Here is a 65,029-nt window from a genome sequence, read left to right on the forward strand (position 1 = left end):
GACTTTATATTTTTGGGCTCCAAAATCACTGCAGATACTGATTGCAGCCATGAAATTAAAAGACATTTGCTCCTTGGAAGGAAACTTATGGCCAACCTAGATAGCATATTAAAGAGCAGAGACATTACTTTGCCAACAAAGGTCCGTCTAATCAAGGCTACGGTTTTTCCAGTGGTCATGTATGGATGTGAGAGTTGGACTGTGAAGAAAGCTGACGCCGAAGAATTGATGCTTTTGAACTGTGGTGCTGGAGAAGACTCTTGAGAGTCTCTTGGACTGCAAGGAGATCCATCCAGTCCATTCTAAAGGAGATCAATCCTGGGTGTTCATTGGAAGGACTGATGCTAAAGCTGAAACTCCAATACTTTGGCCACCTCATGCGATGAGTTGACTCACTGGAAAAGAGTCTGATGCTGGGAGGGATTGGGGGCAGGAGGAGAAGGGGATGACAGAGAATGAGATGGCTGGATGGCATCACCGACTCGATGGACATGAGTTTGAGTGAACTCTGGGAGTTGATGATGGACAGGGAGGCCTGGAGTGCTGTGATTCATGGGGTTGCAAAGAGTCGGACACGACTGAGCGACTGAACTGAACTGAAATGAAAAGCTGAACATGTGAATAAACTATATCTCAATGACTGTCTCCTAACTTTTCCCAGTGGTTAAGTGCCTATTCTTCCTATTACTAACAGAACACCACTCAAATTATAGCTGGATACATGACCACCCAGCTACAGAGATTTCCTAATCTCCATAGACAGTTGTGGCTACATGACTAAATTCTGGCAACAGGGTATGAGAAATAATGTGTGTACCTTCAAGCCATCACTTAAAAGATATTAGCTCAGGATCCTTTCCTCTGTCCCAGTGGCTGGGATTATGAAACACCTGGAGCAAATGCCTTGGAGTCAGTAATGGAAGCCACACGTTGAGAAGAGCAAAGCCAATGCTTCAACCAGGAAAAGGATTTACTACAGAAGAGTACTTGAATGTTGTGGGTAATATCCTATTTAGGCTTCCCTGGTGGCTCAGACTGTAAAGCGTCTGCCTGCAGTATGGGCGACCTGGGTTCGATCCCTAGGTTGGGAAGATCCCATGGAGAAGAAAAAGGCAACCCACTCCAATACTCTTGCCTGGATAATCCCATGGACTGAAGAGCCTGGTTGGCTACAGTCCTTGGGGTCGCAAAGAGTCGGACAAGACTGAGCGACTTCACTACTACTAATGTCCAATTTAGCAGTGTACCATCGTTCAAATATGCATTGTTCTTCAAGTTATTTATTTTGTCTGCTACACTTCAAATATTGTATAATGCAAAGTTAAGGAAAAAATAAAGGAAAGTCATTCTCTTTGGCCTTAAAAAAAAAAAAAACCCCACAATACAACTGCTCATTCATTCACTGCAGATTTCAGAAAGTCCTTGTGGTTCTGGGCTGTATACCTAACCAGTTTCTATTTCTAGGGAAGGCTTCACCTGACACCCCCTCAAAAAATACATATATACCTAGACACATATATCATATTCAGATAGTAAAATATATACAGGAGCAAAATCCATGCAGTTTGGTGTTATTGTAAGTAGGAATATATTAGTTATATTTGTATCTTGCAAACTTTTAAAATGAGTTTGCCTGTGTAGTGGTGCATGTTTCATAACCCTGGATGATATTTGTCATTGGTTGAATAAAATTATATTAATAAATCTTTACAGTAAATTCATTGTTACTTTATTCCTGTGAACAGAAGAAAAAAGGATTTCTTAGGTCAGATCCCTATATTAATGACAATAAACAATACTGACATATCAATCTTTATCTCTATGCCAATAAATTAAAGCACCCATGATGACAATACAACTGATCTAAAAACATATACAAATAATTATAGTTATTAATTTTCTAAATATAAGAAAATATATTTTAGAAGAAGTACATACTATATCAAGAGATAATTGAAAATTTTACATTAGTCCAAACCAGCTGATCATGAAAACTTCATCTGTCTACAGACACATATTGAATCTTATAATGGCTGCCTGGAATATTTCATAAATAAAATTATCTTAGTTGTGCTCATTGATATAAATTTTTAGTTTTATAAGCCACCATTGATTCATAAGTGAATTGCAACTTCCTCTCATATCTCTCTATGAAAGAATATAATAACACCGCATCCTGATTGAGTCCTCTCTAGATTATATAATTAGTTCTGGTAGACTTAAAAATGAGGTCATACTCTCCACCTAGTTTCAAAGCATATGAATTTCATTTAATTCATAATCAATTTAATATAATTTGATTCTAAGTTATCCATATTTCACAAAAAATAATAGAAATTTAAACATTTTTGAATTTAATAGAAAAACTTATACAATACCTACATAAGAACATATGGAATGCAGCTTTAAAATGCTTGCAGGGACTTTATATATCTGCACATATTTTTTAAAAAATTAATAAGTGATGTGTGTCAATGACACAAGTATCCATGTCAACAAAAGTAAACTATGAATAGTAGAAGGGAAAATTAATAAACATTAATAAAATTTTAAAATATTGAAAATCAGCAAATCAACAAAAGCAATATTGGTTATTCCAAGAGACCAAAAACCAATTAAGAAAAAGGGAAGAGGCACCCATAGCAAATGCCAAAAAAGAAAATGGACACATCATTACAGATGCTACAGTCGGCAAAAATGTTGCAAGTGGATTTTATGCTAAATTTTAAAATTTACACAAAATGAGAAAGTTCCTCAGAGAAGCCAGCTACTAAAGCAGGAATATCTTGGTGGTCCTGTACTACTAAAAAAAATGAACTCGCAATTAAAACATATACTGTCTTATTTGTTATAGTCTCTCAACTCTGCTTCCTGTTCATGGGGCTCTGCAAACCACATTTCTGTTTTTCCCATCTGGCTCTATTTTGTGATCAGAAGACAGAGCATGCTAGAGGAAGATGGCAAGGTTAAAAAGGAGAAAGGACTCTTTCCTCTGGGTTTTCCCTCTGCTTGCTGTGCCTGTGTGAAATAAACTGCTACTCTTCACAGATAATATTTTGTTTAAAAGTTATAGATCCTTTCTATAGATCTCTCAAGTATAGAAGAGTCTTGAGACTCTTGTTGTTGTGCAGTTTCTAAGTTGTGTCCAATTTTTTGTGACCCCAAGGACTGAAGCAAGCCAGACATCCCCGGCCTTCACTATCGCCCATGGTTTGCTCAAACTCATACCCATTGAGTCAGTGATAGATTTCGACCATCTCATCCTCTGTCACTCCCTTCACCTCGTGCCCCTCAATATTTCCCAGCAACAGGGTCTTTTCAAATGAGTCGGGTCTTTGCATAAAACTGTCAAAGTATTGGAGCTTCAGCATCAGTCCCTCCAATGAATAGTCAAGGGGTGTTTTCCTTTAGGATTGACTGGTTTGATCTCCTTGCTGTCCAAAGGATTCTCAAGAGTCTTCTCCAACACCACAGTTTAAAAGCATCAATTCTTTGGCTCTCAGCCTTCTTTATGGTCCAACTCTCCCATCTGTACATGACTACTGGAAAAACCATAGCTTTGACTAAACAAACCTTTGTTAGCAAAGTGATGTCTCTGCTCTTTAATAATACACTGTCTAGGTTTGTCATAGATTTTCTTCCAAGGAACAAGCATCTTTTAATTTCATAGCTGCATTCACCATACACAGTGATTGTGGAGCCCAAGAAAATAAAATCTGTCACTCTTTCCACTTTTCCCCTATCTATTTGCCATGAAGTGATGAGATCAGATGCCAAAATCTTTGTTTTTTGAATGTTGAGCTTTAAGCCAGCTTTCTCACTCTCCTCTTTTACGTTCATCAAGAGGCTCTTTAGTTGCTCTTCACTTTCTGCATGTCCAAAGTTGTTGATATTTCTCCTGGCAATCTTGATTCCCGCTTGTGCTTCATCCAGCCTAGCATTTCACATGATGTACTCTGCATATAAGTTAAATAAGCATGGTGACAATATATAGCCTTGACATACTCCTTTCCCAATTTTGAACCAGACCATTGTTTCATGTCTGGTTCTAACAGTTGCTTCTTGACCTGCATACAGGTTTCTCAGGAGGCAGGTAAGGTGGTCTGGTATTCCCAACTCTTAAAAATTTTCCGCAGTTTACTATGATCCACACAGTCAAAGGCTTTAGCGTAGTCAATGAAGCAGAAGTAAATGTTTTTCTGGAATTCCCTTGCTTATTCTGTGTTCCAACAGATGTTGGCAATTTGATCTTTGTTTCCTCTACCTCTTCTGAATCCAACTTGTACATCTGGAAGTTCTCAGTTTGCATACTGTTGAATCCTAGCTTGAAGGATTTTGAGCATTACCTTGCTAGCATGTGAAAAGAGCGCAACTGTACAGTAGTTGACGGGGAAGGCAATGGCAAGCCACTCCAGTACTCTTGCCTAGAAAATCCCATAGATGGAGGAGACTGGTAGGCTGCAGTCCATGGGGTCGCTAAGGGTCGGACACGACTGAGCGACTTCACTTTCACACACTGGAGAAGGAAATGGCAACCCACTCCAGTGTTCTTGCCTGGAGAATCCCAGGGACGGGGGAGCCTGGTGGGCTGCCGTCAGTGGGGTCACACAGAGTCAGACACGACTAAAGTGACTTAGCAGCAGCAGCAGCAGTACAGTAGTTGAACATCTTTGGCATTTCCTTTCTTTGGGATTGGAATAAAAAATTACCTTTTCCAGTCCTGTGACCATGGCTGAGTTTTCTAAATTTGCTAGCATATTGAGTGCAGCACTTTCACAGCATCATCTTTTAGTATTTGAAATATCTCAGCTGGAATTCCATCATCTCCACTAGCTTTGTTCCTAGTAATGCTTCCTAAGGCTCACTTGACTTCACACTCCAGGATGTCTGGCTCCAGATGAGTGACTACAACATCATGGTAATACAGGTCATTAAGATCTTTTTTGTATAGTTCTTCTGTGTATTCATACCACCTCTTCTTAATCGCTTCAGTTTCTGTTACTTCCTTGCCGCTTCTGTCCTTTATTGTGCCCATTTTTCATGAAATGTTCCCTTGGTATCTCTACCTAATTATAATAGCATTTAATACACAGAATTGCCTGTTTCATTTGTTTTCCTCAATACATGGTAAGCATGATGAACACCATCAATGAGAAATTGTTGGAGAGTAAAGATGAATGTAAAGATAGATTTAATAGTGTTTTAGAAGTAAATAGTTATTATCAGAGTTATTTGCTGCTTTCAAAATAAAACAAAAGTACCAGAGCAAAGAAAAATCAAAGGCTTCCAATAGTGTAAAGTGTACTACACAATAGGAATATCTAAAACTGTACGTAGCCATAGGACTGCAGCACTCATATCTCCTTTCAAGAAAAAAACCTGCTTCAAGGAATGTACTTCACTGACAGCTTTTAGCTGTTACTGTTTTACCTTCCACTGCAACTTTCAGAGGCCAACTCTCCCATGGCTCCTCTCAGCAAATGACTGAAAACAGTGGACGTTTCAGAGTCAGAACATTCCTGCCCAGTGTGGAATATCTGTAATGGACCATCTTGACTGCGGAGCTCCTCCCATCAAATCAACTGAGACTTTCTCACTGCAGCAGTCTGAGGCTATTAAACCCAGTTCGCTCTCACTCCTGCTCTTCTTTCAGAGGAACTGCACTGGAATTTTGTAATAAAGGCTTTCCCTACCTACTACTGATCCATCCCCTTCGCAGATAGTTCGTGAGAAATATAAAATTCTTTCATGCTGCCTACTTCACAGAGTATCAGAACCGACCCTAAACCTGGTTTTAAACATGAAAGTATGTGATCAAAATACTTAACAGGAGTACCATAGTTTAAGGGTTACCACCAAAAATTGAGTGATCAAGCGGCAAATTTGTCTCAGACACAAAATCACCTCCCCAATTCCCATTATAATGATGTTATAGTAGAATGTACTATAAGTATAGGTCATTTATTGTCTGGGAAAAGTGATACTATTAAGCTAGGAAAAAAAATTTTTTTTTAATTTAACAATAATATCCATGTAAGAATACTCATGCTTCTAAACTAGTAGCCATATAAGACTGATCAACATTCCTAACTTTTGCCAAGTCAGTTTAAATAATAAATCACGTAATTACACATTCTTATTTTTTTCCTCATTTCCTGTATTCTATACTCCTAAAATGAGGAGGAAATCAAATAGTCAATAGAGACTGTATTCTTAATTTTTTAACCCTGTACCTATTGCCTTCCCACTCTATAATTTTGCCTCACTGGGAACAGTAAATATTTATGGACTCAAGTCTGCAAAGAAAAGATCCTCATTTCACTTAGTTATTTCTTCATTGCTTTCTTGTCTTGATTTTTCCTCTTCCACACAATTCACACTTCATACACTGTACTATATTATTACTGTGGTACAGTGTATGTTGGCAATTTGATCTCTGGTTATAATCTTATTGGAGAAGGAAATGGCAACTGACTCCAGTATTCTTGCCTAGAGAATTCCATGAACAGAGGAGCTTGGTAGGCTATAGTCCATGGGGTCACAAGAGTCGGACACAACTGAGTAACTACACACTATAATCTTATTATTCTCAGACATTATAGTCTCATCACTTTCTAATCCACTATTTGTCTAGCTCTATGTAAATTAGCCAATATACACATGACATAAAAAAACTTTGTTTGCATTTTGGCCAAAACAGGACTAAAAACCTGGAGCTAATATCTCCAGAAAATAGATTCACCTTAAATAAATAGCTTCTCCTTCCTTTAGACAGGAACTACATTATTTCTAGACAAAAAGGATACCAAGCAGCAGCTCTACAGATAGAAATCAAAAGCGATCCTACAGTGAAGCGCCAGATAGAATAAGCTGTTATTAAGTGGTTTGTGAAGACTGTGAAAAATACCAGTTACATGTTGCCTTCTACTAAAACAAAAAGTTTGTCTCCAGAGTTCTATATAGAATAATTTTAGGTGTTAAAATCCAAGTGAAATTGTTGAGTTTATATTCACACTGTCTTGAAATTCCCATATTTTTCAAATACCAACTTATTCTCAAAATTCTAACTGGGATTAGCAATTAAGAGCATGTTATAGTATTTGGTCTTTAATATGATATCGATGCTGAACAGATATAATCAGTTATAATAATGGTATCAATAATTTAATGAACAGCTATGATCTCAAATTAGAAAAAATATTGTCAGAACCACATAGTCACTACTCATAAGACCAACTGTTCAATTTCCCAGTTACTCTGTTCTGTATCTCCTGATACTTGACCCTTGGGAAAAGCCTGTGTTCATGGCAGACCTTATTTCTATAAAAAGCCAATAATGGAAGAGATATTAGTCACTAATAACCATGGTAGGAACTGTTTAAATCTTATATGTCTTTAACAATAATGATGAATCTAAAAAGGAGTCAATCTACTTGTGTTTCTTAATCCTTTGAAGCTACTGAAAGAGAAATGTGAGCCTGTGCAGGTAGGGGAGAACTCACTCTTAAATTCTTCAGCATCTGTCTCCATAATTATCACTTCCTTTTTGACTCTCCGCAATTTATTTCTCTTTTTGTTGCCCTTGTCCTTTGTTAATTCACCTTATTTCCTTATTTGAATGATTTTCATTCATGTTGTTTTATATCCTATGGTCCTGTTCTCATAGTTAATACTATCTTGTGCCATGAACATAAAATATCCTTCAAAGCTTTGTTTATGTATAGTCATTTAATCCATTCCTTACTCAAATAGTTAGTATGGTTCCAATCTGTTCCTATAAAAAGATGATAAGTAAACCAACATTAATACACATTGTTCATTTTATTTCCTTTCAAAATAACTCCAGCTGAACTTGGTGATACAGTTAAGATTTTTTGCATCCGTAACTCAATTGTCCTCTGGAATGATTGTATCTCTTCATATGCCTTTCAGCTGAACATGAGAAGCATTGCTTCTTCCATCTCACAGCAAAGGGGGTTGTTTCATTCTGTTGAGAATAAAATGTAAAACTGAATCTAGTTTCTGAATTTGAATAGGACAAAGACCTCTTCCACCTTGCTGTAAAAACTAGTTCAGAAATATTTTATTAAAATTTTATAATTTTACTATTAGATTTAAGGTTTTTAACTATCCAGAGTTTACTTTGCTATAAATATGTAAGATGTATTACAAGATAAAATTTGAGGTTTCCAGTGTTGGGCTACATGTTTAACAACTAGTGAATACTCTGAATGTGTTAAGTAACTCTTTACTTTTCTATATAATAGCAATGCCTTTTACCATATACTAAATTCCTTAATTTGTATCTAATTCTTAACTGTGCTTTGTTATATTTATCTTTTCAAATTTATTCAAATTATTGAGGTTAATTAGCATAGATTTATGATATACTAAAATATCTTTAGAAAACATTTCTTTTCTCCCCTAAGTGCCATTTTGCTATATTTTCTAAACCTGAGCTTTTAAATGAACTTTTGGATCACTTTTTAATATTGCAAAATATCTCCACTGAACTTTTAATGAGCACTGCAATTATTTTACAGATTAGTTCAGTGACATTTTATATTTTTATAGCCTGAAACTTTAGCATGGTTTTCTCCATTAGCACGGGTTTATCTCCATTTCATCTGTTTCAAATATCTCAGAAAAATTTATGTTTTTTTCAACAGAATGCATACATAGTACATTTGTTTAATTTACAAATGAGATTTTTCTTATACTTTATAGGTTTTTGTTAAATTCAATATATTTGTTTAAATGATTTCACTAAAAGTTTTTACCAGAAATCAATTTTGAAATTTATTCAGTAATATTTTGATATATTCATACCCTAAATTTTCTATATAAATATCTTCTGAAATCAAATATTGCTCATCTCCTCTCAGATATTCTGTGATATGCTGTGGGATTTCAAGAATTTCCTCTTTATAGACCAGGGTCTTTAAGTGGGGAAGTCATGTGATTTTATGGGACTTTAGATAAACATCTGTAATCAAACTATAAATGAGTTGGATGCTGGGAAGCATGGATCAGAGAAATCATTAAGACAAAGTAGAAAAATATGAAGTCTAGAACAACAACAACAACAAATAAAACAATAGAAATGAAGAAAAAAGAAGTGAATTGAGAAATATTTGATAGTAAAAATTATACAACTAGAAATGGAAAGTGAAGTACAAACAAGAGTACCACACAAGTGTCTATACTGGGAGCCTGGGGGAGTAGTAATAATATTTATAAAGGCATTGGAGTGGATGGAATATGAGTTCAGATTTCGATGTGTTAACTTGAAGGTGCAGGTGGACTTACTCTGGAGACCAGTGATAAAGCTACAGATACTGATGTGACCATGTAGATGCTAGAATGCACAAGAAGAAAGACCATTATGGGCTGTGGTTAAGTGATTCAACATGCATTTTGGGTTCCTGATTCCTTCCTAACTTTTTGTTATTTCTTTTGTATATGGGCTTTCAAGTTGCATGATGGCTTCACTCTCAGGCATAAAATTAGCATCAAATGGAGGGAAAAAATGGGTTGGGAAAATCCAATCTGCACATGAAGACTTTTCCTTTTACTGGGAAAGATAGTTTTTATTGGTTTATATGTTGTTGAAAACTTCCAGACTACATGCTCCTCCTTACAACAATACATGGCCAAGGAAAATGCTAAAACCATATAACATGCTCTCAAGCTGGAATAGGGCTACTCTTTCCTAAAACTGAGAGATTTTAGTCCACTAACAGAAAAAAACTGAATTTTTATTGACAAAGAGTGAAAAGGTGACTGGCTTTAGAGAGGCAAGAACCGAGAGCAGAGGGCAGAGTCACAAAAGCGAGGCATAATAGACAGTACTAAATCTCACAGGGAGTTTAGGGTAAATAATCATTGAAAAGTGATTATTATGTGATATGTTGAGAATCCAGAGTTCTTTTCTATAAATAAGAAATCTGTGGGTACCAGTTTTAGCTAATGAATGAATGAACTGTGAGAATAGGCTTGCTAATGAATAGTTGGAAAGAAAAGGAATAATAAGAAGGGGACAAAAAATCCAGAGGTTTTGTTTTATTTTTTTAGACAGTTCACTATACTAATAAATCAAGGAAAATATAAACTTGAAAGTTCATTGATGGATCCTTGGGAAATACCTAGGGTATACTTGAAGAGGCTGGCCTTTGAGAGCACAGTGCCATGGTTTAGGGTATGCATTATGGTGGCCTATACCTATAGACACAGTTCTGGCTCTTATATTTGATCCCGCTGAGACTTAGTTTCTCCATGGGTAAAACGAATCTAATGAAATAGTGCTTATCTTATGGAATTTTATATAGTTTAAATAAGATCATGTGCTTTTTACAGTGCCTTGCATGAAGGAATCAATAAATGTTATTAATAACAACTTTATCTTTTAAATAGTTACTTGTGTTTAATCTATTATATCTAACATTTTATTTGATATATAGGCTAATGCAAACACAATTATAGTAATGTATTTAACAGAACATTATGAATAATCTAAATCTGAGCCTCTGACTTCCAAGGTAAATCACACACACACACACATACAAATAAAAACAAATAACAACCACATACTGGGTGAAGCAAGGTGAAATACAATTACATAAACAGTTTTGGCTGAAAGATCTCCATTTGACCAGTGAACAAAACTACAAGTTAGTATGAGAGCATTAATATCAAGGTGACAGAAATGGCTGAGACTATTCAGCTGAGAGAATACCTAGGTCAGTATTCAAGGAAAATGTCGAGCAATTCTTGAGAGGCAAAACAAAATAATTATCTTAATAATGGAATAAGAAGGAATGCAACCACAATTATCTACATCTGAAATATTCATTTTTACCTCTTTATGTAAAAATTCTCCTGGATCATCAAAATGTTTCTATGTTCTTTTTCCTTTATCCCATTAAATTATTTCACACTTAGAAAAGTGGAACCCACAGAAAACACTAGCAAGAAAATTGGAAGTCTGCCTTTGTACTTACTGACTGTGATTTTTCTTTTCCTATTCTCAGGTGATTTGAGAAAGAGCTCTTCTGCCAAGTCAATGGATAGACCAAATGATTCTGTGGTTTCTGAGTTCGTGTTGCTAGGATTCTCTAGTTCTTGGGAAACTACACTTTTTCTCATGTTGATATTCTCCTTGCTCTATTTAGGAATCATTCTGGGAAACCTCTTTATTTTGTTTTTGGTAATTTTGGATTCTCACTTACATTCTCCTATGTATTTCCTATTAGCCAACCTGTCACTCATTGATGTTTGCCTTTCCTCTACCACAGTCCCCAAGATGATTACAGACCTTCCAAATAAATACAAGATAATCTCTTTCAAAAGTTGAATGACACAAATATGCTTCATTCATATCATGGGAGGAGTGGAGATGGTGTTACTCATAGCCATGGCATTTGACAGGTACACAGCAATCTGTAAACCTCTTCACTACTCGAACATAATGAACCCTAAAATATGCATTTCATTTGTAATCACTGGCTGGGTAGCTGGGGTGATCCATGCTATGTCTCAATTTGCTTTCATTGTAAACATGCCCTTTTGCGGTCCTAACAAAATAGACAGCTTTTATTGTGACTTTCCCAGGATCATAAAACTTGCATGCACAGATGGAGCCAAATTTGAGTTTATTGTTGCTGCCAACAGTGGTTTCATGAGCATGGGTGCCTTCTTCCTGCTAATCCTTTCCTACATCTTCATTTTGGTCACTGTCTGGAAATGTTCTTCAGGAGATTTATCCAAGGCATTTGTCACTTTGTCAGCTCACATCACTGTGGGGGTTCTTTTTTTCACTCCATGCATGTTTCTTTATGTTTGGCCCTTCCCCACATCATCAGTTGATAAATACCTGTTCATTGTTGACTTTGTTATTACCCCTATCTTGAATCCTTCCATATATACATTAAGAAACAAAGACATAAAGGTAGCCGTAAAAAGATTGAACAAAGAGGGACATTATGTCAGATTTTGCTGACTATAGCTGTGTTTGGAACTCTAAAACTATCCATCTATCTGTCCTTTAGATATCTCCACTAGGCATCTGATATTTAACATGGCCATATATGGACATGGCATCTACCCCACTGAACATATTCCTTCAGCTCTGTAGAGAATCAGCTCTTTGCCTTAACTACTACTGGAAAAGTGAATCCACCAAAAAAAAAAAAAAAAAGGTTATTTTAGTATACAGTATCACTCTTTACTAAACTATATTTATAATTTAAAATGTATCATCTTGATAATAGAAATAATATAATGACATCTCTTCTGTTTCTTATAAGGTTTGAAAATAAGTGGCAGACTTGCTTTGCTGAATGTTAGGAATCATTACACTGAATATATGTAGAACTAGTAGATCTACTTAGCTACTCTTCAGTGTTCCCTCAGAAGAAGGCCTAAAGACAAAATTTGATTACGGGTGATTCACTTGAAGGATGAGATGGCTGGATGGCATCACCAACTCAATGGGCATAAGTTTGAGTAAACTCCGGGAGTTGGTGATGGACAGGGAGGCTTGGTGTGCTGCAGTCCATGGGGTCTCAAAGAGTCGGACACGACTGAGCGACTGAATTAAACTGATTTACTTGAAAGCTTAGTTTTAGAAACATCATCCTTTATTTAGCAAAGTGAGACAAATGAAGAATACAAACGTAGCTGGGGTGTAAGCTTACTGTAGCCCTCTGGGGGACTCTATAAATTCTGAGATTTAGAAATGTCCCAAGTAAGGAGGGGAAGCTGGAGTACTTTTTTAATTTCACCTTTAGAGAGTGCATTACCCAGCCTTTCCCACTCAGGATACTGTATATGTGAGAAAGCCAGAGACAAGTCATTAGGTATACTTTCAGTTGCTGGCAGTGAGAAACCATATCCTTGTTTGAAAGCAATAAATGTCCAGGCATAGTCCACTTTAGTTCCTACTTAACTCTACTTCATCCTGTCATAGACCCTTCAAAGTGGTGGTTTTCAATTTCACAAAAGAAAGACTCTAAACAGGAGAGACAGGCTATAGCAGCATTGTTGCTCCTCACTGATATTTTCTTCCATTACCCATTTAAATCCCCCTCGTCCTTATGCACTTCTGATGATGATCCATGCCGCTTACCCAGTGAGATGACCCAGTTAATTTATGAGCATTTGAGCTGCTGGTTAAAATGTTCTTGCCAGCCTACTGTTGCTACAGTTGAGCTTTTACAGTTACCATCAACCATGGAGCCAACCATGGAGCCTAAAAGGATCTAACATTTTAGAAATGTTCTTTACTGTATAACCCATTAAGAAGCAGCAACCTTATCTTTATCCAATATGGGATAAAAATGAGATTACTCAGCCTTCTGACTGTTGTTCTAACATGAGGAAACTCAAATGACAGAAAAGCAGCTAAAAATTGTTTACTCTGTCTCATCAAAAAAGCATTCTCCCCACTTCAGCAGATACTAAGATTTCAAGAATAGAAAACACAAACTGAACAAGAAGTTCACTGAAATTCATGATAAGAGATAACTACTGTTTTCTCTATCCCTTTGCTTTACAGGGGAAGATCCCCTGTAGAAGAGCATGGCAACCCATTCTAGTATTCTTGGGTGGAGAACTCCATGGACAGAGGAGCCTGGCAGACTACAGTCCGTGAGGTCACAAAGAGTCAGACATGACTGCACAACAAACACTTGTTTTACAGAGCTGTGCATTTAATGTGCTTCCCAGGTGGCTCAGTAGTAAAGAATCCACCTGTCAATACAGGAGACATGGGTTTTTCAATCCCTGGATCAGGAAGATCCCCTGGAGTAGGACATGGCAATGCACTCCACAATTCTTGCATGGAGAATCTCATGGACAGAGGAGCCTGGCAGGCTACAGTCCATGGGGTTGCAAAGAGTCGAACACGACTGAGCACACATGCACATATCTTATCTGTAGGGGACATAGCACTTATCTAAAGACAGTTCAAAGTATATTATTTTGAAGCACAGATCCCAGCTCTGCAGTGTATCATCTTCAAACTAGTGCCTCAGTTGTAATTTTAACAGGCTTTGCCAATGTGCTGTCAGATCTCAGTTGTGCAGTATATGATAAGTTGAATTGGTTCCCTACTTGTTTGATTTGTGAATTTTCTTTGCTATAAAGTGAGCACTTTCAGCCTAAGGAAATATTATGCATGATTTCATGTTGAAAATCAGATACTGTGAATACTTGGCTAGTTGTGCTGGACGAAGCACTAAAAACGGGAAAGATAATCTATACTCAGAATTATTTATTAATGCCAGAAAGGAAATATATCTGTCTCTTCCATTTTAGAAGGGGTTAAATGTTAATAACTACCTTCAGGTGATTGATTTCCATCCTCAAAAGATGGTACCATTTGAAGAACCTATCTGTGCTGCCAACAGGCCAAACATTCTACAGGGATAGAAGCTAGAAAAAGCTTGTGTAAAAGGCCTACTCCATAGTTCTCCACAGGTGAACCCGTTGTGCAAAAATTAGGTGGACTGAGAAGAGGTTAACAATCATTTATCCTTTCAATTACCTAGCTAAACATTTTAACAAAGGTAATGATTGTTTAAATATTGCACAAATTAGTTGTGTGATTCCTATCACCTGGCTGCAATCTGACACATTCCCCTCCAATAAAAAGAAAAAGACTTAAATGGTTCTACTAGTGAATTTGTCAAACATTTAAGAAGAAAACAAGAATTCTTAAACTTCTTTAGAAATATTTATTTTTTTAAGTTTATAAGGTTGAGATGAAAGATTTGAGTGTCAAACCAAACACACAAGAATCAGAAGTTTTACAGTTTCAAACTTTTGTAATAATTCAAAGAATTCAATTCAGTTCAGTTCAGTCTCTCAGTCGTGTCCGATTCTTTGCAACCCCATGAATCACAGCACGCCAGGCCTCCCTGTCCATCACCAACTCCTCATGTCCATCGAGTCAGTGATGCCATCCAGCCATCTCATTCTCTGTCATCCCCGTCTCCTCCCACCCCCAATCCCTCCTAGCATCAGACTCTTTTCCAGTGAGTCAACTCGTCGCATGAGGTGGCCAAAGTATTGGAGTTTCAGCTTTAGCATCAAAGGATTCAGGTAACTGGAAGACAGGAAGTGAAGCAGGAGTCTGAGACTGCCAATGTAACTTGCCCAGGTTCTTTCTTATTGCAATAGGATGCTCTCTGACCCAGATATAAAATGTGATTCCCAATGATGCATTAAGAATATCACTTACAAAAAGTCATGAAATCTATTTTGGTCATGAAATCTCTCCCTATTATATTCCAGTAAGAACAATATTAATATTTTTCTGTAGGTCATGTACCCCCATGGAACTTCAATTCCACGTTAATTTACCAAGAGCAAACTAGAAGGACAAGATATATCCTGCTATTATAATAACGTTCCATTATCCATATTCTAATAAATATCACCAGGAAGAGATCCACTAAGTATGTATTCATGAAGATTTGACCAGATCATTTCTTCCTGTTCTCATTCAGTCTCTCCCAGCCCATCATCCTCTCTCTCTGTCTCTCTGTGACTCCTTTCTCCACCCGCGCTCTCTCTCCCCTCTTCCACCATCCCTCTTTCTCTTGGTTACCATGAAACAGCAGATGAGTTACAGACCCATTATCAATCCTTTCCTTTCAATAACCATAATATTTTTAAAGGTCAGTAACATTACAAGAAAGGGAAATTACAACCCAATTTGTGTATCTCTTCAACACAATCACAAAACTCTAAAAAGTAATAGGGAACTAAAGCCACTTATATATAAGTAGGGTGAAACACCAGGTTAAGTCAGTTTTACTCACAGAATTTAAGATTGTTGGAAATCAATCAAAGGTGTTCACCATGTTAAGTCTCAGTTCAGTTCAGTTCAGTTCAGTCGCTCAGTCGTGTCCGACTCTCCGCGACCCCATGAATTACAGCACGCCAGGCCTCCCTGTCCATCACCAACTCCCGGAGTACACTCAAACTCATGTCCACAGAGTCGGTGATGCCATCCAGCCATCTCATTATCCGTCGTCCCCTTCTCCTCCCGCCCCCAACATTTCCCAGCATCAGAGTCTTTTCTAGTGAGTCAACTCGTTGCATGAGGTGGCCAAAGTATTGCAGTTTCAGCTTTAGCATCAGTCCCTCCAATGAACATCCAGGATTGATCTCCTTTAGAATGGACTAGTTGGATCTCCTTGCAGTATAAGGGACTCTCAAGAGTCTTCTCCAACACCACAGTTCAAAAGCATCGATTCTTCGGCGATCAGCTTTCTTCATAGTCCAACTCTCACATCCATACATGACCACGGGAAAAACCATTGCCTTGACTAGACAGACCTTGGTTGGCAAAGTAATGTCTCTGCTTTTTAATATACTATCAAGGTTGGTCATAACTTTCCTTCCAAGGAGCAAGCGTCTTTTAATTTCATGGCTGCAATCAGCATCTGCAGTGATTTTGGAGCCCAAAAAAATAAAGTCTGACACTGTTTCCACTGTTTTTCCATCTATTTCCCATGAAGTGATGGGACCAGATGCCATGATCTTTGTTTTCTGAATGTTGAGCTTCAAGCCAACCTTTTCACTCTCCTCTTTCACTTTCATCAAGAGGCTTTTGAGTTCCTCTTCACTTTCTGCCATAAAGGTAGTGTCATCTGCATATCTGAGGTTATTGATATTTCTCCCAGCAATCTACAAGGGGGGGAAAAATCATACAAACAACATGGTAGATATAGAAAAAGTAATTGATAAAACAAATATCCATTCTCAATAAATTTCATAGCAAAAACTGTAGCAAATTAAGCATAGAAAGTATAGTGGGTTGAATAGTGTTCCCAAAAAATTCACATTCACTACAACCTCAATGTGGCCTTATTTGGAGATCAAACCATGTAGAGTTAATTAAGGTAAGGCTCTAGATGAGGTCATCCTGAACTAGAGTGGACCTGGAAATCAAATGAGTGACCTCAAAGGTACAAAGAAGGAAACAGAGAAGCAAAAGAAAGGAGTTTCTATGAAGACAGAGGCAGAAATTACAATTATGCCTCCACAAGCCAAGGAATATCAGCAACCACCAGAAACTGGAGGAGGCAAAAAAAAAATTATTTCCTAGAATCTTCAAAGGGAGCATGGTTCTGTCAGCACCTTGATTTTGGACATCTGTCCTCCAGAACTTTGAAACAACTAATTCCTGAGCTTCCCTGGTGGCTTAGTGGTAAAGAATCAGACTAACAATTCAGGAGACACAGTTCCATCCCTATTCCAGGAAGATCCCACATGCTGTGGTGCAACTAAGCCCATACACCACAACTACTGAGCCTGTGCCCCACTGCCTGGGAGGTGCAACTCCCGAGCCCACGTGCAACTACCGAGCCCATGAGCAACAACTACTGAAGCCTGCATGCCCTAGAGCCCATACTCCGCAACAAGGGAAGAAACTGCAGTGAGAAGCCCGTGCAGTGCAACTAGAGACTAACTCCCATCACTGCAACTAAAGAAAAGCCCAGCAACAAAGACCCAGCGCAGACAAAAACAAATAAATATTTTTTTTAATGTTCAAGGAAAGTAAAGAAAATTAAAAAATAACAAATTCCTGAATAAATAAATTTTTAAGCCACCAAGTTTGTGGTATTTTGTACAGCAGCCCTAGGAAACTAATTCTGTATATTTACATAAAAACTACAGTATATATTGCAGATAGCATGAAATATTAAGAGCTTTCCTCCAAGATCAAAAATATGTCCACATTCTTGCTATAACTACTTCTATTTTACATTTTAATGAGGGTTTTATGAGTAAAATAAGGTAGGAATACTAAATAAAATGTATACATATTTAAAGTTATAAATAAAACTGGCATTCTTCCTAGACAACATTGTCATGTACAAGTTAGTTATGTTTCTCATAGGCTCATATAGCCTCTTCATAATAGTATTGAGAACCCTACTGCCTGTTTTATTTGAAGAAGGAAATGGCAACCCACACCAGTATTCTTGCCTAGAGAATTCCATGGACAGAGGAGCTTGGTGGGCTATAGGCCTTGGGTTCACAAAGAGTTGGGCACTACTGAGTGACTAACACTTTCATTGTTAGGCAGGGAAGCAACTGGTGTAAGGCAAGGTATCGCAACCTCAGCATCATTAATATTAATATTGAGACAATTAAGTCTCTGTTTGGGAAACTGTTCTGTATGCTGTGCAATTTGGGGCATTATCCCTGCCAGTAGCAGAAAATCCTCCTCCCGAATTCTGATAACCCAAAATACCTCCATACAGTGCCAGATGTCACCTAGAGACAAAATACTGAGTTGAGAATCACTGTCTTAAGGGATATCATGGGAATTTTACTCAGTTCATTCTTATGGAGCTTAGGGCATGTACAAACTGGTCTAGCAAAAAAGCAAATCTACCTAAAAAAACTATAAGATAATGATGAAAGACTGAAGATGACACAAATAAATGGAAAGGTATTCTGTGCTCATGCATTGAAAGAATTAGTACTAACAAAATATCCATACTACTCAAAGCATGTATAGATTCAACACAATCTCTATCAAACTCTAATGGGATTATTTACAGAAATAGAATAAACAAATAAAAAATTGGTACGGAACTTTCCCCATAAAAAACAAATAGCGAGAAGAATCTTGATAAAGAACAAAGCTGGAGGCATCATGCTCCCTGATTTCAAAATCTATTACAAAGCTACAGTCATCAAAACATTTATTGTATGAATGCAAAAATAGACACACTGATCAATGGAACAAAGTAGAGAGCCCAGAAATAAACCCACACATAATCATTCAATTAATATATGACAAAACAGCCAATACACTTAATGAGAAAAGGACAGCTTTTTCAATAAATGGTGACGAAAAACTTGGATAGACACATGCAAAAGAAAGAAACTGAATCATTAACTCACTTCAGTTCAGTCACTCAGTTGAGTCCAGCTCTTTGTAACTCCATGGACTGCAGCATGCCAGGCCTCCCTGTCCATCACCAACTCCCAGAGAATACTCAAACTCATGTCCATGGAGTCAGTGATGCCATCTAACATCTCATACTCCGTCATCCCCTTCTCCTTCTGTCTTCAATCTTTCCCAGAATCAGGGTTTTTCCAATGAGTCAGTTTTTCACATCAGGTGGCAAAAGTATTGGAATTTCAGCTTCAGCATCAGTCCTTCCAATGAATATTCAGGACTGATTTCCTTTAGGATGGACTGATTGGATCTCCTTGCAGTCCAAGGGACTCTCAAGAGTTTTATCCAACACCTGCTCAGCTTTCTTTAAGTCCAACTTTCACATCCATACATGACTACTGGAAAATCCATAGCTTTGGCTAGGTGGACTTTTGTTGGCAAAGTAATGTCTCTGATTTTTAATATGCTGTCTAGGTTGGTCACAGCTTTTCTTCCAAGGAGCAATCGTCTTTTAATTTCATGGCTGCAGTCACCATCTGCAGCAATTTTGGAGCCCAAAAATATAAAATCTGTCACTGTTTCCACTGTTTCCCCATCTATTTGCCATGAAGTGATGGTACTAGATGCCATGATCTTAGTTTTCTGCATGCTGAGTTTTAAGCCAACTTTTACACTCTCCTCTTTCACTGTCATCAAGGGTCTCTTTAGTTCTTCACTTTCTGCCATAACGGTGGTGTTATCTACATATCTAAGGTTATTGATATTTCTCCCAGGACTCTTGATTCCAGCTTGTGTTTCATCTAGTCCAGCATTTCTCATGATGTACTCTGCATATAAGTTAAATAAGCAGGGTGACAATATAAAACCTTGACGTACTCCTTTTCCTATTTGGAACCAGCCTGTTGTTCCTTGTCCAGGTCTAATTGCTGCTTTTTGACCTGCATACAGATTTCTCAGGAGGCAGGTCAGGTGGTCTGGTATTCCCATCTCTTGAAGAATTTTTCACAGTTTGTTGGGATCTACATAGTCAAAGGCTTTGGCATAGTCAATAAAGCAGAAATAGATGTTTTTCTGGAACACTCTTGCTTTTTTGATGATCCAGCACATGTTGGCAATTTGATCTCTGTTCCTCTGCCTTTTCTAAATCCAGCTTGACTATCTGAAAGTTCATGGTTCACGTATGTCGAAGCCTGGCGTGGAGAATTTTGAGCATTACTTTGATAGAGTGTGAGATGAGTGCAATTGTGCAGTAGTTTGAGCAATCTTTGGCATTGCCTTTCTTTGGGACTGGAATGAAAACTGACCTTTTCCAGTCCTGTGGCCACTGCTGAGTTTTCCAAATTTGCTGGCATATTGAGTGCAGAACTTTCACAGCATCATGTTTTAGGATTTGAAATAGCTCAACTGGAATCCCATCACCTCCACTAGCTTTGTTCATTGTGATGCTTTGTTCATTGTGATGCCCACTTGACTTCACATTCCAGGATGTCTGACTCTAGGTGAGCGATCACACCATCGTGATTATCTGGGTCATGAAGATCTTTTTTGTACAGTTCTTCTGTGTATTCTTGCCACCTCTTCTTAACATCAGTGCTTCTGTTAGGTCCATATTATTTCTGTCCTTTATTGTGCCCTTCTTCGCATGAAAATTTCCCTTGGTATCTCTAATTTTCTTGAAGAGATCGCTAGTCTCTCCCATTCTTGTTTTCCTCTATTTCTTTGCACTGATCACTGAGGAAGGCTTCCTTATCTCTCCTTGCTAGTCTTTGGAACTCTGCATTCAAATGGGTACATCTTTCCTTTTCTCCTTTGTCTTTCATTTCACTACCTAACACCATATTACAAAGTTAAGGCAAGGACTTCACTGGTGGTCCAGTGGTTAAGAATCTGCCTGCCACTGATTCATGTTGATGTTTGGCAGAAATCAACACAATACTATAAAATAATTATCTCTCAACTAAAAATAAATAAATTTTAAAAAGAGAATCTGCCTGCTAATGTTGGTGACATAGGTTCAATCCCTGGTCTGGGAATATCCCACATGCTGCTGGGCAACTAAGCCCACGTGCCACAACTATTGAAGCCCATGCACCCTAGGACTTGTGCTCCACATTGAGAGGCCACCACAGTGAGAAGCTCACACACTACAACTAACAAGTAGTCCCACTTGCCACAACTAGAGAAAGTCCATGAGCAGCAATGAAGACCCAGTGCAGCCAAAAAAAAAGTTAAGGAAAAATGAATTAAAGACACATATAAGAATAAAACTTCTAGAAGAAAATGTAGGGAAGAAGTTCCTTGACTTTGATCTTGGCAGCAATTTCCTGGATATGACACCGAAATGACAAGCAGTAAAATAATAATTAGCAGGTATTTCTGCATCAAACAAAAAGCTTCAGCACAGTCAAGGATATCGTCAACAGAATAAAAAGGCAACCTACTGAATCTGAATAGGAGAAAATATTTGCCATTCATATATCTGATAAGGGGTTAATATCCAAAATACATACAGAACTCATACAACTTAATATCAAAAAATATAATCCAACTAAAAATAGGCAAAGATCAGAATAGACATTTTTCCGAAGAAGACATACAGATTGCCAACAAGTACATAAAAGACACTTGACATTACTAATCATCAGGAAAATGCAAACCAAAATCAGAATGAGATATCACCTCATACCTGTTAGGATGGCTATCATCTAAAGAAATATCAAGTGTTATCAAGGATGTGAAAATAGAGAATCTTTGTGCACTGTTGGTGGGAATGTAAATTATTGCAGACACTGTCAAAAACAGTATGGAGTTTACTAAAAAAGGTAAAAATAAAACTATGATACAATCCAGAAATTCCATTTCTATTTATCTGAAGAACACAAAAACACTATCAAAAAAAATATGTTAACTGTGACATTATTTACAATAGCCAAAATATGGAAATACCCTAAATGTCCATTGATGGGTAAATAAATAAATTGTGAGATTAGATAGATATACATGTAGATACATAAAAATATATAATGAAATATTATTTATCATTAAAAAAGAGTGAAATCTTGCCATTTGTAACAAAATGAATGGACCTTGGAGACATTATTCTCAGTTAAATAAATCAAAGAAGGACAAATATCATACTACCTAAGTTATATGAGAAATCTAAAGCATCAAACAAATACCAAGCTCATGAACACAAAGAGCAGATTTCTTGTTGCCAGAGTAAGGGTTGATGGAGTGGGAAAATGGGTGAAGGGAGTCTAAAAGAACTAACTTCTAGTTAAAAAATAGACAAGTCATGGAGACACAATGCTCAGCATGGTGACTATAGTTAATAACTATATTGCATATTTGAAAGTCACTAAGAGAGTTATCTCAAAAGTTACTATCATAAGAAAAAAAATTTTCCATAATTACATATAGTGACAGATGTTAATTAGATTTATAGCAGTGATCATTTCACAATGTATACAAATATCGAATCATTATTCTGTAAACCTGAAATGAAGGTATATAATGTTGCATGTCAGTTGTACCTCAATTTAAGAAGATGCTGTTAAGAAAATGAATAGACTAACCAATGAGAACATACACACACATAAACACACCAAGAAATAATATACAGAATAGGTATATAATTTAGAATATATAAATAGAACCCATATATCAAGAAGGTACAAATATATAAATAACTTAAGCAATAAAAAGGCAAACATCCCTTAAAAGGTAGATTTCTTACAAAGCTAAACATAGTCTTACCATATGTCCAGAAATTGCACTGTTTGGTATTTACTGAAATGAATTGAAAATTTATATCCAAACAAAAATCTGCACATGAATGTTTATAGCAGTATTATTCATAATGACAAAACTTGGACGCAACCAAATGCCCTTCCATAAATGAGTGATATATACAGACAATGTAATATTTAGCAATAAAAAGAAATGAGCCATCAAACCATGAAAAGACATGACAGAACTTTAAATGCATATTGCTAAAACAATCTGAAATGGCTATAAATTATATGATTTCAACTATATGACTGTTTGGAAAAGGCAAGACTGGAGATGGTAAAAAAGATTAATGGTTGTCAAGGGAAGGTTAGGGGCTAAGAATAAATCAACTGAGCATTGAGGATTTTTTGTGAGTGAAACTATTCTGCATGATTATACGATGATGGATACATGTCATTATATCCTTCACGATACCCATAGAATGTACAACACAAAGAATGTAGTGTAATGTACACTGTCAGTCAGTCAGTTCAGTTGCTCAGTCGTGTCCAACTCTTGGCGATCCCATGGACTGCAGCACACCAGGACTCCATGTCCATCACCAACTCCCGGAGAATGCTCAAACTCATGTCCATGGAGTCAGAGATGCCGTCCAAACATCTCATCCTCTTTTGTCCCCTTCTCCCACCTTCAATCTTTCCCACCATCAGGGTCTTTTCTAATGAGTCAGTTCTTTGCATCAGGTAGCCAAAGTATTGGAGTTTCAGCTTCAGCATCAGTCCTTCCAATGATTATTCAGGACCAATTTCCTTTAGGTTGGACTAGTTGGATCTCCTTGTAGTCCAAGGGACTCTCGTGCGTCTTCTCCAACACCACAGTTCAAAAGCATCAATTCTTCGGGGCTCAGCTTTCTTTAACCAACTTTCACATCCATACATGAACACTGGAAAAACCATCACCTTGACTAGATGGATCTTTGTTGGCAAAGTAATGTCTCTGCTTTTTAATATACTATCTTAGTTGGTCATAACTTTTCTTCCAAGGAGCAAGCGTCTTTTAATTTCATGGCTGCAGTCACCATCTGCAGTGATTTTGGAGTCCAAAAAATAAAGTCTGTCACTGTTTCCACTGTTTTCCCATCTATTTGCCATGAAGTGTTGGGACATGATGCCATGATCTTAGTTTTCTGAGTGTTGAGTTTTAAGCCAACTGTAGACTTTAGTTAATAATAATGTATCACTATTGGCTCATCAGTTGTACCAAATACACCACTCTATGGCAAGATGTTAATGTAAAAGGACTTTGTGGAGGGCATGTGAGGAGGAATATGGGGATTCTATGCATAATTTTTATGTAAATCTAAAACTGTGCTAAAAACTAAAGTTTATTCATTTAAAAAACACTGAGATTTTCCCAGTCTAATCTGGCACTATTTTGAAACTCCCCTAATTTGCTCAAATATCAATTCAGTAATTCTCAAAATTCCAAGTGTGACAAGTGGCTAAGAGTATAGATGATGGTTCTTAAACTTATATTGGTTCCAAAAAGTCATTCATAGAACTTGCAATAACTCAATGAACATCTAAAGCGAACCTAAAGTTCTCTAATCTTGGAGAAAAAAGAATATATTTTCAGAGTAAAAAGTTACTGCTCAATATCATATTGAATTTTTCAATTTCTCAGTAACTCTTCTGCAAATTGTAATAATTTACCCTTGGGAAAACCAATGTGTACAGAAGATCTGGTTTCCACTAGAAGAAATTATGGACAGTATCCAGTCCTGCTAATTGACTTCCTTTCTAATGGTATGAACTATTTTTAACTCTCTGTATTAAGTAATGAAGAAATGTTGGCAATAGAAAAAGATTATTAACTTCCTGTGTGCTTCAATCTCTTGCAGGTGCTGCTGAGTGAAGTGTGCAACTGAGCAGGTACCTAGAAAACCTGTTCTCCAAAGCCTAGCAACTGGTTTCAGTTTGCTTCCAAATCTTCCTTCTTCTATTTCCAGTTTCCTTTTGAATGATTTTCACTCACATTTTTTATATCCTCCTAGTCTCATTTTCATTATTTCAATTGTATTGTGAGGTAAATTTATCTTCAAATAGCACTTACCTTATTAAATTGATCTGTGAAAGGGCTTCAATTTTCCATTCTTTTTCTCTCTGAAATTAGATTCATGGAAATAAAAATTTATGTCTTAGCTATTTCATTCCAACAGACCACAATATGGCAGAGCAAGCTATCTTTATTTTTGGAAAGAATTGAATATCAAGTCTTAAAAATCATTAAAATTACTAAAAAAAAAAATGTTTATTGTGTACTCATTATGTGCCAGAGTATGCTCTGATGTTTTCCATTTATTACTTCACTTAATCCTCACAACAACACTATAAGGTAAGTACTATTATCATCCTTATTTTATAGATGAGGAAACTGAGGAAAAGAGAAATGAAATAACTCACCCACGGACACCTAACTAATAAATCAAGGAGATGGAGATTTGAACCCAGGTAGTCTGGTCCCAGAATCCATGCTCTTAGTTATGACATTATACTATTTATGAAATTGTTCTTATATTATTTTTCCTATTTCTTTCACTAGTTTCAAATCTTAGAAATTAGAAAATCCATAAACATTTCTTGTAAAATATAGGAAACAAGAGGTAATATTTAGGAAAAATAGAAAATCATCTGAAACCCTACAAACTAAAGATCTTTCAGTACATAGTCTAAATATTTCCATACACATTTACTTTATATGCAGTGTTTTGTACTCTATAATCTCTTTTAACTTAACGACAAATTATGTATTTTAGGTTAGTTTATCTGAACTTCTAATTTATTATATGTGTATCAAAAACATTATGATAATAAATCCAAAGGTATTTAAAAGTTCTCTTCCTCATTTATATAGCAAATTGCTTTTTACAGGAACCTTGCTTATGAAAACTGTACTGTTCTTTTGAATTGAGGATCAAATATCTGATAATGTTTTCCTGATCAGCGATATTTCTATACTATGTTTTATGTTAATACTCCACTGTAACTGGAGGGAAATTGTCAGATACTCTGTAGTGCCTGTAAACATTTTGTTTGAGGCAAAAGAGAAAGCTATCTTTCCAGTTTCATTGTATTAGGTGTAGAATCTAATTGGGAATGTAGGGTGTTGAGATCACTCCGAGAGGCACATGACGGGAAAGTGGCTAGTTTTCGGATTGTCCCATCAGTGTGCAAGTATCAGTGAATTCAATTCCAAAAGCCATTTGGTGGAGATTTACTCCAAATTCATCACAGGGACTTCAAGGCCCCTGATTTTGCTTATTAATCACTACCATAAGGATGTTAGTGAAGACTATCCTTTAGTAGTTCCTACATTGTGCCAGAAATAGTGCTACATATTGGGGCATACAAAATCAGCTAACAGTTCCTTTCCTTGAAAATCTTAGCTGAAAATAGAGAACTAATATAAAAAAATTCTAATATATTTTATCATAAAGAATACATAAGATATAACTAACAATAGTTTATAGAGAGAAGCTATTTACTCTGGCTACAGTCTTCAATGGGCTTCCCTGGTGGCTCAGAGGTTAAAGCGTCTGCCTCCAATGCGGGAGACCCAGGTTCGATCCCTGGGTCGGGAAAATCCCCTGGAGAAGGAAATGGTAACCTACTCCAGTATTCTTGCCTGGAGAATCCCATGGACGGAGAAGCCTGGTAGGCTACAGTCCACGGGGTCGCAAAGAGTCGGACACGACTGAGCGACTGAACGGAAAGGTCTTCAATAAATTTCCCAGAGCAGGTGACATTTAATGTATGTCTTGAAGAATAAAGGGAAAAGGGACAAATAAATTCCATATGTCACTGTACTTTTTCACGTTTCTCTGTCTTTGCATATGTTTTTATTTGGGTTATTCCTGGTCATCACAAAGCAGAATCATTAAGGTTTTTGAGATTTTGGTTGACATTCTAACTCTGCCAGTTAGGAGCTATATAAACCAGAGCAGGCTATCAGATAACAGTGATGAAATGTATTCGCCTATCAAGTGGGAGAAGTACAACTTATTTCTTCTGATATGAGGATTTGAGAGGATATGGTTAAAACTATCTAGCACAAACATTGCTTTCCTTTTTCCTTTAGGCATCACATTAACATTGAATGCAGGAACAAAGGGGCCAGGAAAAGAGCCATCTACATATGAAGCTTTGTATTTTAAATTGGGAAAGAAAACTTTCCCCAGAAGACATTATTCTATATGTCATTGTACAAATTTAGGTTACATGCTCCTCATGAACCAGTTCATGACCAGGTGACATTGGATTAGCATGACTCATCTGGGGATGAGGATAAGGATTTACCCTCTTTCAAAATTGAGAAATCTCTACCAAATACCTAAATAGGTAGGTATTCCATTATCCAGAAATGGGGAGGGAAAAGGCTTTGGGTTGGGCAACATATATAGTAATTAACTGGGGATGAAGGAAATGATTTGATTGATGCTTCTAGATCCATAGGGAAATCAAGTATATTTGGAGGTGTTGGCTTTGAAAAGCATAGAGCAGTTCTTGGAGCATGTACTCTGAAAGTTCTATGGCTCTTGATTCAAATTCTGGCTTTGCCACTTATCTTTCTGGGGCTCAGTTTCTTCACTGGTGAAATGGGTATAATAAAATTGAACATATCTTAAGGCGACATTAGGAGGTTTGTACTGCTAATGTACTTTGATAATGTACTTACAATTACCTGAGTGTAGAAGACATTCAAATGTTAGCTGTGATCATAGCTGACGCCTTCCCTGGTGACTCAGAGTTTAAAGCGTCTGCCTCCAATGAAGGAGACCCGGGTTCGATCCCTGGGTCGGGAAGATCCCCTGGAGAAGGAAACGGTAGGCTACAGTCCACGGGGTCGCAAAGAGTAGGATACGACTGAGCAACAGAACAGAACGGATCATAGCTGATTCTTAATTATCATCATTATATTTACCATTATTTACACTCAGCCAATATTTTATTTTTAGTTTCTCATTAATTAACATATATATTAAAAGTGGTCATGGACCAAAGAAAATATCATACCATAAACCAAGTATTATAATTATTAAGTCCTGTGCACCTGAGCTCCATTTAAATTTTAAAAGCCGACGGTAAGGACTGATTAAATATGTTCAAGTGTTTTTGTCCTGGTGATCTCAATAAGGTCAAAGAAGTTTGAGAATATTAGTGGACTAAGAAATGCTTAGTTTAGAGCATACAGAATTAATGTGAAAGTTGTATTAAACTATTAATACAACTATTAATAGTTGTATAACAAAAGAGGTGATGGTCATTTGGTGTGAGAACACTTAGGCAGTGGTCAGAAAAACGATCTAAAATTTTTTGAGAAAAAAATAAATTATAAAGTGACTTAACTATGGGATATTAACTCTTTTTGGTTGTATCTGCAAAAATTACAGTCACAATTTTACCTTCAGATATCATCTATAGTACAATGAATTTGTTGGTAGCCTTATTTCTTCCAAATTCTTAAGCTTCTCCTCTCAATCAAGTATATCTAATTTAATTACCAATAAAATAGACAATCTATGTCTGAACCAGTGATACCTACTCTTTTTAATTTTTATCCTCAGGTCAGTTGAAAATCAGCTCTTCTGTCCCTGTCAATGGGTGGACTAAATGACTCTATGGTCAATGAGTTTGTGTTATTGGCTCTTTCTTGCTCTTGGGATAAAAGGTTTTTTCTTATTTTGATATGTTCTTTGCTCTACTTAGGGGTCATCTTGGGAAACCTTTTTATTTTGTTTTTAGTAATTTTTGATTCTCACTTACATTCTCCTATGTACTTCCTACTCGCCAACCTGTCCCTCATTGATGTGGGCCTTTCCTCTACCACAGTCCCTAAGATAATCACAGACCTCTTAAATGAAGACAAAATAATATCTTTCCAAAGTTGTATGACACAGATATGCTTCATCCACACCATAGGAGGAGTGGAGATGGTGTTACTTATAGCCATGGCATTTGACAGGTGCACAGCAATATGTAAGCCTCTTCACTACTTGAACATCATGAACCCTAAAATATGTTTCATTTGTAATCACTGGCTGGGTAATTGGGGTGATCCATGCTATGTCTCAATTTTTATTTGTTATAAAATTGCCATTCTGTGGGCCTAATGAAGTAGACAGCTTTTATTGTGACTTTCCTAAGATTATAAAACTTGCATGCACAGATGGAGCCAAGCTGGAGTTTATTGTTACTGCCAACAGTGGCTTCATGAGCATGGGCACCTTCTTCCTGCTAATTCTTTCCTATTCTTTCATTTTGGTTACCGTCTGGAAACGTTCTTCAGGAGACTTGTCCAAGGCATTTGTCACTTTGTCATCTCATATCACTGTGTTTTTTTTGTTTTTCACTCCATGCATGTTTCTCTATGTCTGGCCTTCTCCTCCACCATCACTTGATAAAAATCTGTTCATTGTTGACTTTGCTATTACCCCCGTGTTGAATCCTGCCATCTATACACTGAGAAACAAAGACATAAAGGTAGCAATAAAAAGATTGCTCAAAAAGATATTTTATTCTAGATTTTGTTGACCACAGCATTTTTTTGAAGCTTTAAAACTGTATATCTCGCTGACCCTTCTCCACTTAGGCACCTCAGATTTATCATACCCAGAATAAACTCATCATCTGCCATCCTATATCTGCTACTACTTTACCTGTGGAGTATAAGACCATTACCATCATGGGAAATGTAAATATATTATACTAAGAATTTATATCCTTACAGAGAACAGCATGATCTGACAAAGAAAATTTTGAATTCAGAGTTATATGTCAAATAAAAATATAGAATAATATTGCTTCTGTTATTCATGAGGTGTAAAAAATAACCTGTAAATGTGTTGTGATTAATGTTAAGAATCACCGCATCGAATTGTTATATATAGAGTTGCAATGATTTTACTTATTATTTAAAAGAAACAAAATCTGAATGCAAGTAGTTTATTTGGAAAGGTTTCCTAGAAAACAATTGTTCAGATGTGGGAACGTGATACAGCAAAAAGATGCCAATAAAGGGTATATTAATTGGTATCCTACTACTATACACAAGTGGGGAGAAATCTTTTTGTGACCCTTTAAAAAACTGTATAGATTCTATGACTTACAGTTGTCCCACTTGAGATGCAAGAAAGTTGTTTATTTCTGTACTAGTATAGCTTTCATAGAGACTTTCCTGTAGCTCAAACGGTAAAAAATCTGCATGCAATGCAGGAGACCAGAGTTCAATCCCTGGGTCAGGAAGATCCTCTGGAAAAGGGAATGACAATCCACTCCAGTATTCATGCCTGGAGAATCCCATGGACATAGAAGCCTGGTGGAGTACAGTCCGTGGAGATGCAAAGAGTCAGACATGACTGAGCAACTAACACACACGTAGCTCTGAGGCATTAACTCCATAGCAGTTCTAGGCTTCCCCACACAGTGCGGGAAGTGGGTTGAACAATTTGATAACCAGGAAAATGTCTTCAGGTAGAAAGTTTCTGGAACTCATAGTGTTGCAGAAACCAGTAAACAAGAAACCAAACACCACACTCGGAGAGTTGGAGAACTCAGGTTTATTATGCCAGCAGGCCCAGAAGAGCTAATACTCTAAGCTCTGAACCCTGAACAAAGGGGTTACTGAATTTTTATAGACAGAGTACAGTGAGCAACACTAGATGTTAACAGGCTGGTTTTAACTAAGGGGCTTCACACGTGGGAACAGTAGTCAAGATGCGGAGGGGGCTGCCTGACCTTTCCATGGACAGGCATGATTAAGCAGGTTTGCAGGGGCAAGGCAATAGCAAAGAGTGGGACAAAGGTGAGTGAGATCAGCTCCAGTTCCTAGTATTTTAAGTCCCCACTTTCTGAGGCTACGTGCCTACATGATCCAGACTTTGCAAGGAGCAAGCTGAGTTGCAGAGGCAGAACGAGCAGGATGTTATGTAAAATTTTAACTTTTCCTCTTCAATAATAGAAAACAATGTACATTCTTGGAAATATTAAGTGCAGAGGGACATGCATGAGGTACTAAGAGCATCAGATGTCTTGCTTAGAGGCATTCATATCCCATGTAAGCTCACCCCATCATTAATTTTTCAAACACAAGAGTGTAAATGGAACAAGTGTTAATTTGTCTGTCACTGCACATGCACCTAGGATGATATTCATCATCATCTTTTTAAATTTTTTTTTTTACTGAAGCATAGTTGATTTACAATATTATATATTACTTTCATTGTACAGCATAGTGCTTCAGTATTTATGCAGATTATACTCCATTATAGGCTAGTACAAGATATAATGGCCATAATTCCTTGTGCTGTAGAGTATATTCTTATTGTTTATCTATTTTATACAAAGTAGTTTGTATCTGATATCCATCAACTTCCTCCTCCACAACCCTTTCTAGATCATCCTTACATTTATCCATCTACTTTTGCTGATCAAGATTACTTGTCCAGATCCATATCTTCCTACTTGAGCAGTCTGAGTCTAAGTTCATAATCTTCTCAGACTGTCATTTCTGCAGTTGCTCATTTAAAGTTATCATCCATTACTGTTGATGCAAGTGTAACAGAAACTATATTTATTCATGATAATGAAGGTTAATTATCAGTAGAGTGATATAAACTTGTGTCTTTGTCTGATGATCTACTAACACAAGAAAATCAAAATGACCAGAGAGCTATCAAAATTTTAGGTTTATTGGAATGCTTACTCTATCCTCAGAAGGAGCATTTTCCCAAACCTGTAGAGTTCAAAGTTGTAGGTCCAGAAAGCTCAAGTTCTCCGATGAAGTGATGGTGAATAAAGCCACTCACAATTTACTGTTGGCTCCCAAACCTATGCATTCTGGGGCACAATACTTTATAATATCTAATGGTCCAAAGTTAAAGCACAGAGTGCCATTTCCAAACTGGGACTAACTTTCATCTTAACCTATACCTTTAAAAAGCTCTTCCCACATTCTATGAGCTGACAGCTTCTGTTCACTGAAACACCAGATCACTTGATTGTGTGCTCATTCCTACTTTCTTTCTTGTCAACATATTCCTTTGTCCTAAGCAATGTTACGAAGGACATTAAGCATTCTATGTGTTTTTGGATCACCTAATGGCCAAGGTATTGCTGTAAGAGTAGTCAAAGTCATACCTGGAAACTATATGTATCCCAGAAAAACAATTTCTTGTTCTTCCAACATGGAAGGGATCCAATGTAAATAACTTGCCATTAAGTTGCTGATAAAATGACTAAATAGATGGAACCATATCAAGCATTGAGCACTCATCCATCTGTGCTTCTGAAAGGTCAAACATTTAAGGGTGGTGATAGCTAGAATTGCCTTTATGAGAAGTAACCATGTTGAAAGAACTCATAAAAGACCTCATTCTCTCCATTTGTAATTATTTCATTTATGGGCCCATTGTACAAGAAAAAACCCACAGAGACTTCATCCTTGCCTTTTAAAACTTCTTCATTCATGGACCATTGTCTAAGCACTGGAGTGCCTAATCCAGGCTATCAGCTCTACTATTTAACCCTATTTTTGGGCTACTATAAGAAAAGGAACATAAATAAGATGTATACAAGTCTTTCTTCCTGCCTTCCGGCTAAAGGAGCAATTATATCACATCTCACTATAGCTCAAGTATAACTATCACTATCCATTTTAAGTAATAATGTCAAAGTTATACATAAATAATAAAACTGACTCACACTTCTGAGGTCAAATATTATAGACAAGAGTCACTTTACAATTTCCAGCAAAGTGCTAGATTGATTGCTATTTTTGCTTTCCGTAAACACACAAAATAGAAGGATTCAGTTCAGATCAGTTGCTCAGTCATGTCCGACTCTTTGCAACCCCAGGGACTGCAGCACACCAGAACTCCCTGTCCATCACAAACTCCTGATATTTACCCAAACTCATGTCCATTGAGTTGGTGATGCCATCCAACAGTCTCATCCTCTGTCATCCCCTTCTCCTCCTGCCCTCAATCTTTCCCAGCATCAGGGTCTTTTTCAGTGAGTCAGCTCTTCGCCTCAGGTGGCCAAAGTATTGGAGTTTCAGCTTCAGCATCAGTCCTTCCAATGAATATTCAGGACTGATTTCCTTTAGGATGGACTGGTTGGATCTTCTTGCAGTCCAAGGGACTCTCAAGAATATTTCCAACACCACAGTTAAAAGCATCAATTCTTCAGGGCTCAGCTTTCTTCACAGTCCAACTCTCACATCCATACATGACCACGGGAAAAACCATAGCCTTGACTAGATGGACCTTTGTTGGCAAAGTAATGTCTCTGATTTTTAATATGCTGTCTATGTTGGTCATAACTTTTCTTCCAAGGAGTAAGCATCTTTTAATTTCAAGGCTTCAGTCAACATCTGCATTGATTTTGGAGCCCCAGAATCAATAAAGTCTGTCATTATTTCCACTGTTTCCCCATCTATTTGCCATGAAGTGATAGGACCGGATGCCATGATCTTAGTTTTCTGAATGTTGAGCTTTAAGCTCTTTTACTTTCACTTTCATCAAGAAGCTCTTTAGTTCTTCTTCACTTTCTGCCATAAGGGTGGTGTCATCTGCATATCTGAGGTTATTGATATTTCTCCCAGCAAACGTGATTTCAGCTTGTGCTTCATCCAGTCCAGCATTTCTCATGATGTACTCTACACATAAGCTAAATAAACAGGGTGGCAATATACAGCCTTGACGTACTCCATTTCCTAATTGGAATCAGTCTGTCGTTCCACGTCCAGTACTAACTATTGCTTCTTGACCTGCATACAGATTTCTCAAGAGGCAGGTCAGGTGGTCTGATATTCCCATCTCTTTCAGAATGTTCCACAGTTTATTGTGATCCACACAGTCAAAGGCTTTGGCACAGTTAATAAAGCAGAAATAGATGTTTTTCTGAAACTCTCTTGGTTTTTCAATGATCCAGCAAATGTTGGCAAATTTGATCTCTGGTTCCTTTGTCTTTTCTAAAACCAGCTTGAACATCTGAAAGTTCATGGTTCATGTATTGTTGAAGCCTGGTGTGGAGAATTTTGAGCATTACCTTGCTAGCGTGTGAGATGAGTGCAATTGTGCAGTAGTTTGAGCATTCTTTAGCATTGCCTTTCTTTGGGACTAGAATGAAAACTGACCTTTTCCAGTCCTGTGGCCACTGCTGAGTTTTCCAAATTTGCTGGTATATTGAGTGCAGCACTTTCACATCATCATCTTTTAAGATTTGCAATAGCTCAACTGGAATCCCATCACCTCCACTAGCTTTGTTTGTAGTGATGCTTCCTAAGGCTCACTTGACTTCACATTCCAGGATGTCTGGCTCTAAGTGAGTGATCACACCATCATGATTATCTGGGTAGTGAAGATCTCATTTGTACAGTTCTGTGTATCCTTGCCACCTCTTCTTAATATCTTCTGCTTCTGTTCTGTGCATACCATTTCTGTCCTTTATTGAGCCCATCTTTGCATGAAATGTTCCCTTGGTATCTCTAATTTTCTTGACGCAATCTCTAGTCTTTCCCATTCTATTGTTTTCCTCTATTTCTTTGCACTGATCACTGAGGAAGGCTTTCTTATCTCTCCTTGCTAGTCTTTGGAACTCTGCATTCAAATGGGCATGAATGCATATCCTTTGCCTTTCCTCCTTTGCCTTTAGCTTCTATTCTTTTCACAGCAATTTGTAAGGCCTCCTCAGACAGCCCTTTTGCTTTTTTGCATTTCTTTTTCTTGGGGATGTTCTTGATCCCTGTTGCCTGTACAATGTCACAAACCTCTATCCATAGTTCATCAGGCACTCTGTTTATCAAATCTAGTCCCTTAATTCTATTTCTCACTTCCACTGTATAATCATAAGGAACTTGATTTAGGTCACACCTGAATGATCTCGTGGTTTTCCCTACTTTGCTCAATTTAAGTCTGAATTTGGCAGTAGGGAGGAAAATAATGAGATGGCAGAAATAAATGGAATATCAGTTCCAGAAACAAGAAAGAAAGAAAGATAGTGCTAAGTCGTGTCCAACTCTTTTGATCCCATGAACTGTAACCTGCCAGACTCCTTTTTCCATGGGATTCTCCAGGCAAATACTGGAGTGGGTTGCCATTTTCTTCTCCAGGGGATCTTCCTGACCCAGGAATTGAACCTAGGTCTCCTGCATTGCAGGCTAATGCTTTACCAACTGAGCTACATAGGAAGCTCCAGAAGAAAGTCTTCCCTAACCAGGAATCGAACCCCAGCCATTGCAGTGAGAGCACCAAATCCTAACCACTAGACCACCAGTGACAGTTATACAGAAATGATAAAACGGACTCACACTTCTGAGGACAAATATTATAGACAAGAATCATTTGACAATTCCCAGAAAAGTGCTAGATTGATTGCTATATTTGCTTTCCCTAAACACATAAAATAGAAAGATTAAGCCATATAATATGAGATCGAGGAAATAAATGAAATATCAGTTCCTTAAACAAACAGATTAGCAATTTCCTAGTGGCTCAGACTAGGAAATTTCCTAGTGGCTCAGACTAGGTAAAGAATCTGCCTGCAATGCAGGAGAACTGGGTTCAATCCCTGTGTCAGGAAGATCCCCTGGAGAAGGGAATGACAACCCATTCCAGTATTCTTGCCTGGAGAATTCCATGGACAGAGGAGCCTAGTGGGCTACAGTCCATGGGGTCAACAAGAGTAGAACACGACTGAGCACTAACACTTTCACTAGGTAGGAAATCTGTGCTGTTGAATATATATTCATGATAATAAAGATACAGTCATTATAATATTTTTTAAAAAGGCCTCAAAGAGATCCAAATTTTATCCCATAATAAAGGTGGATTCTCAAAACAAAGGTGGATAAATACATATAATTACAAATAGTTAAACATTTAAACAAACAAGAAAAGTTTAGCTTTTTGCCTCACAATCAAAATTATATACATATACAGTATTTCAAAATAATTTGGATCCAAATATGTTAAAATTACCTTATAAAGCAACTTTTTAAGTGGAGGTGAAATTCATATAACTGTAGCATTTATATGAAATTACTCCATTTTAGCAACAAGTAAAAAGTAGAAGAGACTGCAAAATAAACAGTTTTTCTTAGATCCATAAGAAAGGGAAGAACAAAGGGCAAATTGCTGCTCTTAAGATTAGAGAGAAGGAAAAATATAAGTTATCATGGATTATTGGAGCACAGGCAACAGAAACTGCTGTAGAAATCAGCGCCAGGGTAGGAAAATCTGAACCATAATTGATGAATTGCTGGAGGCTCAGTGTGGACAAATTTGAGAGTTAAAAATTGTCTGGGAGACCCAGCCATACAAGATCCCAGCAATATTTACTTTGAGGGGTTTGAACATATTCACACAGAAAATATTTTAGAAAAAAATCCCCTCAGTTTTCTAGCAGAGGGAGGGGATAGGAACCACTTTGAAATTTATCAGCAAACTCTGTTTTGTGTGTGTGTTTGTTTAACAAGCCTTTTCCTCAGAAGAAAACAGTTAACTAAAACCTAAGCTATTGAAGTATTATCTGAGCCTAACTGATATGGGAAAGGGAAATACCCAACTCTAGCCCACTCTAGCCAATTTGTTTCATCAAAGGGAGGAGAAACAAAACTGAGAAACACTTGTGAAACTTACAGTCCAGAGGCATGGGAACACTAAAAAACTAAGACCTAATCATAGAACTGTAGAACACTTCCCCTTTGCCCACACCTCATCACCAGTTAACCAAAGCCTTATTCACTGTAGTTTCTTTTCCCAAGTACATCATGTCTAGCCATCAGAGAAAAATTCCAAGGCATACCCAATGTAAAAAAAACATAATTTGAAGAGGTAGTGAAATCATTAGAACTAGACGCTATAGGGATATCAAAATAATCAGGACTCAATCATGGATAAAGTGAAGGAGAAATAGAGACTTTCTCAGACAAACAAGTGAAGGAATTTGTTGCAGTAGATATGCCAAAAAATGTTAAAAGGAGTTCTTCAAAGAAAAGAAAATAATGTAGGTCAGAAATTCAGATCTACATACCAAAATGAAGAGCAGAGAAGAAAGAGGTGAAAGTAAAATAAAAACTTGCATTTTCCTTATTCTTAATTAATCTAATACATAACAGCTTAAAATAATGATAGCAACAATGTATTCAATTACATAAATGTTTATATGTTTATATCTTATGCTTACATGTATGTTTATATCTTATGTTTATGTATATACTTACATATAAGAATAGTGAATGACAACAATGAGACAGGAAGTGAGAGGAAGGAATTGGGATTTTTTGTTATTAATATTATAAGGTATTCACACTACCCATGAAGTTCAGTTCAGTTCAGTTGCTCAGTCATGTCTGACTCTTTGCGACCCCATGAACCAAAGCACGCCAGGCCTCCCTGTCCATCACCAACTCCCAGAGTGGACCCAAACCCATGTCCATTGAGTTGGTGATGCCATCCAACCATCTCATCCTCTGTCGTCTGCTTCTCCTCCTGTTCTCAATCTTTCCCAGCATCACAGTCTTTACAAATGAGTCAGCTTTTTGTATCAGGTGGCCAAAGGATTAGTTTCAGCTTCAACATCAGTCCTTCCAATGAACACCCAGGACAGATCTCCTTTAGTATGGACTGGTTGGATCTCCTTGCAGTCCAAGGGACTCTCAAGAGCCTTCTCCAGCACCACAGTTCAAAAGCATCAATTCTTCGGCACTCAGCTTTCTTCACAGTCCAACTCTCACATCCATACATGACCACTGGAAAAACCATAGCCTTGACTAGATGGACCTTTGTTGGCAAAGTAATGTCTCTGCTTTTTAATATGCTGTCTAGGTTGGTCATAACTTTACTTCCAAGGAGTAAGCATCTTTTAATTTCATTGCTGCAATCACCAGAAGTGATATAGTGTTATTTGAAAGTGGATTTAGATTAATTATAAATGTATATTCCAAACTCTAGATTAACGATCAAAAAAAGTAAAAGATTATGTATATACTAAGAAAGAAGGAGAAGAGGACGACAGAGGATGAGATGGTTGGATGATATCACTGACTCAGTGGACATGGCTTTGGGTAGACTCCAGCAGTTGGTGATGGAAAAGGAGGCCTGGCATGCTGCGGTTCATGGGGTCACAAAGAGTCAGACACAACTGAGTGACTGAACTTAACTGAAGAAAGAAGAGCAAATGGAATCAAGTAAAATGCTCAGTTAAAACCACAGAAGGTAGAAAAAGGGTGGAAGACAAAATTAAAAACAAAGAATTAGGACAAAAAATAGAAAACTATAATAAATATGGTAGATATGAATCCAAAATTTAAATAATCACTTTAAATGTCAGTAGTCTAAGTGTATGAATTAAAAGACAGAGATTGAATTCTACAAATTTAGAGAAGAACCTAACACCTATCCTATTCAAACTCCCAGAAAATTGCAGAGGAAGGTAAATTTCCAAGCTCATTCTATGAGGCCACAATCACCCGAATACCAAAAACCAGACAAAGATGCCACAGAAAAAGAAAACTACAGGCCAATATCACTGATGAACATAGATGCAAAAATCCTTAACAAAAATTCTAGCAAACAGAATCCAACAACGTATTAAAAAGATCATACATTATGACCAAGTGGGCTTTATCCCAGGGATGCAGGGGTTCTTCAATATCCACAAATCAATCAATGCAATATACCACATTAACAAATCGAAAGATAAAAACCATATGATTATCTCAATAGATGCAGAGAAAGCCTTTGACAAAAGTCAACAACTATTTATGATAAAAACCCTCCAGAAAGCAGGAATAGAAGAAGGAACATACCTCAACATAATAAAAGCTATATATGACAAACTGACAGAAAACACTATCCTCAATGGTGAAAAATTGAAAGCATTTCCCCTAAAGTCAGGAACAAGACAAGGGTGCCCACTCTCACCACTACTATTCAACAGAGTTTTGGAAGATTTGGCCACAGCAATCAGAGAAGAAAAAGAAATAAAAGGAATCCAGATTGTAAAAGAAGGAGTAAAACTCTCACTGTTTGCAGATGACATGATCCTCTACACAGAAAACCCTAAACACTCCACCAGAAAATTACTAGAGCTAATCAATGAATATAGTAAAGCTGCAGTATATAAAATTAACACACAGAAATCCCTTGCATTCCTATACACTAACAATGAGAAAACAGGAAGAAAAATTAAGGAAACAATCCCATTCACCACTGCAACGAAAAGAATAAAATACTTAGGAATATATCAACCTAAAGAAACAAAAGACCTATGTATCAGTTCAGTTCAGTCGCTCAGTCATGTCCAACTCTTTGCGACCCCATGAATCACAGCACGCCAGGCCTCCCTGTCCATCACCAACTCCCGGAGTTCACTCAAACTCATGTCCATCGAGTCGGTGATGCCATCCAGCCATCTCATTCTCTGTCCTCCCCGTCTCCTCCAGCCCCCAATCCTTCCCAGCATCAGAGTCTTTTCCAGTGAGTCAACTCGTCGCATGAGGTGGCCAAAGTATTGCAGTTTCAGCTTTAGCATCAGTCCTTCCAATGAACACCCAGGATTGATCTCCTTTAGAATGGACTGGTTGGATCTCCTTGCAGTCCAAGGGACTCTCAAGAGTCTTCTCCAACACCACAACTCAAAAGCATCAATTCTTCGGCACTCAGCTTTCTTCACAGTCCAACTCTCACATCCATACATGACCACGGAAAAAAACATAGCCTTGTGCCGGTGCCAGCCGGCAAAGAGAACAGGTCCGGACCGCAACGACGTAGAAGCCTGAGAAAAGAATTAAGGAGTAAAGAATGGGGTCCAGAGGACTGAATCCTCGTGAGGCAAATCAGCGATTTTATTGAAAAGGGCCAGGGTTTTTATACAAAGTGAGACAGGGAACAGGGTACATAAAAATACCAAGTCATTTACCAGGTTAGTTATTGCATCTATAGAAGATTACAAAGGCTTGTTTGCTTTCTAAGACAAGCTTGGCATTTAGACTAATGCTCACGGGATAAGAAAAACTAGTCAGCAGGCTATAAAGATTAGGGAGTACATTCTTAATCTATTTTAAGAGATAAGGAAAACATACCTACATAAATCTGGGGGAATAAACAAGAAACCTAGCAAAGGATTATTTGCTCTGTTTTTCTCAAGGAAGAACAAATAAGGCCTGGTAAACGTTTTATGACTCTTAAGGGGTGGTGGGACAGGGAACATCACTTTCAAGGCATTCCCAGGGCCAACATTTGGGACCTTGTTCAGGCCGGCTCCCCACAGCCTTGACTAGACAGACCTTTGTTGCCAAAGTAATGTCTCTGCTTTTTAATATACTGTCTAGGTTGGTCATAACTTTCCTTCCAAGGAGTAAGCGTCTTTTAATTTCATGGCTGCAATCAGCATCCACAGTGATTTTGGAGCCCCCAAAAATAAAGTCTGACACTGTTTCCACTGTTTCCCCATCTATTTCCCATGAAGTCATGGGACCAGATGCCATGATCTTTGTTTTCTGAATGTTGAGCTTCAAGCCAACCTTTTCACTCTCCTCTTTCACCAATACAGTATACGAACGCATATATATGGAATTTAGAAAGAAGTTAATGATAACCCTGCATGAGAGACAGCAAAAGAGACACAGATGTATAGAACAGTTTTTTGGACTCTGTGGGAGAGGGCAAGGGTGGGATGATTTGGGAGAATGGCACTGAAACATGTATATTCAGTTCAGTTCAGTACAGTCGCTCAGTCATGTCCGACTCTCTGCGACCCCATGAATCACAGCACACCAGTCCTCCCTGTCCATCACCAACTCCCGGAGTTCACTCAAACTCATGTCCACAGAGTCGGTGATGCCATCCAGCCATCTCATTCTCAGTCATCCCCTTCTCCTCCCACCCCCAACCTTTCCCAGCATCAGAGTCTTTTCCAGTGAGTCAACTCTATTATCATATGTGAAACGGATCACCAATTCAGGTTCAATGCATGAGACAGGGTGCTCAGGGCTGGTGCACTGGGATGACCCAGAGGGATGGGATAGGGAGGGAGGTGGGAGGTGGCTTCTGGATGGGGAATACATGAAAACCCATGGCCAATTCATGGCAATGTATGGCAAAACCACTACAATATTTTAAAGTAATTCAGTTCAGTTCAGTTCAGTCGCTCAGTCGTGTCCGACTCTCCGCGACCCCATGAATTACAGCACGCCAGGCCTCCCTGTCCATCACCAACTCCCGGAGTACACTCAAACTCATGTCCACAGAGTCAGTGATGCCATCCAGCCATCTCATTCTCTGTCGTCCCCTTCTCCTCCCGCCCCCAACCTTTCCCAGCATCAGAGTCTTTTCCACTGAGTCAACTCGTCGCATGAGGTGGCCAAAGTATTGCAGTTTCAGCTTTAGCATCAGTCCCTCCAATGAACATCCAGGATTGATCTCCTTTAGAATGGACTGGTTGAATCTCCTTGCAGTATAAGGGACTCTCAAGAGTCTTCTCCAACACCACAGTTCAAAAGCATCGATTCTTCGGCGATCAAGGTTGGCTTGAAGCTCAACATTCAGAAAACAAAGATCATGGCATCTGGTCCCATCACTTCATGGGAAATAGATGGAAAAACAGTGGAAACAGTGTCAGACTTTATTTTTGGGGGCTCCAAAATCACTGCAGATGCTGATTGCAGCCATGAAATTAAAAGACGCTTACTCCTTGGAAGGAAAGTTATGACCAACCTTGATAGTATATTAAAAAGCAGAGACATTACTTTGCCAACCACGGTCCGTCTAGTCAAGGCAATGGTTTTTCCCGTATTAGCTTCCCATTAAAATAAATTTATATTTAAAAAAATAAAACAGATTATCAAAGTGGATCAAAAAACACAATCCAACTACATGTTGTCTATAAGAAATCCACTTTAGATATAAAAACATCCATTTAAAGGTAAATGGATGGAGAAAAACATACTATGTTAACACACATCAAAAGAAAACAGAATGGCTATATTAATTTCAGAAAGAACAAACTTCAAAGTAAGGAAAATTATCAGGGATAAAGAAGGGTATTACATAATAATAAAGAGGTTCATTCTCAAAGATTACATAACAACATTTAAAATATGTGCAACTAAAAACAGAGCATTAAACTACACGAGGCAAAATCTGATCGAACTACAAGGAGGAATAGTGAAATAACAGAGAAGGGCAGATACCATATGATTTCACTCATATGTGGAATATATTTTAAAAAATATAAATAAATGAACAAAGCAAATTGAATAAAAACAAACACCCAAATACAGAAGCAAAATAGTGATTACCAAAGAAGAAGGGTCAGTGGGGAGGGCAAAATGGGTAAATGGGATCAACTTTATGGTAAAGTATGAAAACTAAATTTGTAGTGGTTAGCATGCTGCAGGGTATAGAAAAGTAGAAACACAATATGTCCACATGAAATTTACATCATGTTATAAACCAATGTTGCTTGAATAAAAAATAAAATATACGTATCATTAAAATTAAAAATACAATAGATCTTCCAGTTTTATGGAGAAATACTTAACATCACTAAGTATAGCATGATGATTTGATTTACTTATATTGTGAAATGATTACCACAATAGGTTTAGCTACTGTCTATCATTTCATATAGACACAATAAAAAGAAAAATGTAATTTCTCCTAGAACTCAGGATTTACTCTCTTAGTGACTTTTCTATGCACCTTTTAACCATCTTCCTCCAATTCCCCCACCTCCCCAACACCTAGTAACTATAAATATGATTTCTTTTATTATTAATCCAGTGTATGTTTGTTAGATTCCACATATAAGTGAAATCATACAGCATTTGTTTTCTCTGACTTATTTCACTCCACATAATATCTTTAAGGTCCATCCATGTTTGTTTGTATGTGTATTACATAGTTGATTGATGATGTTGTGTTACTTTTGGGTGTACAGCAAAGTGATTCAGTCAGAAGTATATATTCATCTATTCTTTTTTAAAATCTTCCCATTTAGGTTGGTAATATTGAGCAAATTTCCATGTCCTACACAGTAGTACTGGAAAATCTGGTTGGTTTCCATGTTGGTTTTTCATTTTAAATACAGTAGTGTGTATCTGCCAATCGCAAACTTCCAATTTATCCCTCCCCACCACTTTTTTTCATTGGTAACCATAAGTATGGGCTTCCCTGGTGGCTCAATTGTAAAAGTATGCCAGTCAATGCAGGCCTCACAGGAGATCTGAATTTGATCCTTCAGTCATGTCTGCCTCTCCGTGACCCCCTGGATTGCAGTCCACCAGGCTCCTCTGTCCATGGGTCAGGAAGATCCTGTGTCTGGAGGAGGAAAATGGCAACCCATAAAAGTATATTTGCTGGGATGATGCCATGGACAAAGGAGCCGGGTGGGCTATCCAAGAATGCTCAGATTCCTTATACAAAATGGTGTAATTTTGCATATATCTTACATATATCCTTCCACATACTTTGAATCTTCTAGATTTAAATTTTCTAGACTGTTTTATCATACCTAATAGAATATATATGTTATGTAAATAGATGACAGCATGTGGCAAATTAGAAGTTTTGCTTTATGGAACTTTCTGGAATTTTTTTCAATATTTCTGATTCATTGTTGAATCTTCAAATGAGGAAACATAGATGTAGAAGGCCAATTGTATGTACCACAACTTCTGTATCCATTCATCTATCAATGCACACATAGTAACTTACTCCATGTCTTGACTACTGTAAAAAATTCTGCCATGAACTTGGGGGTGAATATATCTTTTTTGAATTATTATTTTTGTTTACTTTGTTATAGTTCCCAAAATTAAATTGATGGATTATATGAAGTTCTTGGTTAGTTTTTTGAGGAACCTCTATAATGTTGCATAGAGGTTCCACCAGTTTATATTTCCACAAAACAGTTCCCAAGGTTTTCCTTTCCTCCACATTCATGTCAACACATGTTATGGAGTGCTTTTTGATGATAGCCATTCTAACAGGTGCAAGGTGATGTCTTTGTGGGTTTTGATTTGCAATTCCCTGATGATTAGTGATCGTGAGTATCTTTTCAGGTTATTCTTGACCATCTACCTGTCAGTTAATAGATAAAAAGAACTAAATGGGGATAAATCAAGAGTGGTTATGGGAATACTCCCCTTACATAAAGCCTTTTGCTTGTTTCTGGAAAAAAATATTGACACATAGGGCTCATTCTCTCCCATTCCATGAATAAGAGCACCAGCAAGAATTGTACATGACTTCTCACTCTTTCCCACCTCAGTAACTCTAAGTGAGTTCATGGTTCTACATTTTTTGTTTTAAACGGTACTTAAGTCTCACCTACCCAGTGAGACTTTCAATATTGAGAATTTCTCAATTTTGAAGATATTCTTACATTTTCTTTCTTTTTTCATTTCTCATCACCAAATATCTCTTCTGATTTTTTTCTCTTGGGAAAATCAACATGACTTATAGACCTGGTTCCCAGGGGAAATCAATAAAATGTTTGTTGTTAGGGATCTCAGAAGTGCCAATGGGTCACCAATACCTAGTGTTACTAATTAACTGTAGTCCCACTGGGAAAAAAATTATATATTTTTTTTCCTGGAGGTGATTACACTACAAAGCAGAAATCAAAATTATTAAATTTCTACAAATGCTGCTGTACAACCTAGAAGAGAAGAGGTAGGTCATTAAAATGCTCCTAAAATTGAGCAACACCACAGCAATCTCTCTCTCATATTTCTCTTCCGCTTTCTGTCTTATATCCTCCTGTCTCCAATTATTCCAATCCTTTGGACACTATTTCACTAAATTATGCTATGCCTGAAGAAGGGACTGATATTTATGATGCCTCTCTTTGGTGATGAGATACTACAATTTAAGGTTATAATTTGGGGTTATAATTTGTCTTTGCTCCTTATGTTAAGTCACTTCAGTTGTGTCTGACTCTTCGTTACCCCCCGGATTGCAGCCCACCAGGCTCCTCTGTCCATGGGATTCTCCAGGCAAGAAAACTGGAGTGGGTTGCCATTTCCTTCTCCGTGCTCTTTAGAGGAGAGGGAATTTTCAGCCACTAAAGTCTGAATACCAACATTCTGATTTTTCACTACGAAATATCTACTTTAAAATGTTCCTATGATCTGAATGTTAAAACCAAAATATCCAGCAGAGATAGCAACCAACTCTTATGAGACTCTTCCTCTGGAGATTTCTGAGTCTTTAATGTTTTCTAAAAAAGCAAAAGAACTAAATAGTTTTAACTGGTTAGAATACAGTCTTTCCTCATGTGCTAAGCATGAATTCAGTATTTCAAATGCTAGAATTCCCAATAACTTCTGAACAGAAGATGTTTTAAAGTTTAAATAATCAGTACAACATAGTGTATGCAGTTATAAGTAAGTCTGATTTCACTATATATTTTTAGCATTTCTTTTTAGATACATTTCTTCAGTCAGTCTTATCGGTTTTAGAAAATAATGAGTCTATTAAAAATAATAAAATTTGGTACCAATCTTATCAACTTCCCCTTTCTGTATACCTTTTCATAACTTATCTCTTTTTAATATACTTCTATTTTTCTCTTTAGATTGGATAATGAATGGAGTTCAATATGTCTTATAGACAGACATCTTTGATCATTCTGTTTATATGAAGTGATGATAGATACTCTCCTATATTTAAAAGTTGTTGGTAGCAATTTCACTTACCTTCAAATAGCATTTTAGCAGAACAAAGCTTCAAATACTTGAAGACAAGCTGTCATGACCTTTATAGTCTGTAGTTTTTACTATTTCTTAGTTTATCATGACCAAATATTTTGTTTCAGTGAAGTCATCATTATTTCTCTGTTTCATATTTGAATTGCCAGTCATTACTCCTATAACACAGTGCTCAGAGCACAAAATCTCTCTCAATTCTAATAAAGTACTGAAAAATTCTCTTTTTGAGTCTTTTGAAAATCCTTCTTTGCAATTTGGAGTTTCCCTTGATTCAAAGTGTGTTGTAATTCTCGAAGTGTCAGAAACAATCAGAGAAGTAAATCTTTTAACTTCATGCTACCTCCTACATGCAACATTCATGCCCTCATTAGTTGGTAACTATTCTATGTGTGATTAATGCCTGAGATTTCTCAAGTGTAAAGTAAAAGAAAAACAGAGATTACATTCTCCTATACTGTGTGTGAACAAATATGATTTACTTGAACACTCCAAATATACCTGATTATTCATGACATGTAAGATACTAATGTTAAATAAATATGAATAACATGGAAGAAGTCAGAATTATTGCACAATAAGCTTGGTAAAGTAACTCTGTGCTAGGAATATGTTACTCATTGTTCCTAATTCCTCCACCTTACCTGCCATGTTTCCACATAATTTCTTTCTTTGTTGCCCTGGCCTAACTTTTGATTATCTTGTTTCTCCTATTCACTTATCATCATTCTTTCAGCTCCTCATCTGTAAGTCTTCTCACTTCATATTTTGGCATTTACAATATGTTGTCCACAGATTCATTGATGAACAAATAATGTATTAATTTTGGTACTCACATTTCTCATTTCTTTCTCATTTTCTACCTTCAGAATATTTCAGCTTCTTCTCTACTGATTGAGTCAATGGATGGAGTAAATGACTCTGTGGTGTCTGATTTTGTACTAATCGGACTTTCAAATTCATGGAAAATGCATCTTTTTCTTTTTTGGTTCTTCTTTGTGTTCTACATGGGAATTATCCTGGGAAACCTCTTCATTGTGGTCACAGTAATTATTGACTCTCATTTACACTTCTCTATGTACTTCCTGTTGGCCAACATCTCTACTCTTGATGTAGGTCTTTCCTCTACCACAGTGCCCAAAATGATCTCTGATCTTTTTACTAACTGCAGCATCATTTCTTTTCCAACATGTATGACACAGATATTTTTCATTCATGTCGTGGGTGGAGCTGAGATGGTGCTGCTCATAGCCATGGCTTTTGACAGGTATATTGCAATCTGTAAGCGTTTCCACTACCTGACAATTATGAGCTCCAAAATGTGTACTTCTTTTGTAGTGGTTGCCTGGATAGTGGGGATAATCCATGCTGTATCTCAGTTTGTTTTTGTCATAAACTTACCTTTTTGTGGTCCCAATAAAATAGACAGTTTTTACTGTGACTTTCCTCAGGTCATGAAACTTACTTGTGTAGACACTTACAAACTAAAGTTTGTAATCATTGCTAATAGTGGGTTTATATCCATGGCTACCCTCTTCTCTTTTGTATCCTACATTTTCATTTTGGTCACTGTCTGGAAACGTTCTTCAGGAGACTTATCCAAAGTGTTTGTCACACTGTCAGCTCACATCACTGTAGTAATTTTGTTTTTTATGCCATGTATGTTTCTCTATGTGTGGCCTTTCCCTGCAACATCACCGGATAAGTATTTGTTTATTGTTGTCTTTGCCATCACCCCTGTCTCGAATCCTGCCATTTATACCTTGAGAAACAAAGATATGAGAATTGCCATGAGAAAACTGGGCAAACGGATTGTAGGTTCTAGTGGGATCTTATAATTAATGGAGCAGATCTACAGTACAAGATCACCAAAAACACTGAGAGTCATGTTACTATCATCATTACTATGGTAAGAATTGCTATTTGGAATGATAGTTCAACAAAGGTACACCTGTAGAAACTGATGTGTCACGTCAGAGTTGACTTTATTTTGCCAATCACAGGGAATAAATTATCTTCCTCTACCTTCATGGAGAAGAGAGATGAGAAGAGAAAACTGAGCTGACTTCCATGTGTAAACTTAACATTCAAATACCATCTTCTGTGTGACATTTCTTAGGTCTTTCTTTTCTAGATGTGATTACTGTCTATTAAAAATAAATATATAGAAAAGTGCTAGAAATTTCTCATAGCAAGATAGTGGATTAAATAGATAAAATGTAAGTTTAATTATGGGGAAACAATGGAAACAGTGATAGGAGTTGTGATTGACAGGGAAGCCTGGCATGCTGCAGTCCTTGGGGTCACAAAGAGTTGGACACAACTGAGCGACTGAACTTAACTAAAGTTTAACTATAAATAAAGTATATATATATAATATATATATTTTAAATTTTCTATCTCAATTTTAGTTTAATTTAAAATAAGAATAAAATCAGCTTTGTATTTCCTATGTTAAGCCTTGAATTCAACACTTGACTATACTTTGAGCTTTTTTAGTTTAGGATGCCATTTCAGTTTTGAGTTTAGATTTGAATGACTGCAGGTAGAAAACTTTTTTTTTAACACTATCAATACTTTAGATAAATACAGACCAAAGATTTTTGGACTCTTACTTTTCTGTCGTTCTGGAAATGAATGTCTTCTAATATTCAATCAGCCTAGTTTATTCTATTTAAAAAGCATAGCCATATGAGAAAAGAATCTAAAAAGAAGTGGATATATCATTTTGTATACATATAATTCATTCATTTTGCTGTACAGCAGAAACTCACACAAATTGTAAATCAACTATACTCCAATAAAAATTTTTTTAAACAAACAAAAAAAAAAACATAGCCATAATAGCTGTTTCACAAGATAATAATCACCCAAAGAAGGCATTCAGAGGTCCTGGTTTCCTGAAACTGTTTTCTTATCTATCAGACCATCCCTTCCCACAAGAGTTTATGTATCTGAGTTTGATAGCCTTGGATAAATGGAAAGTCAAAAATGTTGAGGCATAATCAATTTAAATGAGGATTTCTACATCTGGAATATAAAGGCTTTTTCAAGGTACACATGACTTTTTTTTTTCATTTGCTTCTATTGCTTTGGAAATAAAATCTGCTCAATTTTAAAGAATCAAAAGCTTATTTTTTGTCCTGTGTTTATTCAGGAATCTACAATTACATCTCTGACTTTATCTATTTAAATAAATAAACAGCACTTCTTTTTAATTTTTTCTTATTCATCTGGACAGGAATTTTTTTTGACTTAATTATTGCTGACAACCCCTTCCTTTAAATACTCTACTGGGCCTCTGAAACCCTACAATCTCCTGGTTTCCCTTCTGCTGATGCTACTGCTGCTGCTGCTAAGTCACTTCAGTAGTGTCCAACTCTGTGTGACCCCACAGACGGCAGGCCACCAGGCTCCCCCATCCCTGGGATTCTCCAGGCAAGAACACTGAAGTGGGTTGCCATTTCCTTCTCCAATGCATGAAAGTGAAAAGTGAAAGTGAAGTCACTCAGTCGTGTCCAACTCCTAGCGACCCCATGGACTGCAGCCTACCATGCTCTGCTGTCCATGGGATTTTCTAGGCAAGAGTACTGGAGTGGCTTGCCATTGCCTTCTCCATGGTTTCCCTTCTACACCTTGGGTAATTCTTTCCCAGTATCTGTTTGTTGCGTTTCCCTAATTTGCTCAACCAACAAGTTTAGGATTCCTCAGAATTGCATCTTTGGCCTCTTCTCACTTTGTATTCTGTCCCTAGACGACATCCATTCCTACGGTTTTAATTACTATGCCTAGCTTTTAGCTTGTGGCTCTTAAAGCCAGGTTACTAGTTCTTGAGTTCCTAATCCATAAATCTATCTTCTTACTTGGATGCTTCACAGGCAATGCCCATTCAGCTGGTCTATAACTAAACTGTCTTCTTTTTCTCATACCCCTTCTTCTTTCAAAGTCACAGTAAATGGGTCAAACACCCAGTTGCTCAACTCAAAACTTGGTGTAATAATGGACTGTCTATAAAAGAGACATGTGGACTCATTAATAGAAGAAGGCAAAGTGGTTTAAGAGGCTTTACAAATAGCTGAGGAAAGAAGAGAATCAAAAGGCAAGGCAGAAACACAAAGATATACCCAACTGAATGCAGAGTTCCAGAGAATGACAAGGAGAGATAAGAAGGCCTTCTTAAGTGAAGACTGCAAAGAAATAGAGGAAAACAGTAGAATGGGAAAGAGTAGAGATCTCTGTAAGAAACTGGAATATCAATGGGAACATTTCATGCAAGGATGTATATAATAAAGGACAGAAACAGTAAGGACTTAACAGAAAGAGAAGAGATTAAGAAGAGGTGGCAAGAATACACATAAGAACTAGACAAGAAAGATCTTAATGACCCAGATAAGTCACTCACCTACAACCAGACGTCCTAGAGTATAAAGTCAAGTGGGCCTTAGGAAGCATTACCAGTAAAAAAGCTAGTGGAGGTGATAGAATTCCAGCTAAGCTATTTCAAATCCTAAAAGATGATGATGTTAAAGTACTGCACTCAATATACCAGCCAGTTTGCAAAACTCAGTAGTGGACATAAGGCTGGAAAAGGTCAGTTTTCATTCCAATCTCAAAGAAGGGCAATGCCAAAGAATGTCCAAACTACTATACAATTGCACTCATATCACATGCTAGCAAAGTAATGCTCAAATATTTCAAGCTAGACTTCAGCATTATGTGAACTGAGATGCACAAGCTGGGTTTTGAAGAGGCAGAGGAATCAAAAATCAAATTGCCAATATTTCTTGGATCATGGAAAAATTAAGGGAGTTCCAGAAAAGCATCTATTTCTGCTTCATTGACCAAAGCCTTTGACTCTGTGGATCACAACAAACTGAAAAATTCTTAAAGAGATAGAGGACCAGACCACCTTACCTGTCTCCTGAGGAACCTATATGAAGGTCAAGAAACAAGTGTTAGAACCAGACATGGAACAATGAACTGGTTCCAAATTGGGATAGGAGTATATAGTTACCTTTTGGTCCCAAATTGGGACAAGACTGTATATTGTCATCCTACTTATTTAACTTGCATTCAGAATAAATCTTGTGAAATACCAGGCTGGGTGAATCACAAGCTGGAATAAAGATTGCCAGGAGAAATATCAACGAGCTCAGATGTACAGATGATACACTCTAATGACAGAAAGTGAAGAGGAAGTGAAGACCCCCTTGATGAGGGTGAAAGAGGGGAATGAAAAAGTTGGCTTAAAACTCAATATTCAAAAGACTAAGATCATGGCATCCAGTCCCATCACTTCATGGCAAACAGAAGGCGGGAAAGTGGAAGCAGTAACAGATTTTATTTTCTTGGACTCAAAAATCACTATGGACAGAGACTGCAGACATGAAATTTAAAAATGCTTGCTTCTTGGAAGAAAAGCTATGACAAACATAGACAGTGTTTTTAAAACTAGAAACATCACTACCAACAAAGGTCCATATAGTCAAAACTGTGGTTTTTCCAGTAGTCATGTAGAGATGTGTGAGTTGGATCATGAAGAAGGCTGAACACCAAAGAAATTATGCTTTTTAACTGTGGTGCTGGAGAAGTGTCCTTTGGACTGCAAGGAGATCAAACCAGTCAATCCTAAAGAAAATCAACACTGAATATTCATTAAAACAACTTCTGCTGAAGTTGAAGCTCCAGTACTTACACCACCTGATATGAAGAGCTGATTCATTGGAAAAGACCATGATGCTAAGAAAGACTGAAGACAAAAGAAAGGGGCAACAGAGGATGAGATGATTAGAAAGCATCACCAACTCAAAGGACATGAATTTGAGCAGACACCAGGCAATAGTGGAGGGCAGAGGAGCCTGATGTGCTACCAGCCATGGGGATGCAGTCAGACATGACTTAGTGACTGAACAACAGCAGCCTTGTAATCCACAGTGGATTAGTCCAGGATTCCCCCACAAACAAGAAAATCTGAAGATTCTCAAATTCCTTATACCAAGTTATATAGTTGTATAAGGGATTTGCATACAACCCACACAAGTGTGAGAAGGCCTTCTGAGATAAGAAAAGTTTCCTATGACACCACATCATCCACATGGGAGAGAAGCCCTTCGAGTGCATGGAATGTGGGAAAGCCTTCCACGACAGGACACAGCTCCTGACGCACCAGTGGATCCACAGCAGGGAGAAGCATGTGTGGTAAGGGCTTCTGTGACAGCACCAGACTCATTCAACACTCCATCATCCATACTGCAGAGGAGCCCTACAAGTGCCTCAAGTGCAGGAAGGTCTTCTACCAAAAGCCATACCTCAACAAGCACCAGCGGATCCACAGAGGAGAGAAGCCCTATGTATGCACTGAGTGTGGAAAGGCCTTCATCTACTGCTCCACTTTTATCTTACATAAAAGGGCCCACACTTGAGAGAAATGCAAAGAATGTGGGAAGGCCTTTAGCAATCTGTCAGGCCCCAGCCAGCACTTCACCATCCACAGTGAAGAGAAGCCCTACAAGGGCAGAGTGTGGGAAAGCCTTCAACCGCAGATCATACCTCACCAGCCACCAGCAGATTCACTGTGGAGAGAAGCACTACAAATGCATGGAGTGTGGGAAGGTCTTCTGGTGAAGCACAAGCCTCATTTGACACTCCATCATCCACACCAGAGAGAAGCCCTGTGAGTGAAGTGAGTGTGGAAAGGCCTTCAGTCACAGCTCATCCCTTACTGAGAATCAAAGGGTTCATAATGGGAGAAACCCTGTCAGTGTGACAGATGTGGGATGACTCTGCACACTTATGTAGCTCCACACTTAAGAGTTCAACCTCTAAGAGCTCCTTCTGGGGAAAGACTTCTGCATGTAATCCCTGAGGAAAATCTTCTGCGGAGGAAACAACTTACTCAGAATCTGATCATTCATACCCAAAAGAAATCCCTTCATTTTTCTTTCCTGTGAAAACACCTATTGCAGGATATCAGTTTTCATCTAAAGAGTCATGTTAGAAATGGACTCAGCCTAGAAACTTATTCTATATCTGAAAATTCACACAGGAGAGTGATCCAATCTTTACTGTGCATTTAGCAGAGACTTCAGGAACATCGTCCTCCTCAGTTTACACTGCAAAATTATCTTAGGGATATTTAAACAAAAGAGGGGGAGACATGGAAGAGAAAGGAGAGAGAAATACAGACACAAATTTCAGATTTCCATGATAAGCCTATGGCAATTTGTCATCCTTTAGTTTATCTGAGGTAAGAGGAATGTTGTTGCAGAGATCAGAGGACCTCGTTCCTTTTACTTATCTTGTATATACATGCATTGCTGTCCATTGACAAGAAAGTTAAACAGTTGAGGGTACATCTGAAAAGATTTACTGAAAGCCACATTTGCTTCCTAGTAGCTCAGATGGTAAAGCATCCACTTGCAATGCAGGAGACCAGGGTTCTGTCCCTGGGTCAGGAAGATCTTCTGCAGCAGGAAACGACAACTCATTCCAGTATTCTTGCCTGGAGAATTTCATGGACAGAGGAGCCTGGTGGGCTACAGTCCATGGGGTCGCAAGAGTCAGACACGACTGAGTGACTAACACACACACTACACACATCCTTCCTTATACTTAAAATCTTCAGAGTACTTATAATATCTAATAGAATATAAATGCTGTGTAAATATATGCCAGCATGTGACAAATTAAATTTTGCTTAATGGAAGTTTCTGGAAATTTTTTCAATATTTTTGGTCTGTAGTTGGTTGAACCCTCACATATGGAACTGGAGATGTGGAGGGCCAGATGCATGTACCACAATTTCATTATCTACTCATCCATCAGTGGACACTTAAGTTGTTTCCATATCTTGACTATCGTGAAAACTTCTGCTATGCACGTGAAGGTGCAGATACTGTTTTCATTAGTGTTTTTGTTTCTTCTGATTTTGATTTATCATTGTATGGATTATATGAGAGTTTTAATTTTTAGGAACCTCTATAGAGGTTGCACTAATTTGCATTCCCACAAAACAGTACACATGGGTTCCCTTTTCTTCAAATTCATGTTACCACTTTTTTATTTCATATCTTTATGATAATAGCCATTCTGACAGATGTGAGGTGATACCATTGTGGTTTTGATTCACATTTCCTTAGTGATGGTTAATATCTTTTCATGTATCTGTTGAACAACAATATGTCAGTTAACAGACAAAAAGCACTGAATGGGAATAAATCAGGAATGGCTATGAGAATATGCCCCATGCATAAAGCCTAAGGCTTGTCTCTGGAAAAAAAAATATTGATAAATGAACCTCATTCTCTCCTAGTCAATGAATGAGAGTGTCAGGAAGAATTGTGAATGACTTCTTACCCTTCCCCACCTCAGTAACTCTAAGTGAGTTTGTGGTTCCACATTTTCTGTTCTAAATGGTACTTATTTCTTAGCCATCCAGCACATTATCTCTCTCAATATAAGGGAGATATTCTCCTATCTTCTTTCTTTTCTTACTTCTCATTACTAAGTAACTCTCCTGATATTTTTTCTCTGGGAAAATTAACATGACTTGTAGACCTGGTTCCCAGGAGAAATCAATAACACGCTGGTTACTAGGGATCTCAGAATGTCAATGGGTCCCCAAAACCTAGTGCTACTAATTAACTATAATCTCACTGGGAAACGAAACATATATATTTTTGTCCTAGAGGTGATTATACTACAAAGCAGAAATCAAAATTATTGTGTTTCAATAAGTGCATCTGTACATCCTAGAAAAGAAGAGGTAGGTCATAAAAATTTACCTAATACTGAACCATATCACAGCAATCTCATATTTCTCTAGAACTTTCTTTTTTTTCTCCAGTTCCAATTATTCCCAATCCTTTCAATACCATTCTTCACTAGATTATATTATGCCTGAAGAAGGGACCAATATTTATGATGGCTGTCTTTGGTGAGTTGGTATCTCAAAGTTCTTGTATCCCTCACCATCTTCTTCATCATCTTATACAATGAAGTCCCCACATTTCCCATTGTGGAGAATGAATATGCCTATATCTTGCCCATTCCATTTCCATCCATGCTTCAAACAGATTACACCATTTGAAGTGACTATTTTCCCTCATATAAAAAGTTTGGATTCAGTGATTTCCCTCCATTTGGCATATTCGATAAACCATTCAATGATATTAGTGATGAGTGGATCAAGAATTAAAGAGAGAATGATAAGCATGAACATGGCTTAATAGAACTTGTATCCAGTGGTTCTTTTAAGTATTCTATAACCAGAGAGCTAAGGTGGTTAAGGGTAGAAATTTAAAGAAAAAATAATGAATATATATCAGTGAAGAACTGAGTTTTGAACAGCTTTCCTTCTTTGTGTTCTTAGTCATAAGATTGTTATAATTTCTCTTGGCTCCTTAGAGGAGAGGGAATTTTTAATCACTAAAGTCAGAATACCTACATTCTATCTGATTTTTTGCTTGAAAAAAAATATTTTTAAAAGGTTTCCATTTTCTAAATGTTAAAGGCAAATTATCCAACAGAGATAGCAACCAACTCTTATGAGACTCTGCCTCTGGAGAAGTTCTGAGTCTTTAATGTTTTCTAAGAAAGCAAAAGAAATAAATATTTTAAACTTGTTTGAATACACTCTTCCCTCTAAGCAAGAACTCAGTATTTCAGAATTAACTAGCTAAATGTTGGAGCCAATTCCTGATAAGTTTTAAACAGATTAATCAGTACACCATAGAGTATGTAGAGTTATGAGAAAGTTTGATTTCACTATGCGCTATGACTTTTTACCTTTTCCTTTTAGATGTATTTCTTCACTCAATCTTATCTGTTTTGAAAAATATAAGGGACTATTGGAAAGAATAAAATTCAATTGACAAGCCAAACTGGGAGAGTTATTAGTGCTTTCCCACTGTTTTCAGTGTATGACTTATCTATTCAAAATAACAAACAAACCAGGATTCTATAGAATGTCACATATATTAACATTTCTCTAGAGAAGGAAACATGTGCATATCTTGTCCAAACTTGACATAGAACATCCAGAGTTTTCTTCATGTACTTCCAGTAATTGTCATTCACCAACCAAGAAATAGTGGTTTAACCAAGGATAATAAAACTATTAAACTAGTGCCAAAAATCAAAATAATACTCTAACCACCACATATAAGCATACTTCACTACCTCCAAAAATCTCAGTGTTCTTTTTCATTTTCTTGTCCCTCTTTCTCCCCTGTTGCTCTCCTTTCATTTCTTTTCATTTTTATCACAAATATGTGGTCAGTTTAGAAAAATATAAAATATAGATACTCAAATTTTTAATACTAAAATTACCTGAAGTGTCATTATCCAAAGTTATCTTCTTGAGAGATTATTGTATATGTGAACATATTTTATAATGTATAATATTAATAGCACATCACATAAGACACTCATTTGTAGCCATTTCTTGTCAATAATTTAGTGGCCATGACAAAAAAAATAATTTTGCATCATTTATAATGGCTATACTCATTTTGGTACCAATCTTATCAATTTCCTGTTTCTGTATGCCTTGTCATAGCTTCAGTTCAGTTCAGTTGCTCAGTCATGTCCAAATCTTTGTGACCCCATGGACTGCAGCATTCCAGGTGTCCCTGTCCATCACCAACTCCCAGAGTTTACTCAAGCTCATTCCATTGAGTCGGTGATGCCATACAACCATCTCATCCTCTGTCATCCCCTTCTCCTCCTGCCTTCAATCTTCCCCACCATCAGGGTCTTTTCCAATGAGTCACTTCTGCACATCAGGTGGCCAAAGTATTGGAGTTTCAGTGTCAACATCAGTCCTTCCAGTGAATATTAAGGACTGATTTCCTTTAGGATGGACTGGTTGGATCTTCTTGTAGTCCAAGAGACTCTCAACAGACTTCTCCAACACCACAGTTCAAAAGCATCAATTCTTCGGCACTCAGCTTCCTTATAGTCCAACTCTTACATCCATACATGACTACTGGAAAAACCATACCTTTGACTAGACGGACCTTTGTTGGCAAAGTAATGTCTCTGTTTTTTAATATGCTGTCTAGGTTGGTCATAACTTTTCTTCCAAGGAACAAGTGTCTTTTAATTTCATGGCTGCAGTCACCATCTTCAGTAATTTTGGAGCAAAAAAATTAATCTGTCACTGTTTCCCTGTTTCATAGCTTATCTCCTTTAATAGCCTTCTATTTTGTCTCTTTATATTGGATAATGAATGGATTTAAACATGTGTTATACATGATTTCATCAATGTTTACATTTATTTGTAGTGATAATGCTGCTGCTGCTGCTGCTGCTGCTGTTAAGTCACTTCAGTCATGTCCGACTCTGTGTGACCCCACAGACGGCAGCCCACCAGGCTCCCCTATCCCTGGGATTCTCCAGGCAAGAACACTGGAGTGGGTTGCCATTTCCTTCTCCAATGTGTGAAAGTGAAAAGTGAAAGTGAAGTTGCTCAGTCGTGTCTGACCCTTAGCGATCCCACGGACTGCAGCCTACCAGGCTCCTCCATCCATGGGATTTTCTAGGCAATAGTACTGGAGTGGCTTGCCATTGCCTTCTCCGTGTAGTGATAATAGATACTTTCTATTAAAAAATTGTTGGTAGCAATTTCATTCACCTTCAGATAGCATCTTAGCAGAACTAAACTTCAAATACTTGAAAGACAAGCTGTTGTGACATTCATGATCTGCAGTTTTTTTCATTTTCTTAGTGTATCGTGAGTTAATATTTTGTTTCAGTGAAGATATCATCGTTTCTCAGTTTCCCATTTGAATTGCCAATCACTACTGTCTGAGTCACCAGGGAAGACCAATCCTATAGCACAGCTCTCAAAGCACAAAATCTCTCTCAAGCTTAGCAAAGTACTCAAAAGCTCTCTTTGGGGGGTTTTAGACACTCCTCCTTTGGAGTTTCCTTTGATTTAAACTGTATCTTAATTCTCCAAGTGTTGTAAATGATTAGAGAAGCAAACCTTTTCATTTTATGCTACCATCTTAAGTGCAACATTCATGCCCTCATTGGTTGGAAACTATTCTATGTGTGATTAATGCTTGTGTGGACAAATGTGAGTAAGAGTTTGAACACTTCAGATATGCTGATTATTCATGACATGGAAGATGTTATGTTAAATATATATGAACAAGACTGAAGAAGCCAGAACTGGGTTTCCCTGGTGGATTAGATGGTAAAGAATCTTCCTGCAATGCAGGAGATCTAGGTTCAATGCCTGGGTTGGGAAGATTCTCTGGATGAGGGCATGACAACTCACTCCAGTATTCTTGCCTAGAGAATCCCCATGGGCAGAGGACCCTGGTGGGCTACAGTCCATAGGGTTGCAAAGAGTTAGAAACAACTGAGCAACTAAGCACAGCACAAGCTTGGTAAAGAACCTCTCTGCTAGGAAAATGTTACTGTTTGTTCCTAATTTCTCCATTTTCCCTGCCATATTCCCATATGATTTCTTTCCTTGTCTTTATGGTCTAACTTTTATTATCTCTTTTCTCCTATTCAATTATCTTCCTTTAACCTGCCCCTCTCTGTATTTCTTCTCACTTCATATTTTGGCATTTACAACATGTTTTCCACATAATCAATGATGGATAAATAAGGTATTAATCTTTGGTACCCATATTTCTCAATTCTTTCTTATTTTCTACCTACAGAATACTTCAGCTTCTTCTTTAATTGAGTCAATGGGTGGAGTAAATGACTCTGTGGTATCTGAGTTTGTACTAATCGGACTTTCAAATTCATGGAAAATGCATCTTTTTCTTTTTTGGTTCTTCTTTGTGTTCTACATGGGAACTATCCTGGGAAACCTCTTCATCGTGGTCACAGTAACTATTGACTCTCATTTACACTCCCCCATGTACTTCCTGTTGGCCAACATCTCTACTCTTGATGTAGGTCTTTCCTCTACCACAGTGCCCAAAATGATCTCTGATCTTTCCACTAACTGCAACATCATTTCTTTTCCAAAATGTATGACACAGATATTTTTCATTCATGTCGTGGGTGGAGTTGAGATGGTGCTTCTCATAGCCATGGCATTTGACAGGTATACTGCAATCTGTAAGCCTCTCCACTACCTGACAATTATGAGCTCCAAAATGTGTGTTTCCTTTGTAGTGGTTGCCTGGATAGTGGGGATAATCCATGCTGTATCTCAATTTGTTTTTGTCATAAACTTGCCCTTTTGTGGTCCCAATAAAGTAGACAGTTTTTACTGTGACTTTCCTCGGGTCATGAAACTTGCTTGTGTAGACACTTACAAACTAGAGTTTGTAATCATTGCTAATAGTGGGTTTATATCCATGGCTACCTTCTTCTCTTTAATTGTATCCTACATTTTCATTTTGGTCACTGTCTGGAAACCTTCTTCAGGAGACTTATCCAAAGCGTTTGTCACACTGTCAGCTCACATCACTGTAGTAATTTTGTTTTTTATGCCATGTATGTTTCTCTATGTGTGGCCTTTCCCTGCAACATCACTGGATAAGTATTTGTTTATCGTTGACTTTGCCATAACCCCTATCTTGAATCCTGCCATTTATACATTGAGAAACAAAGATATGAGAATTGCCATGAGGAGACTTGGCAAACAGATTGTAGGTTCCAATAGGATCTCATAATGAATGGAGCAGATCTAGAGTACAAGATGCTTCAAGCTCACCAAAAACTATCATCATTACTATGGTTAAGAATTACTATTTTGGATGATAGTTCAGATGAATCTGTAGAAATTGATTGTCAAGTTAGAGTTGACTTTATTTTGACAATCACAAGGAATAAATTGACTTCCTCTACCATATGTGAACCGTGAATTTCCAGATGTTCAAGCAGGTTTTAGAAAAGGCAGAGGAACCAGAGATCAAATTGCCAACATCTGCTGGATCGTGGAGAAAGCAAGGGAGTTCCAGAAAAGCATCATTTTCTGCTTCATTGACTATGCCAAAGCCTTTGACTGTGTGGATCACAATAAACTGTGGAAAATTCTGAAAGAGATGGGAATACCAGACCACTTGACCTGCCTCTTGAGAAACCTGTATGCAGGTCAGGAAGCAAGAGTTAGAACTGGACATGAAACAACAGACTGGTTCCAAATAGGAAAAGGAGTACGTCAAGGTTGTATATTGTCCCCCTGATTGTTTAACTTATATGCTGAGTACATCATGAGGAACGCTGGGCTGGAAGAAACACAAGCTAGAATCAAGATTGGCGGGAGAAATATCAATAACCTCAGATATGCAGATGATACCACTCTTATGGCAGAAAGTGAAGAGGAACTCAAAGGCCTCTTGATGAAAGTGAAAGAGGAGAGTAAAAAGGTTGGCTTGAAGCTCAACATTCAGAAAACAAAGATCATGGCATCTGGTTCCATCACTTCATGGGAAATAGATGGTGCAACAGTGGAAACAGTGTCAGACTTTATTTTTGGGGGCTTCAAAATCACTGCAGATGCTGATTGCAGCCATGAAATTAAAAGACGCTTACTCCTTGGAAGGAAAGTTATGGCCAACCTGAATAGTATATTAAAAAGCAGAGACATTACTTTGGCAACAAAGATCCGTCTAGTCAAGGCTATGGTTTTTCCCGTGGTCATGGATGGATTTGAGAGTTGGACTGTGAAGAAAGCTGATCACCGAAGAATTGATGCTTTTGAGCTGCGGTGCTGGAGAAGACTCTTGAGAGTCCCTTGGACTGCAAGGAGATCCAACCAGTCCATTCTAGAGGAGATCAATCCTGGGTGTTCATTGGAAGGACTGATGCTAAAGCTGAAACTCCAATACTTTGGCCACCTCATGCAACAAGTTGACTCACTGGAAAAGAGTCTGATGCTGGGAGGGATTGGGGGCGGGAGGAGACGGGAACGACAGAGAATGAGATGGCTGGATGGCATCACCAACTCGATGGACATGAGTTTGAGTGAACTCCGGGAGTTGGTGATGGACAGGGAGGCCTGGCATGCTGTGATTCACGGGGTCGCGGAGAGTTGGACACGACTGAGCGACTGAACTGAACTGAACTGATCTAACCTTCATGGAGAAGAGAGATGAGAAAAGAAAACTAAGCTGACCTCCAAGTGTAAACTTAACTTTCAAATACCATTTTCTGGTGCCACTTCCTAGGACTCGTGTGTAATTATTCTCAATTATTAATAAATACCTCAAAAATTGACAAATATATCTCATAGTAAGCTAATAGATTAAGAATCTAAAATGTAGGTTTGGGTAAATTATAAATAAAGTATATACTTCTAATTTTCTATTTTAATTTTATTTTAATTTACAGTAAGAATAAAATCAACTGTTATTATTTATGTTTAGCCCTGAATTCAAGATTTGACTATACCCTGAACTTTTTCAGTTTAGGATGCCATTTCAATTTTCTGTTTAGATTTCAGTGATTGAATGTACAGAATTTGTTTAACACTATCAATATTTTAGATGAATTCAGACCAAATATTTTTGCACTTTTTTTCTGCTTCTCTGTTATCCTGAATACAAAAACCTTCTAACATTCAACCAGCTCAGTTTATTCTTTTAAAAATATATATAATTAATAGCTGCTTCCCAGGATAATAATCACTCAAGAATGTATATTTAGAGGTCCTGGTTTCCTTGAATATGGTTTCCTGGTCTGTCAAACCACCACCCCACCACCACAACAAGCACCATCCCCTCCTCCACCCCACAGCCCCATGCAAGAGTTTATATATCTGTGTTTGATAAACTTGGAATAATAGCCAAAAAGGTAGAGGCATAATCAATTTAATTGAGGATTTCTACATCTAGAATAAAGACTTTGTTAAAGTTACAAGAATGTACAGTAACATCTCTGTCTCCTCTATATAAAAAAGACAATAATACATCTTTTTAATTTTTTCTTATTTAGCTGGACAGGAATTTATTTTTAACTTAATTATTGCTGATAACTCCTTCCTTCAAATATTCCACTATAATATCCTGGTTTTCCTCCTCCCAGCATCTGTTTGCTGAATTTCCCTCATTTGTTCAACCAACAAACAGGATTCCTCAGAATTGCATCTTTAGCCTGTTCTCCCTTTATATTCTGTCCCTAGGTTGTATCCATTCCCATGGCTTCTCCTCAAACCTCCTATTCTTTCAAAGTCACAATAAATGGCTCAAACACTTGCCCAGTAGCTCAACCCAAAATCTGGGGTAATAATGAACTCCTCCCTCACTCTGATCCTCAATATTCAATAAATCAGCAAGTCTATTAATTTCACTTTATAAACATTTCTCATATACCTCTCCTTATTTTCTTCTACAATGTCACCATTCTTGTTGAAACCATCACATATTATTTTTTAGAACAGAATTTTAAGTCAACTATATGGTCTTCATGCTTCAAATCTTATCCCATTATCTTCATTTCAGTAAAGAGATTTTTAAAGATATAAATCTAAGCACGTAGTTGTTTTGCTCAATGACTTTAACATAGTTGTCATAGATCTTAAATTAAAACATTACCTCTCTTTCAAACTTTATCAGGACACCAGAGATCTGGTTCCCACCGTGTCTCCTGCCTCTGAGAACAATATGCTCTTTCCCTTTAATTTCAGAGCCAATTTGGTGCTTTTTTTTTAACTTGCCTGGAAACTTCAAACTCTCTCATCTCTGAGGCTTCGCACTGACAAATCATTCTGTCTGAAACACTTGTCTTTCATGCTTATTCTTATTCTACTACTTATTCTTCAAATCTCAGTTTCAGCAACATTTTACCAGGGAATAATTCCTAGGACCTGGGTCCAAGAACTCTATTGTGTATTATTATAGCACTCCTTATTACCACTTTTGTAACATTAGTGACACTCGTGATTTCCTATTCAAATGTAAGTCTTCTTCATTACACTTAAGTTCCATGAGAAGAGGACGTGTTTAATGCTGCCATCATATTTACTGCCAAACATCAGTATCAGTAGCAACAGTATAGAAACAATCAATAAACACTTGCCATTAAGTACAGAGTGAGGTCAGAACGAGAAAAACAAAAATCCTATATAAACACATATATGAGGAATTTACTGAGCATCAGAACAAGACCCAGTTTTCCCCACAGTCAATGTCTCATCAGGAAGATTCCATAAACCTCCTATCCTTATCCCTCAGAGGGAAGACAGAATGAAAACCATAGTCACAGAAAACTAATCAAACTGATCACATGTGCCACAGCCTTGTCTAACTCAATGAAACTATGAGCCATGCCTTGTAGGGCCACCCAAGATGGACAGGTCATGGTGAAGAGTTCTGACAAAACATGGTCCACTGAAGAAGGGAATGGCAAACCACTTCAGTTTTCTTGCCTTGAGAACCCCATGAACAGTATGAAAAGACGAAAAGATAGGACACTGAAAGATGAACTCCCAGGTGGGTAGGTTCCCAATATGCTACTGGAGAAGAGTGGAGAAATAACTCCAGAAAGAATCAAGAGATGGAGCCAAAGTAAACACATGCCCAGTTGTGGATGTGACTGGTGATGGAAGTAAAGTCCGATGCTATAAAGAGCAATATTGCATGGGACCCTGGGTTAGGTCTTTGAATCAAGATAAATTAGAAGTGGTCAAACATGAGATGGCAAGAGTGAACACTGACATTTTAGGAATCAGTGAACTAAAATGGACTGGAATGGGCAAATTTAATTCAGATGACCATGTATCTACTACTGTGGGCAAGAATCCTTTACAAGAAACGAAGTAACCATCATAGTCAACAGAGGAGTCCAAAATGCAGTTCAGTTCAGTTCAGTCGCTCAGTCGTGTCCGACTCTTTGCGACCCCATGAATCACAGCACGCCAGGCCTCCCTGTCTGTCGGGAGCTGGCAAGAGAGACCCCGCCCATGACAAGGTCTTGGCTTTAGGAGCTGGCACACAAGGTCGTCCAGACCTCCGGGGATTTCTTGGGGCCGCCCCATCATCTACTCCCAGGCCTCTGTCTTTTCTTCTTCTGATGCTTGGTAGTCCTCTGTGCTTTCTAAGAATTCTTCTGACTCATGCTCAAATATCCCCCTTGAAGCCTTTGCATGGCAGCAATACAGTCCCTGAGGGTGTATGGGCCCTATAAACAGGCCAGGAATGAAGAAAATATTTTTACATAGAACATCCTGATTCTTCTGGCCCTTTTGGGGTTATAATTGCCAGTTTAGAATTTGGAATGCTCAGGACTGCACAAAGCGCCCCCATCATAAAACTAAGTCCACTAACAATAGACCTAAGCATTTCACAAGCAATATATATACAAAGCCTTTCATGAGTTTAGAAGGGCCCCTTAACGTGAGATCCGGAGGGAGCTCATGAGACTCTTGGCCTTCAAGGTCACATATCAGTGCTTGCTGATATGTCTCCCTGCCCCCTGTCCATGGTGTGCCTGGGAATACACTAAAAGAATACATAGAGATAAAGGTTTATAGCAAAATGAATAAGCATATAATGTTAGTGTAGAAAATTGTTTCTTCGGAGATATGGGGGTAAGGCCCAAAAACAGATACCATGCTTCCTAGAGAGTCACAAAGTTTGCGCAGAACTCAGACTCCCAAGATAAGGCTTGCTAATAGTTTTGACTATTGACTAACTGCTACAAAGATAAAGCCATTTTCTCATGCCTTGTGGCCTTGATGTCTTAAAAGCCCATTGTTTGAAAGTTTTGCGTGAAGGTGTTGACTGTTCTAGATGATGGTCTATGATGGCATTCCTAGCACAATTGTATCAAGACAATCCCTTCTCCCTTTTTAGTACTGCCGGTTTTAGGGTATATAAGCACTGATGTAAAAAATAAAGCAGTCTTGATCTTGCACTCTAACAAGACTGGACTCGCTTTTTTTTTTTTTTCTTTCTTTTCTCACCGACGCCGCTCATCGTGAGTGTACCCCTGGACTCTACCAAGGCTGGACCCTGGCACGTGTCCATCACCAACTCCCGGAGTTCACTCAAACTCATGTCCACCGAGCTGGTGATGCCATCCAGCCATCTCATTCCCTGTCGTCCCCGTCTCCTCCCACCCCCAATCCCTCCCACCATCAGAGTCTTTTCCAGTGAGTCAACTTCGCATGAGGTGGCCAAAGTATTGGAGTTTCAACTTTAGCATCAGTCCTTCCAATGAACACCCAGGACTGATCTCCTCTAGAATGGACTGGTTGGATCTCCTTGCAGTCCAAGGGACTCTCAAGAGTCTTCTCCAGCACCACAGTTCAAAAGCATCAATTCTTCAGCGATCAGCTATCTTCACAGTCCAATTCTCACATCCATACATGACCAGGGGAAAAAACATAGCCTTGACTAGACGGACTTTGCTTGGCAAAGTAATGTCTCTGCTTTTTAATATGCTATCTAGGTTGGCCATAACTTTCCTTCCAAGGAGTAAGCGTCTTTTAATTTCATGGCTGCAATCAGCATCTGCAGTGATTTTGGAGCCCATAAAAATAAAGTCTGACACTGCTTCCACTGTTGCACCATCTATTTCCCATGAAGTGATGGGACCAGATGCCATGATCTTCGTTTTCTGAATGTTGAGCTTCAAGCCAAACTTTTCACTCTCCTCTTTCACTTTCATCAAGAGGCCTTTGAG

The 65,029-nt window shown here is 37.7% G+C and overlaps 2 protein-coding genes and 3 pseudogenes across 2 annotated transcripts; all 5 read left to right on the forward strand.

Moving 5' to 3' along the window:
• The first annotated feature begins 11,062 nt into the window (after positions 1-11,062).
• Positions 11,063-11,998, forward strand: LOC148776987 (olfactory receptor 4F21-like; annotated as a pseudogene).
• A 16,315-nt stretch (positions 11,999-28,313) lies between these two features.
• On the forward strand, positions 28,314-29,247 carry LOC148776988 (olfactory receptor 4F15-like; annotated as a pseudogene).
• Positions 29,248-46,329: 17,082 nt separating this feature from the next.
• LOC148776989 (olfactory receptor 4F15-like) lies at positions 46,330-47,265 on the forward strand. The gene has a single exon (XM_088840454.1). It carries the CDS (start codon positions 46,330-46,332, stop codon positions 47,263-47,265), a length of 936 nt encoding a protein of 311 aa, XP_088696580.1.
• A 2,542-nt stretch (positions 47,266-49,807) lies between these two features.
• Positions 49,808-52,424, forward strand: LOC148776990 (uncharacterized; annotated as a pseudogene).
• A 5,713-nt stretch (positions 52,425-58,137) lies between these two features.
• Positions 58,138-59,076, forward strand: LOC129562859 (olfactory receptor 4F15-like). Its single transcript, XM_055436332.2, has one exon. The coding sequence runs from the start codon at positions 58,138-58,140 to the stop codon at positions 59,074-59,076; it is 939 nt and encodes a 312-aa protein (XP_055292307.2).
• Positions 59,077-65,029: the final 5,953 nt, after the last annotated feature.

This window comes from Moschus berezovskii, chromosome 9 (genome assembly GCF_049115385.1).
Source record: "Moschus berezovskii isolate FMDL1 chromosome 9, NW_MosBer_1.0, whole genome shotgun sequence".
Lineage (NCBI taxonomy): Eukaryota > Metazoa > Chordata > Mammalia > Artiodactyla > Moschidae > Moschus > Moschus berezovskii.

Coding starts and splice junctions, on each gene's coding strand:
- LOC129562859 (XM_055436332.2), top strand. CDS start 58,138: ATGGGTGGAGTAAATGACTCTGTGGTATCTGAGTTTGTACTAATCGGA.
- LOC148776989 (XM_088840454.1), top strand. CDS start 46,330: ATGGATGGAGTAAATGACTCTGTGGTGTCTGATTTTGTACTAATCGGA.